Source organism: Scleropages formosus, chromosome 1 (assembly GCF_900964775.1).
Source record: "Scleropages formosus chromosome 1, fSclFor1.1, whole genome shotgun sequence".
NCBI lineage: Eukaryota > Metazoa > Chordata > Actinopteri > Osteoglossiformes > Osteoglossidae > Scleropages > Scleropages formosus.
The window spans coordinates 23,913,191-23,984,503 of NC_041806.1; the positions used below are offsets into that span (position 1 = coordinate 23,913,191).

Here is a 71,313-nt window from a genome sequence, read left to right on the forward strand (position 1 = left end):
CATTTCAAAATGTAGGGCATGCATATTTACTATACATAACAACTTGCATATCTATCAACAGAAATCAATAATGACAATGACAGACACACATTTCCATCCATCCCTTAGACTGGAATTACATTTTTCCAAACAGGGCACTGAAAAAAAAATCTGAAAATTGGAATTATTTGCATTTTAATGTCTTTGGTCTTTAAAAGCCTTTTAAATCACCGGGAAAAGAGGACACAATTTGCAACTTTAAAGGCTCGGAGAGGCAGTAATCCCCTGGTGGTAGAGCTACTACTTGGTGAGGTGTGTTTTTTATCTGCCCGTGCCCCCGAGCTGCATCTGCCTCCCTGCACCCAGCTGGTGTACGGTGTCACTGGAGCTGGCTGCTCATCTGGGGCAGGAATGCTGCTGTACTGCCAGATCCCTCACTTACTCTCCATCAATAATCATTTATGCAGACTCACGGCATTCCGAAGCCTAACCCGGAGGTACAGGGTGCTGGGTTAGACAGAGCACACCCTGGGCAGGATGACAGGCCAATGCTGTGTTGTCAGATCCCTCCATTCTCCAGATATCGCCTATGTAAAGCACTCGGGGATCTCCCTTTTGTCCCTTGCTCTCCTGATTTCGCATTTATCTCTTCGGACTGCAGAGGTTCGTACTCAAAAGTTCCGTTGTGACACGTGTCCTTTCTTTCCATATAAAGAGTACAACACTGAGCAAAAAAACACCACAGAAGTACTTTGGCAGAAGTCATTATATAGTTGTTACATGCAATGCTTTGTTCAGCTCAACCATGACTGTTTCTTCTCTTTGTCCCGCCAAATGGCCCAATGTTTCATGTGACACTGCAAAACAATCGTGCCTTTCAGAGCTCGATCCTCCGGTCGACAGCAAGAGCTCTTGCCAGTTGGTTTCGTCTGCACGGCTCTGACATTTAAAGAGTGTAGCAAGACTCCAGATCCTTTTCGCTCCACTTTCGCTCCTCATTAGCATTAGCTTTAGCATTAGCATGGCATTAACGCTACGCCAGAGCGGGGTACGCGAGATCTGGCTCCACTCTATCTCTCACCACAACATAACACAGAGGGCTCTTCTGTACTGCCTGACACTTCATGTCTTCTCATTTCTTCACCCTCTCTAGAAATATGACATCTGCCAGTATGGTCTGAACTTCTCCTTTGCCTCTCTGCAACTGAAGCCAGGTTGTCATAGTACCGCCCTGTCTAAAAATCTACCTTATTCTGCCACGAAGGATAAGTGGCATATTGGCACACTGTAATACAGGTGCAGGCTGAACAACAGAAGGTTGTTTAAACCAAAGAGGTCTTTTGTTTCAACTTGCTTTGCTTGCCAGCCCACAGAGATCTCGGGATCACTGAGAACTGATCAATGACTAAGGACGCAGAGCAGTTAAGGACAGAAAAATCAAACTATTGATTGGCCTAATGTGAAACGATGGACTGGCAGGATGCTTGAACGTCTGCTGTCTTTGAAAGAACATTTCCTCTGCTAAGTGCTTGTTGGGCGCTGTTAGAGATGGCCTTGCCCGCGTGCGATCGGGAGCGGGGGCATGGACATTTCAGGAGTCCGCAGCAGAAAACAGTCGACGGAAAACTGCATTCCTACCCTGTCGACTTGTACGAACTTGTACGTAAAACTTGCTGTGCGAATAATAATAATGTATTCAAAATAAGGCTCACAATAGTGGGCTGCAGTTTTCCAGCACTGTGTGAACTCCATGTGATCTGAGGTGTGTGCATATAGATAACTTCTCAAAGTACATTTTGGAAGCTGTTATTAACCTCTGGATATCTCTTGCTGGCTGGTGAATGTTTCCCTTTATTTGTATGCCTGGGCAGTGCTGCGGAGGCGCTCCCTTCTCCCTGGGATTCACTCGTGTAATTCCACCCACTCCTCCCGCTGCTAGGGCCGCTTCAGTGACTGCAGTGGCGGAGGGAGCTGCGCATTCAAGGGCGTGTCATGACTTCTCATCCCATTCGGCTGAAAAGCTATTAGATGAATAAATAACTTGCTCTGCTGGCCGAACAAGGCATACGCACATAAACAGATAGACACAAGGATGCTTCATCCAGGATACACCCAAAAATGGTTTATATTATTTGAAAACAATGTTCCGGGAGTGGTAAAGTTATGTTGGGTGGATGGAATTTGAAATTCAGGAAAGCGGTTTCTGAGTGGTTTTGATATTAGCAGGAGGACTCCTGCGTTTGGCCCCTGGCTACTGAGTACTTTAAAGAGGGGTGGCAATTTTCTTCCCAACTTCCGCTTGTGTGGCGTGTGTTACTTATCTTGCTTGGATACAAGCAGTGAAGGTTGGTTGTATTTTATTGGGCCTCGAAACATGTTGGTTTGGTGAGTAAATACCAGAGAATAGCTTGAAACACAACCCGAAGGCTAAATCAGATCTTTTTCAAAATAATTGCACATTAAATACACATTTATTTGGCCGGTTATTACACGATGCACAAAAATTGAGTGCAAACAATAGTAGTGACACAGCACATGCAGTGTGGTGACTGCAGTTTTCCGTCATTGTGTCTGCAAAAATCCAAGGTGACTGAAGTCTCGAGCTGAGGCGCGAACATTTGAAAGCCTGAGCAAAGGTACTGAGAGTGTTCAGTAAACACCTCAGCCAACATAAAGGACACACCTCCAGGAACCGTCCCAGTGCAGAGGCAAATATCAATAAATTTTAACCACCGGTTCCTGCGTTCTCTTATCAGATTCCGAAGGTTTACCCATCCACCTTCTCCAAGCTATGCCGCTCAGACCAGAAGCAAATGTTCTAACAATACTCGATGTACAAATGACTTGAGGTGGTGGAGATCTGCCTGCAATTAGCTTTCACGCCCCTCGGCCCATTACCTGTCACCTGCCGTCACCTTCTTTACTGTGACTTCCTTCCTGCCGTCTGGGTCAGTGTTACGTTTCGGCCAGCGTTCCTCGTTCACACACCCTGCAGGGCTTCCTGCCAGCTCACATGTTGCTATATAGTCCAGACCTCTGTGGGCCAATTACAGCTACTGGAAATCTGCTTGTGGCCTTAACAGACTCCTTCCAGGGTCTATTTTGAGCCCGCAATCAAGCCAATGCTGCCACAGCACTTGAGCTCGCCATGGCGTTTGAAGAGCTTCTTGACTGTCACGCATTTTTGGCTTCTTTTATCAAAAACCAGGAAAATGCTGATAGACATGTGACAGAATGTGCTTTTTAGGTGGCTCCAAGCAATATGGGAAAAATAGCGAGGGACTTTACGTTTAAGCCTACTTACAGCACATTGATGAATGTTTCACCAAGAAAGAGAAGAATATTCAGACGCACACACAGCATAGATGTTCACCGTGCAGGAGGGGGCTTGAGCCTGCCTAAACAGGAGAAACACACTTTCTCCACCTTGCCTGAAAACTTGAGTCTCACTATGGCTCTGCAGCTCTGCGATGGATAATTGATGGGCCTGGGACATGCTGACCTCATTTCGCCATAAAAATCTAATAGGCCGCCATTAAAAACCTAGTGAACCATGGCTGCTAGGCTCGAAGGAAAAAAGTTTCGGTTGAGTTCGCAGCATTAGCTCCGGAGCCCTCCTTTATCTTCCTGTGGAATTATGTAGTCTTGCCATTACTTGGTGGCAAGCTGCACATCCCGTATCTGTAATGAAATCCTCCTTAAGACCTGCCTAGCTGCGAGTCTTCCTGGAAGGCATGCGTATCCTCATGGGGCAAAGGCAGTTCAGCTGTGCCCAAACGATGGCTCTGCTCAAAGGATCAGTCGAACCCGGAATGACTGTGTTACCAGAACAGATTGATGCTACCAGATGGGACCGGGTGCCGCACCAGCGCATACACAGAAACACACGAGGAGGGTCCCGTCATCATGGGGCCCTCATCGTGTTCTTTTTAAGCAAGGGACAGGACCTAAATGATTCAGCAAAATATCATGTTCTATTAGAAATAAAAAAAATGTTTTGTCACTTTGGATCAAGCATCTGCCAAGTAAGTAATACCTTCCCCTTTGGGGAAATCTGAGAAACAACCCACACAAGGCCTTACCTGATCTGATTTAGCATGCTGAACCAACGTGTCTCCAGGGGTTAATAGTGACACATTTAGGCTCCCTGTACACATTAAGGCACACATGTGTATTCCTACACATGTAAATCGTCATAGTTTCGAGTGTCTTGTTGAATGTACCGTTCCCTCAGAATGTGATTAAACAGACCTCTGAAACCTGTGGAACCGAATAGCATCTTCAACAGGCAGCTGGTAGTATAGTGGTTAGAGATGCTGCCTTTGCACCGAAAGGTTGCAGATTTAAATCTGACCTCCAGCTGTGTTTCTCCCAAGCACAGGACTAAATTACACACCATCCGATACAGGGTTGCGGGGAGCCGGAGCCTAACCCGGCAACACAGGGCGTAAGGCTGGAGGGGACAGACCCAGGACGGGACGTCAGTCCATCGCAAGGCACCCCAAGTGGGACTTGAACCCCAGACCCACCGGAAAGCAGGACTCGGACCAACCCGCTCCACCACCATCCCCCCCTAGGTAGTACTAAATTACTCCAGTGAAATTATCCAGCTGTATTAATGGACAAATAATTATAAATCGCTTAACACCGTAAGGTGCTTTGGAGAGAAGTGTTGAGTAAATATGATATAAACCATTATACTTTTTGAATTCTGACAGCACTTATTGCGTCTACAGGCTGCCCTGTGAAATCCAGACACTGTGACAAATCTTTGACGCAGTTTGCTGAGCGTGGACACCGGAATGCTATTGGCGAGGAGTATCTGGCCCGCCTGCATGTTTATTTTGCGCCGAGAGGGCTTCGCCCCTGCAGGGTAATTAACATGGGCTGCGAGGGGTGGACGCTTTGCGCTGCCTCACTGAGCGCTCTGTTTGACTTTGCAGTGAGGACGGCACCGGTGTTCTGCTCTTCCTCTCTCTCTCTCCCTCTCTCTCTCTCTCTCTCACACACACACACACACACTCACACTCACACTCACACGCAAACACACTCTCACACTGGCTGCTGTCTAATTGGCTGGAATTTTGTCCCTTGCAGAGCGAGAAATGCTCTTTAAAGGTTTTTCAGAGCCTTCGCCGCATAAATATTCATGAAGCCCTTCCCTGGGGAGTTATTACATTTGGGTTACAGCATGGAGATTATAGAGCGATACGCAAATGATACATGGCAAAACAAACGGGAAGTAAGTAAATAAAACCAATCCTCTACTGTAGGCATATTATTTAAGCTTAATTTATTTTTCTGTTTCGGTTTAATGGAAGAGGACTGGTTGTGTGACCAAAAGGTCAGAGGATTTAAATGTTTTGAGTGGAACTGCTGATTTTACCCTAGAGCAGAATGAGAAAAGCTAAATATGAATGTGTGAGCTGTGCTAGTAAGTTCAGAGAAAGGATGCTCTTAGGCAGACAAGTGATATACAGCCAATGTGCCACAAGAACAGGAAATGCTGACCTGGTGGATGAACAGGGCTGATGGGAAATCAGTGCTCGGCACATGACAGGAATGGCATGGAATGTATTCGGATATGAGGGTGGGTGGGTGGGGGGGGTGCTAGTTTGGAGGGAGAAGGAAGGGGAGATCCTTCCTGTCACACATCGGAGAGCTGGGTCTTCTGTTTGTCACATCAAACACCTCGAGAGTCTGTGACTGAGCTGCAGAGAAACTGTAAAACACACAGAGGAAAATGTTTCTTGTCTTCATCACCATTCAGCAACTTCTCTCCATTAGCAGCCTCTCCATCAGAGGTGGGTATGGTTTCGGTGTGCTTGGGGGAGGGGGTGCGTGTGTTTGCCGAAGCGGAAGCTGCGAAACACATTTCACTGTATAGAAATCTCTTGAATGCCTCCTTCTGTTACAGTTTCAGAAATGTTCTGCAATATCTGTGATGAATGCACTGATATTGATGGCGTTATTTGGACCCTGGGCTGGTACTGGATGGTGAATTGATGAGAAGGGTGAAGGAAGCCAAAGGAATGTGAGAATACAGTCTGTGTTTAAATGTTCTTCTCTGTGTAATTATAATTGTAATTTATGTAATTAATGGCAATTACAGAATTATTCCAATTACTGCACTGTGTGAAGAAATAGAGTCAATCAACAAATAAATTCTTGTTCCATACAAGGTTCCTCATCCTCCAGCGTGTTTCTGCGCTGCCATCCCCAAATAGTGAGAAGCCATTGGGTGAAGTCTTGTCTGAACACAAAAATTTTGCCACACACTGGAACTGTGCTGCCTGGAGTTCCGCTGTGGTCCTTTGCGGGAGGACCTAACAAAGGGGTTGGTGATGAAGGATACTGAACGTCACAGAGATTACACGTTCTTACGCTCTCCTACCCTACCTCTGTCCCTCCTGATCACTCTCTCCCTTGCTCTCTTGCATGCTCTCTTTCCCCTCCCTAGAACTGAGTTTCTGGGACCCCTTGTCTTACTTTGAGTGGCACAAACAAATTCCTTCCGAAGACTGCCAGATGTGAGTTGGGGCGGGGGTGCCGCTCACTGTGGGGGAGACACTGCGATGGGGCCGATGTGACAGCAACAGGGGAAAAGCCCCCCTCCGCCCACCAATTACACGCCTCTGCAGGGGATGACAGGTCCAGCCTCTCCCTGTTCCGCTTCGTGCCGGAGCTGTCATTGCTGTGGATGATGAAAAGGTTTCTAATTTAGAGGACAGTACAGCACCGGGACAAAAAAAACATTGAGATCATATAAATATCAGAGTCCAAATGGCTGAATGCGATGAGTGTTTGAGGGGTGTGTTTACGCATCACTTGTGACAAAAATCCATTCTTTAGAACCTGTGCAAATTCTCCGTCTTGGATAAACTTCCTACATCTTAGAAATTCCCTGAAATTATAGGCATTTCTTCCTGTTCGGGGTACAATTAGTACATGCATTTGTCAGAAGCAGATGTGGCTATGGTATAATGCCTTGCATTCAGTGCACTCCAGTGCTTTTAATAAAATACAATATTTTTAATAAATACAGTAATTGTTGCAGTATTGCAAGGAATTCAGAATGAGGGGTACAGCAAATATATTTTGGCATATAAGTGGTTTGCTGGGCCTATTATGAAATAGTTTATGACAAGAACGAGAAATTATGACCATACATATGGCTAACTCCGCCATGGACGGTCCCAAGCCCGGCTGAGAAAGGAGGAGGGTTGGGTGTGGGGCTAGCTACCCCACACTATTAAAACCTTGCCAACTACAAAAACACCAACAAGGAGACTTCATGACATCTTAGCTCTTAGAGATGCCTGGAGAACCCTTGTTGGCTGCCTAAGCCCCAGGAGGGGTGGAAGACATAATTAGAAGAAGAAGATATGGCAGGTCTTTTGTTAGCGCACTGGCCCACGGTAAATTTTAGGAGAGATTTCACAAACCCACTGCTTACTGCCCCTATTTTTTTAAAATCAAAACTTATACAGTATACAGTATAGTGCAGGATGTTCTTTTTAATCCCAGGATTTGGGCATTCTTGTAATTTCTACAGCTTCAAATACAGACCCTTGAAACTGTGTGCAAGTCTAATAGATGTTCGAGAATGTTTGAGATGCTCCTTCAGCAAATATGTTTAAATCTAGGTTTAAGGCTAAGTGCTTGTCACGCCACGCCCTCATGAGCAAGCGACTGCACCTGCCGCTGATCAGTGTGACCAGGTATAAAGGAGCATTGTCACCACACTGGATTGTGAAATCTTACAATGCTGACCTGCCTGTCTTGTGATTCAGCGGTCTACTCCCAGTTCTCTATTCACTGTTAGTGTTACTGCTTCTCCTGGCTTCTGACCCCTCCTTGCTCACTGGGTTACTGACATCTGCTTTGCCCTGGATAACGACGTCTGCGTCTCGGAAGACCCACGCCTGTCGTCGACCTCCGTTCTCTGTCTCATCCCATCACTGCACTAGAATAAACGTACCCACACTTGGGTCCAAACCCCTACCTCCTGTCTCCAGTCCCTGTTCGTGACAGTACTTTTCTTTACTGTACTATTATTAAAGCTGTTTGTGCGGCTGTTCGTGCTACACTCTATACTGATCTCAGCTGCTGACCCTCCGAAGATCATCCAATGACTAGACAGCGGGACACCATTCAAGAGAATTCAACAATGGTACTGGATCACAGCAACAAAAGATAGAGAGCAGCATAACAGACAAAAAGAGACAGAAATTTTAAACATTGCGTCTTTCAAAAAAGTGGGATGAACTTGAGATTACATCACGAAAAGGAAAAAAGAAATAGATACAGACAGAGCAGCATCAGAGCACAAGGCCACAACATCCAGCAGAAGTGGTCACATAGCACCATTTAAGGACGACCACATCTTCCAAAATTCATTTGTCTTGGTTCAGATATTAACTTTTCTACAGGAAGTAAAAAACCCAAGTCAACCATATATTAGTAGAGGGAGTCTCTGGTATGGACCACAGAAATAGATTTAATTTCCCTGCCAAATGTGTAAGAATAATGAACGTACATTCAATAGCTGAATCATAAACAAAATATGGGTTGTGGTTTGACAGGAATATAGAGAGGGGGGGTCATATAAAACTTTTTGTTAAAGATCTTTTGAATATTTGAATGAACACGGTTCCAGTAAGCTTTTATCCTATCATATTGCAGGAATAAACGTATCAAAGTGCCACAAGTGACCTCATTTTTAGAACGCGGCTAATGGGCTGCGTAGGGTTTCCTCCAGGTGCTCCGGTTTGCGAAAGGATGACCAACTGTAGGGAGCTGAGTGCAGTGTGTCAGGTATCGTCTGGACAAGGTGGCACAGTGGGTCTGGGGTTCGAATTGAGCTCAGGGTGTATGGAGTTTGCATTCGTCCACCCTTGTTTGCACCCTACAGACACGGACACAGGAAGTACCAACAAACCACTTCTGTTCCTCCTTTGACTTGGAAACCAAGTGAGTGTTTGCAAAGAGTCAGACTTGACCTGATGGCACTTCCATCCATCTAGTACTGGAGTCACCTTAGACAAAGGTGTTGGCTGAATAATGGATAATAATCATTGTATAGTACTTTGGAGGAAAGCATCTGCTAAAGGAATAGATGTGGATAACACTGAAATACGAATATGAACGTACTAGTGTTGGAGTAGATTCTCTAGGAATGACCTAACTGTTTCTGGATACTCACTGAAGTGCTAAATGGGAAGATGTTGGCATATACAGTACAGAAAGCCAACCATCATTACATATGGGAGGTCAACATCACATTTCCATGCGTCCCTCCATGGTTCACAAGAATAAGAACCAATACTTGCCAATCCTGTAAATAACATAGAGATCGTGCCCTGGAACTATCAAGGGAGATAAGTTGTTTTTCCATCCTCTTTATTTATCTCTCTCTGTAACTGTAAGTATTTCTACATTTATTCATTTAGCTGATGTTCTTCTTAAAAGAAACATACAATGTTAAGCTAAATACAATTCCTTAAGCATTTATACAGCTGAGTAATTTTTCCCACAGCATTTAATAGTAAGTACCTTGATCAAGGACCGTACAACAGGAGGTGGGATTCAAACCCAGGTTCTTTGAATCCAAAGGCAGCTCTAACCACTACACCCCCTGCTGCCCCACTACTACCACTATTCTGCTTATTGAAGTATCTACTAGATATACCATTATTATTATTAAATTATTTCTGAGATGGTCAGAGCTCATCACCATTTGATATGTAAATAAGCAAATCCACCAATCATTTTGACATCCATTCCTGGAGCCCGGTGTGTCTAAGTTACAAGCAGAGAGCTGGGTTAGGGGCAGTAGGAGACCATAATGATAGTATGGTTGAAATTCCCAAGTATCCCCTAATGTCTCTCCAAGCAAGAAAATTGTTGAATATATCAAAATACTCCTCGAACCGCCACCTTAATGTGGTGGAGGGGTTTGAGTGCCTGAATGATCTCAGGAGCTATGCTGCCTGGGGCTATATGCCCCTGGTAGGGTCTCCCATGGCAAACAGGTCCTGGGTGACAGATGAGACAAAGCGTGGTTCAAAACCCCCTTATGATGACCATTAAATCAAGGTTCTTGTTTACCCCACCCGGTATGGGGTCACCGGGGGCCCACCCAGGAGCCAGGCCTGGGGGGGAGGCTCGCATGCGAGCGCCTGGTGGCTAGGTCTATGCCCACGGTGCCTGGCCGGGCTCAGCCCGAAGCCAAGACGTGGAGCCGCTTTCGGTGGGCTCACCACCTGCCGGAGAGGCCGTAAGGGGCCAGTGCGTTGTGATTTGGGCGGTGGTTGGGGCCGAGTGCCTGGCCGACCCAAACCTCAGGCGCCCACTTTGGCTTTTGGGACTTGGAATGTCACCTCACTGGCAGGGAAGGAGCCTGAGCTAGTGCAGGAGGTTGAGAGATACCGTCTAGATATAGTCGGGCTCACTTCCATTCACAGCTTGGGTTCTGGAACCACTCTTCTCGACCAAGGGTGGACTCTCCACTATTCTGGCGTTGCCCAGGGTGAGAGACGGCGGGCTGGTGTGGGCTTGTTAATAGCCCCCCAGTTCAGCCGCCATGTGTTGGAGTCTACCCCGGTGAATGAGAGGGTCATCTCCCTGCGCCTTTGGGTCAGGGAACGGTCTCTCACTGTCGTTTGTGCTTATGTGCCTAGCGGCAGTGCAGAGTACCCTGCCTTTTTAGAGTCCCTGGGGGGCGTGCTGGAAAGCGCTCCCACTGGGGACTCTGTCATTCTACTGGGGGACTTTAACGCCCACATGGGCAGCGACAGTGACACCTGAAGGGGCGTGACTGGGAGGAACGGCCTCCCTGATCTGAACCTGAGTGGTGAGTTGTTATTGGATTTCTGTGCTAGTCACGGTTTGTCCATAACAAACACCATGTTCATGCATAAGGGTGTCCATCAGTGCACTTGGCACCAGGACACCCTAGGTCAGAGGTCGATGATCGACTTTGTAGTCATTTCTTCTGATCTTCGGCCATATGTCTTGGACACTCAGGTGAAGAGAGGGGCTGAGCTGTCAACTGATCACCACCTGGTGGTGAGTTGGATTCAATGGCGGGGGAAAAAGCTGGACAGACCTGGCAGGCCCAAACGCATAGTGAGGGTCTGTTGGGAACGTTTGGCGGAGGCCCCTGTCAGAGAGGTCTTCAACTCCCACCTCTGACAGAGCTTCAACCAGGTCCCGAGGGAGACTGGGGACACCGAGTCCGAATGGACTATGTTCCACACCTCCATTGTCGGGGCGGCGGTTCTGAGCTGTGGCCATAAAGTCTTCGGTGCCTGTCGCGGCGGCAATCCTTGAACATCGTGGTGGACACTGGAGGTAAGGGATGCCATCAAGCTGAAGAAAGAGTTCTATCGGGCCTGGCTGGCTCATGGGACTCCTGAAGCAGCTGATGGTACCAGCGGGCCAGACGGAATGTGGCTCTGGCAGTCGTCGCGGCAAAAACTCGGGCCTGGGAGGAGTTCGGTGAGGCCATGGAGGAGGACTTTTGGTCGGCCTCAAAGAGATTCTGGCAAACTGTCCAGCGACTCACAGGGGGGAAGCAGTGTTCCGCCAACACTGTTTACAGTGGAAGTGGTGCACTGCTGACCTCAACTGAGGATGTCCTCGGGCGGTGGAAGGAGTACTTTGAGGATCTCCTCAATCCCTCCGACACGCCTTCCGTAGAGGAAGCTGAGGCTGGGGACTTGGAGGGGGACTCGTCCATTACCCTGGCTGAAGTTGCTGAGATAGTCAAAAAACTCCTCGGTGGCAAGGCTCCGGGTATGGATGAGATCCGCCCCGAGTTTCTCAAGTGTCTGGATGTTGTGGGGCTGTCTTGACTGACACGCCTCTGCAGCATTGCGTGGAGCTCGGGAACGGTGCATCTGGACTGGCAGACCGGGGTGGTGGTCCCTCTTTTTAAGAAGGGGGACCGGAGATTGTGTTCCAACTATAGGGGGAATCACACCCCTTAGCCTCCCTGGGAAAGTCTATGCCGGGGTACTGGAGAGGAGAATCTGACTGATAGTGGAACCTCGGATTCAGGAGGAGCAATGCAGTTTTCACCCTGGCCGTGGAACACTGGACCGGCTCTATACTCTCACTAGGGTGTTGGAGGGTTCATGGGAGTTTGCCCAACTAGTCCATATGTGTTTTGTGGACTTGGAGAAGGCATTCGACCGTGTCTCTTGTGGCATCCTGTGGGAGGTACTTCGGGATTATGGGGTTTGGGGCTCGCTGCTACGGGCTGTTCGTTCCCTGTATGACCGGAGCAGGAGCTTGGTTCGCATTGCTGGCAGTAAGTCAGACCTGTTCCCGGTGTATGTTGGACTCCGCCAGGGCTGCCCTTTGTCACCGATTCTGTTCATTATCTTCATGGACAGAATTTCTAGGCGCAGCCAGGGAACGGAGGGTGTCTGTTTTGGTGGCTGCAGGATCTCATCTCTGCTTTTTGCGGACGATGTGGTCCTGTTGGCTTCATCGAATCAAGACTTACAGCGTGCACTGGAGAGGTTTGCAGCCGAGTGCGAAGCGGCAGGGATGAGAATCAGCACCTCCAAATCCGAGGCCATGGTTCTCAGTCAGAAAAAGGTGTATTGCCCCCTCCGGATTAGAGGGGAGTTGCTCCCTCAAGTGGAGGAGTTTAAGTATCTTGGGGTCTTGTTCACGAGTGAGGGAAAAATGGAGCGGCAGGTTGACAGACAGATCGGTGCGGCGTCCGCAGTAATGCGGTCATTGTACCGATCTGTTGTGGTGAAGAAGGAGCTGAGTCGTAAGGCGAAGCTCTCAATTTACTGGTCGATCTACGTTCCTACCCTCACCTATGGTCATGAACTTTGGATCATGACCGAAAGAATGAGATCACGGATACAAGTGGCAGAAATGAGTTTCCTCTGTGGAGTGGCTGGGCGCACCCTTAGGGATAGTGTGAGGAGCTCAGTCACCCAGGAGGAGCTCGGAGTAGAGCTGCTGCTCCTCCACATCGAGAGGAGCCAGTTGAGGTGCCTCGGGCACCTGTTCCGGATGCCTCCTGGACGCCTTCCTGGTGAGGTGTTCCGGGCATGTTCCACTGGGAGGAGGCCTCGGGGCAGACCCAGGACATGTTGGAGAGACTATGTCTCCCAGCTGGCCTGGGAACGCCTTGGGGTTCCCCCAGAGGAGCTGGAGGAGGTGTGCTGGGAGAGGGAAGTCTGGGGAGCTCTGATTGGACTACTGCCCCCGCGATCCGGTCCCAGATAAGCGGAGGAAGATGGATGGATCAAAATTTTGGGGGGAAGAGTAAATCTTATGAAATTTCTGAATAAACTGTAATAATCTTTCTAGAAACATTGCTTGTTAAACACTAGCATTGTGTAACAATTACACATAACTAACTAGCATGCTCAGGAGGGCTAGTCAGCCAGTTACATCCAGATCCCACGTTTTCTCTCTTTTAACTGCACTAGCTTGGTTTAATCAGTTGATTTCTGGCTTTTCTCCCGTGCTATGTTATAAATTTGCATCTTGACTTTATAACTTAATTGCTGCAGGTCTCTGTGATATTTATTTGTATTTTTTATTCAGTGTTTATGTGCCCTAAGACAATGCATTTGACAGGGAACTATACAAAAATAAAACTGGATTAATGGATTGCTGGATTGCCAAGGCCGAGCGATTAAGTTTGCCCTTCCTGTAATAAAGCACATTTCAGTTTTCCAAAAGAAATGTACTGCATAAACATCATCATCCTCCTCCTCCATCTCATCCTGAAATGACAAGTTGTCACGCCCACGACCTCATCGCAACTCAATGCACATGTGGATGATCAGGGAGACGGTACATAAAAGGACAATGCCAAACTGACCAGATCGCAGAACCTCATTGAGCCATCCGCTCACCCACGCCTGGGACTCCTGCGATCTCTCCTGCATCCTTGTTTTCCTCCTTGTCGTTGTTCCCGTGCCTGTTCCAGTTCCTGTTCCTTCCCTGCCCTGTTCCTGTCTTTCCTGAACCCAGTCCTCCGATCTCTTGGTTCTCTCGGTACTCCGACCGTTGACTTAGTTTCTTGGACTACGATTTCGGATTCTCCTTTGTATTGACGTCTGCTCATCGGTGACCATCGCTACGATGCCTACTATGCATTCTGCCTGTCCCTTTGCTGTTCCTGCAGAGAACTTGGGTCTGTCTCATCCTGGCTGACATGACACAAGTGCACAGCAAATCCAGTTAAATACGTTGCAATGTAAGTGTATATTAAGAGGCCAGTGAGAACACCCCAAACACACATATCTGGGTGACAGATCAAAACATTTCATGGTCACATGGTGTATTTTCCCATATCAGTGCCTAAGCCCAGGGTGTGTTTTCACATGCTAGGACAGCACACAACCTGCTGATGTGGCACAACCAGTTGGAGAGCTCCCATCTAGCCTGTTTGTAGCGGAAGTATAGCTGTGTGAAAGCTCAGCAGGTCCAACAGAGAAATACAAACAGTGCATCGCAATTAAACTTTTGACCAAAGGGCTTCAAGCTCAAAAAATCAGGGCCTTTACCCTTAACCGAACTAACAAAGATCCTATTGTTTAAATTAATCGAGCATGAAGTTTCAAGTCCCCTAAATAAAGACACCTGGTAAGCAAATCTTCAGTGCAGAAACACAAGTTGGCATTTTGTGGATTTTGGGTTAATCTGGCCGTTCATGACTGTGCAATGACAGACCTGCTCAGTTCTGCTCAGCTTTCTGACTAAATACAGCAAGCCTGTCTGCTCCAAAGGCCCTTCCCCTCCCCCTGGGATGAAGGGGGACAGAGGGTGAAAGATTAAGACACCTGGAATGTGACTCATGCCCCCTCTTGGAGCACCGCAGCCTCATGGCAGCCACTTGGAGATGGAGGAGGGAGTTCATTCCCCCGACACCTGGAATGTGACTAACGGCGTCCACGTAGCAGGGCGATCAGCACCCTGTCAGGTGTGTCATCTGCGCTTGGAGATCAGACAGATTTTTGCTCTGCGGGGGCAGAGGTGAGGGAAGGAGGGGTGCTTGCATTCCCCGCCCCTCCGTTTGATCTGCCTTTCATCCGCATGAGGCTCAATCTAATACTGCGAGGCAGCCATGCAATTCAATGAAGCGACATGGGGTGACTGGCAAAGTAAAACAAATATTTGAGAAAGAAAATGTGCAGTGTGCTGCTGAATGTCAAACACTGCAAAGACACCTGCTTCACAACAGGGTGGAGCCTGTGGTGGAAATGTACTGGGGACAGGAAGTGTCTTTCTGCCAGTGCTGGCTGCTCCATGGCATTGGCCTGGTGTGGGCAGAAATCGGCAAATATGTGTATTGTCAGAAATGCCCCGTCTGTTTCTGTTTTCAAATCCCGACTAAAGACTTATATGTTCAGTCAGGCATTCCACCTTCCTTGGTTGTTTTTTACCATCTTTATAAAAATGCATAATAAATTAACTTAAGTAACAAATTACTAACTCTGTTCTTTCTTCTTGTTGAGCACTACCTTGCTACATAAGACCTAAGGAGGCCAGCCAGTGGTGACAGGCAAATCCCATGCTGACTTAGGATGATGCCCATCTGCCATGATGAACAAAATGTTCCACGCTGAGCTGGGGATCCAAGATGCCATTTAGCAACATTATCATTATTACTTGTTACACTGGCTTACAATTGTTACTTTCTAATATGCCCAGGAGGGGTGGGCAACCGCTGGCCCGTGGACCCCCAGAAGTTTTTTTTCTCCCTTAACCTTTAGTTGGGAGTTTTTGTTCCTTTCCCAAGTGGCCAGTAGGAATAGGCATACTTATAGCTCTATAAACGTACTTTATTATGGTAGCCATTAGTCGACTGTCTTTGTTTGTATCTGTTTTTCTTGCCTTATGCCTGTGTTAAAGTGCTCTGTGTCACTGCGTGAGAAGAGCGCTCTATAAAAATAAATTGAATTGAATTGAATTGATAATCATAATAAACACCTATGTTGGCTTATGCATTTACTGTACGGTACTTTTTGTTATTTTAGAGTGTACTCTTTCTACTTATATAAAAAACGATTGCTGTAAAGCAGTACGCTGTGTTACGCTGGCAGCAGCACCATAAATCTCGTGTTTACCGCGTCTCTTGACTGCATCGAGGCTATACCATCTAGGTTTGTATAAGCAGACTCTATGATATTCGCACAACGACGAAATCGCCGAACGACGCATTTCTCAGAACGCATCTCCATCGTTAAGCGACGCACGTCTGTAGTTAGATTCCATAAAAACCACAGAAAAAGTTATAATAAATTAAAAAAACTCCAATCCATCCACCCATCCCTCATCAATCATTCCCCAGAGCTGATGACACCAACCACAAGGCGTAGTTTCTGAGTTCAGCCTACATTTCCCACCATGTGACTCACACCTTTCACTTCTCTAGCTCTCCATGTTTCTGCTGAACGGTAAAGAATCGACTTTTCTGTGGTGTTCTGACCTTACTGTTTATGGAAGCACCCAGGGAGGATGTGAAACATCCTTATCACAGCAGTGAGACAAGTTCAGCTTTCACCTTGAGAGGTGTTTGTAGCATGCTGGGCGCGCACGGTTTTTTGGAAGTGACCCGGCATGTGGTTGTATGGGGAAGGCTTAAACAAACATCGAGAACACGCTCATAATAGAGCCAAAAAAAGAAGATGCGCTTTCATCACCAACAACATTCATGCTCTTCCTGGCAAACTCCTGTACTCCAATAATAAAATACTGTGGCAGAACTTTGCCCTCATTACTTAATCAGGTGTGCTCAATAAACCAGGAAATGTCAAAGGACTAGTCCTGCGACCATGACCTCTGTGAGGTCAAAAGGACAAAAACTGTGCCATTATGGTCCAGGGTGCATTTGGAAAAGAACCCATGAGAAACCTGTCGACTTTAAACACATAGAAGGCGACTCAAACCCACAGTACATATTATGTGGGCAAACATGTAGCCAGTTTCTCAGTTACTCCCCTCCAAGAACCTCAGGAGAGTTTTACGGTGATCTAAGCTGGATATGGAATTTAATAATGCTTTACCACATTACTGTAATTCAATGACACACAAGCACTCAGATACCTCCGAAGCACCTCTTCCTTAGGGAGAAATGACCGCAGGCAAACGGGAAGTGCAGTTACAGCTGTAGATATTGCTATTACTTTACTACGCTATTTAAATGGCACATTTACGACTGTTCAACACAGAAACAGGCAGGAGGACTTTGAAAAATGGCACAGCCCGAGAAGGTCAAAGCTGAGGTCAGACAGACTAATTGAGCAGTAGCGTGATGGAAGCCTCTGCTCAGGGAGCCTGACGGGGCGGTGACCAGGTCGCCAGGGGAGAGATGGCATCCCGAGCCGGCTGGCAGAGTGGTATTTTTAATGTTCTGTGGGCGGCCTCTTGTTCTCCTATTTCACAGGCCTGGGAAGGGAAAGAGGTCCAAAGGGGAGGGCGCACAACCATCCTCCGTCTCAAAGCTCCTCTAATTAGAGCTCAACGCGAACAGACCGGGCACCTCGAACCCTAGCTGCCTAGAAAACCTCTACTCAATTATGCAGAAAGCAAAAGCCCTCCTGTCCAATTAATCAGATAAGGCGGTTCGCCGCCTGCCACGGCCGAGCCGCGTGCCGCGGTGCTGCTCTTCTGCCATTTCCTGCTCTTTTCCATCAGCTTAGGGGTTTAGCAGGAAGGCATTAGCTGTCGCATATCAGCTGAGCGCAGGCAGGAAGCTGTCATCGCTGTTCCAATGCAACAATCTAGTCATTTAATGTCACAATCACACTCCAACGTCAAATCTGGGACCGAGTGGAGTGGAGGAGATAATGAAATTGACACTGTGTTCCACTTAGACAGCAGCGCACACGGGTGACTCACCGCGGTAGGCTGTTTAACCGTAAATACGCTGCTGTGCTCCCGAACACTTAGCATTAGCATTTCCCAAACAAGCAAACACGTTTGCTGGTGTTTAGGGTGTACAACGGTGCAGTGGTGGCATCGCGCTCCAGTCCTCATTAGGGCACCGTGTGCTGTTTTATCTCCAGATCTGTGTTGTGACACAGATTTTACAGCATGCAGAGTCACACCACTGCCCTTTGGCCCTGCTTTACAATGTATCTCAGCTAAAATGAAAAGGAAAGGACTAGAAACAAGTCCAAGCTCAACGGTCCTGGGATTAGTTTCCATCCCAGCTGCTCTTTTATTTGCCGCTTCCATTCTCTCTAACCTGATAATCCCCACCGATAGCAGCGCTTCAGTCATGTGTCTTCTTTTGTCGGTGTGCTTAAGGGCTTACCTAACTTATCAGTCATCTTTTTTCCATTAGCCTCAACTGCCCTAAATAAACACGTTTAATTTTTTGAGAGGGACGAGTCTCAAAGTTTTAAACTGAAAGTTTGGGATATTACAGAAGTGTGTTGCTGGTTCTGTTTCCTGTGCTTTCAGAGTGTGTGAAATCCCCAGAGTACCCAGGTGGTTTACCGTGGGCTTGCTGGTTATACCTGAAGGTGCTTTTAAGGGAACTATTTGTTGTTGGGCCTGATCATATTGAACTGAGTGGCCACGCTGCGCTGACCCCCCCCCCCCCCCCCCACCAGCCCTGTCAAAAATGATCAGATCCAGTAAGAGAAAGTCTGTCAGTGTGAAAACACCAGCCTTCCAGCAACTGTCCCAGCTGCCAGTTAATGAATAAAGTGACGGAGGACATGAGTGGCAGCTGAAACATTGAGTCTTTAATGAATGCTAAATGCCCCTGACTCATCACATGAAAATTACAGAAGCGCAAAATTCCAGACATTATGTGAAGGACTTTATTATCCTCAGAATGGAAAATGTGACCATCGATATTTAAAGGGAAATTCGCTGCTGCAGTACATGGTGTATGTGCAGTGGGTAGCGCTAGTGGGCTGGGCTGCGCAGCTGTACATGGATAAAATCCCTGCTCAGTCTCTGTGGAGTTTGCATGTTCTTTAATAGCTTAATAATTGGGGATGGGAACTTAAGTCTGAATCAAAGCATTTGCAACACAAGCAGTTTACGCAGGGTCAGGAATTTGCATTTTGTTTGAGCCATAAGCCAGATTCAAAACAAGCAAAATTATACTTCATAGGATACCAGTGTAAACTACATTGTTTACAGCAGAAGAAGAAAGGTTCAGTGGAAAGTAAATTTCACACACAATTTCACACTAGCACTCTGCATTGTTTCAACAAGGATTTATGAGTACACAGAACAGCTTGTTGGGAAGGGCAATCCAGGCTGAAGCTCCGGTGCAAACTAGATTTAGTCCGAACTGAACGCCCTTCTCTTCACTTAATTCGATCGCGTTCTTGTGTTAATCACAGACGACTGCACCGTGATTAGTGTCTCTATTAGATATGTGTGGAATATCAGCAGACCAAACGAAGATGTGCTTGTGCAAAAGTGAAAGTAGGCTGGAAGCATGGGCTCTTTGTGTGATGTTGGAAAGCGTCCGATAATCTGATCCTCTCGTTCTGATATGAACCGTAATGGCCCACGCGCAGACGGATAAGTAGCAGCGTGGGCGGACACATCTGTGACATATTACCAAAGCTTGCTTGATTTTTTTTTTTTTAAAAGGCTGCTCTTTTATTTTGATTGACGTGTAAATGATGCTCTAAAACAGGAGCTGTATGCATAAAAATAACCAAAGTTTGCGTGCTGCAGACAGCAGCTGAGAGGCGAGACGCATGAACTGTTCTTGATCCAAAAGTGTGGTGCGGCACCCAGACCGGCTCACGAGGGGTTACTTCTGGTGCAGGGCGAGTTTAGACATGACTTTGCTCCAGAGAGAGCTGCCAGATGCAAGAAGTGGACCTGAAGTATGCCGATGGGAAGATGTGCATCAGAATATCTTCACATCTGGGTCAAACCCTGAGTCAAAACAAAGTTTGGAGAACAAAAGAACAGAAAGGAAAAAAATGTTTATGCAGCTCCAGTGCAGGGAGCGGAGGAGCCGCCTGGAGGCTGTGGGGAAGAAAGAAACACAGGATATGAGCAGAACAGAGCTGAGGGGTACCTCCTGTTGTCCATACCCTCTGAAATACCACTCGGGGCATTGTGGGATGCCTTTAACTCCCAGCGACATGAATGATGAATACACGACACGAACAGGCTCACTGGGGTAGCAAAAAATAACTGGATTTCATACTAAGGGGTATCATTCACAGTGAGAATAGCAGGAAGGTCAAACCTCCCTCTTTAAGAGAATGCCATTTGTACAGAACACACATTATTTACATACAGTATCAGACACATGAAATATACAAAATCTGCCAGACATCCAAATTTTGACTGCACTGACGCAAAGCATACAAATCTTTCGGGGAATAACTTCTCTGTTGATTCGGCATGAAAGGATTCTTAAAACTGAAAAACAGCAGAGACATTGAGGATTCTACACATAGAAGATGAAAGCAGAAAGACAGAGCAATCTGGGCGGTAAATGAACATGTTGCATGCGAAATAGACACGGTGGGGTGGGGAATGGGGCGTGGGGCGGGCACTGCAGCTCGAGTTGCCGTTCACTGCTTGGATCTCCAGCATCAGCTCTGCTCGCAAACATGGGGGCTTCACCACAGCTTCATCCCAAGATGTCACTCTGCACTTTGGCAGTCTGGAGAAACAGCAGAAAAGAAAAGCAGAGGTTCAAATGACTCTGGGGTGTAAAAGTGACTGCAGAACACAGGTCCTGAACGATTAAGAGTTGCCCCCGACAACATACGGTGAAAGTATTTTGTGGTGCGGTGCAAGCCCATAGTAACCTCTCCAATGCTCTCTTTGGCGCTGTAGAATGACAAATCTATGATGTACAGTAAATTTCGAAAAAACACTCGTCACACCTAGGGAGCGACTCAGGCCCTGGTTTCCAAACTTACTTTGAGCAATACAAATATGAACACACATAGAGCTGAACCCCGGATGACTCACCAATGAAAGACGTCAAAGTGGCTGGACTCATGCATCTCAGGGTCAGCAGAGCAGCAGCCAGTGCCTTCCCAATAGACCCCTTTCAAGTGCAGACAGCTCGAGGATCGTCAGGTTTCCCCCGTTCACCTCGTACTCTACTAAGTGTCTGCCACTATGGCGTATCCTCATACACGACAGTGAGGCTAAGGGGAAGGGAGTCCCAAGGGGACATAGGCCTGCAGTTCATCGCCTTCTCTGAAAGTGCTGGAGAGCTGTCAAAGACGCTAATTCACTTCTCCTGTAGTGATCCTCCCCGGCAGATGTCAACCAGCTCCTTAAAAGCCTTCATTTTTCCTGCGCAGGCCGATGGCACTTTGCCGGCAGAGCAAATTGTTTCGAGGATGGAAGTCATTTAAGTCCCTTCCACGAAATTTCTGTAGAACAATTTAACAAAGTCGGGCATTAGTTTCTGGCTTTTTCTGAACACTCGTGTCACTACAAAGACATTCATGTGTTTTTATTGTTAATGTAGACACAAAAGTGACGACCTGATTGCTCTGCAGTCATGTTGCAGGACGGTGTGTGAAGCCAGCAATGTACATTGCGCTTCTGGGGGAACTTCATTCATCATCCCCTTCATACAGTGTTCACAGTTAAGGCATTGCAACCATGAGCAAAGTACAGTACACACACACACACACACACACACACACACACACACACACAGAGTCCGAAACCACTTGTCCCGAGCGGGGTTGCGGCAAGCCGAAGCCTAACCCGGCAACACAGGGTGCAAGGCTGGAGGAGGAGGGGACACCTCAACCCTATACCCACCAGAGAGCAGGACCTGGCCAAGCCCGCTGCGCCATCGTCATCGTACCCCCCTTCCAAAGTAGAGTAAGTGATGAAAAAAAATCATCAACAAGCATGACATTAAGTAACAAACACGTACAATTAGTTTTGTCCTTTATCAGTAATACAGAATTGAACGCATGTAGGTAACGATAGTGTTCTAGTATGTGGAGAGTTTCATGACCAACATGTGACTCAAAGTCACTCTGCAAACTCCTCGCCCTCCCAGATCCCAAAGGTTATAAATAACAGCTTGCTACAGAGCATCTGCAAGGCGACCACTGAGCCGGATTTGAAACGACAGCTCGCATTGTGTGGCTCTCGTCCTGTGCGCCGTCTCTTTGAACCTGCCAGCTCAAGGGGACAGTTGTCATCTCAGAGGCTAAACCTGAATTCCCCCCCACCTCCCCAAACCCAGTCCCTGCCGTTACTCATCCAAGCCATCGTTCAGCTCCCCAGACCCTGTCGCTGTCAACACAATTGGCTGTGGCAGTGGATTTACAGCAACTTCCTTTGGACTTTTTCGCAGAGAACAAGAGAGTCCAAACAGATGCTTTTTTGCAGCTTCTCTGGGTACCCGAGGCCTTTCACATTAATGTTTGCAATGTGGGAAACTCCTCTACTTAACTAGTTAGTCTCAAAATGGAAATGATATGTGAAGAATGAGCAACCAATTCAAATGTGAAGTTAATATAAACAGAATGCAGTTAGAACAGCACTGTATGGTTTCATGGCATCTGCTGAGTTTAATTCCTGACATTATGAGCATTTCTCTGAGGTGTGTGTCCTTCTGAGTTACATAAAGTCAGAAATGAAAGGTTACCTGACATTAAACCTGGATTTCACAGAAAAATAGGTTTTTCCTGTTTTTAAACACACACACACACACACACACACACACACACACACACACACACACGCATTTTCGGAACCGCTTGTCCCATACAGGGTCGCGGGGAACCGAAGCCTACCCGGCAACACAGGGCGTAAGGCCAGAGGGGGAGGGGACACACCCAGGACGGGACGCCAGTCCGTCGCAAGGCACCCCAAGCGGGACTCGAACCCCAGACCCACTGGAGAGCAGGACCCGGTGAAACCCACTGATAAAGTCATTAATCAAATCATTTTTTAAAAATAAGTCTGGATTTAACCTTTGTTAAATATGATATCCACAAACAAAAATAGTCAAATATTAAACCTAATATTACCCCAATGACAAATGAATTGGAACATTATGATAAAACTTTAAAACATAAAGTAAAAGAAATCAAGATTCACTGTTGTTTGATGTTTGAATTATATCATTTGTGTGGAATATGGTTGTAAGGGGAAAAAAAAAGAATGCACTTAGAGCTGTGTGCATGTTTACAATGTTATTACTAATGAAATTGTGTATGCTTGTTTTGATGTTGAAATAAGCCCAAAACAAAGTCAGAATTTTGATCAATGTTAATCAAAAGCTAAATCTTTTTGAACACGGTGCTAAAAGTCTGCACATTTGGATTTTTCACAGGATAAATGCTGTTTTAATGAGCTGGTTTCCATATGGTCAGGATGTCTATGTGAAGCAAGGCTGCGTGCAATAAACTATAGGTCTATACCTGCACATATAATGTATAATAGCTGCATATAAGCATACATATAGGTACATTTAATCATTTATTATACATCATATAAAATGTATAATATATATATATATATACCTCTATATAAACTATATATAATATACTATGATAATTTTTGTGTTTTTAACTACTGGTATTGCACCCTAACATACATACTTACTGTCCACCATCTGTATGTTCTTAATGTATAAGTCTCTTTGGGCAGAAAAGCCATGAATAAATGCAAAATGCAAATATGACTAGTGACTGCTGAACTAGCAGACGTCTTGCAAAGTCAGCATGTGTAGAATGAAAGAAAAGTTTGAAATTAAAGGACAATAAATTAAAGGCACGAAAATGCTAAAAAAAAAAACAAGGCGAGGAGTCAAGCGCTGTCATCTTTCCAGATAAACCTAATTACCATACTGCAAAAGCAACATACTCATTACGATTTTATTTTTAAGGCTATCCCATGCGAGTCTTTTTATGAAATACTGTTGTGCCCCTGTTAGTCGAGGTGCCCGTAGAGGGTGGACGCTGCGAAGAGTTGAAATTTGCATATGCCATGGGTTGCTGGGTAATGTAAACAGGTGTTACACCATGATCGGGATTGTATGTCCAGCGAACTCCCTGTTCTGTGGGTTGGAGGCAGTGGTGATGAGTCTCTTATGAGTATTTCTCGTTATAGTTTGTCTCCTGTTATATTAGAGATTAAACTATAAGAACAGGTCTTAGCCAAAATGCTGAGAAGCGTTATATAAATATGCTATTTCATCTGCGTGCTGTCTTGTGTTCAATGTGTGTATACTCATTTCGGAAACCACCGTGCTTCGTTATTTATAAATTTATTCTTTGTTCTCTTTTCTCTCACAACCTTGTGAAGACCACCCTTACTGCGCAATGTGTCACAGGCCTACAAGAACAGAGCTGCTATGATGCGAAACAAATCTCAGAGAAATCTGACAAGAAAGTTCAGTCGTTTGATATACAGACGCACACCTTCACACACACTTTCTGAACCGCTTGTCCCATGCGGGGTCGCAGGGAACCAGAGCCTAACCTGGCAACTGAGGGCATATGGCCAGAGGGGGAGCAGACACACCCAGGACAAGACGCCAATCTGTCGCAAGGCACCCCAAGTGGGACTCGAACCCCAGACCCACCGGAGAGCAGGACCCGGTCCAACCCACTGCGCCACGGCACCCCCTTCGCACCCATTCATATATGCAAAAATGTCTGTGAGCGATTGCGCCCTATCCTCATTACCCGTGTTTGTGTCGCCCCCTTCAGGCGAACACGGGATCCGCGTATCCGACTGTCGCTAAATAACAACAGCGTGGGAACCGCTAGTAAAAAACTAATAAAAGAATAATCCTGAGTGAACTGAGGTTATTATCCAAGGGAAATTTTCGAAAAAGTGCCCTGTCTTTTTTTGTTCTACTTTCTAAGGTTACTAATTGAGCCAAGGACAACAGAAGTGAAATACGACGATCGTATACTACGTGTAACTGTATTATATATACATATACATACATACACACACACATATATATATATATATATAAAAATACACTGGGGCGCTTGTAAGAATTAACAAGTGCATCTGAAGCAATAACCTGTGTGACAGTTACAAAAATCATGATCCAGACAACAAACAGCAATGCCAGAGGGAATATAACAAAGAGAAGAAAAACGATAAATAAAATAAACAAGTAAATAAATTAAAAAAGAAATATGAAAACATAAAGAGGAAAAAATAAAAACAGAGTCGTGAAGCGCGACGTCAGGTACCATGTAATTAACCTTATTTTCTTATTAGCCAAATATTATATCTAAAATTGTAATTTAGTAATTCGAAGCCTTTATTTCCCCTGTTTATAAAAGAAATTAAGCATTACAAGAACACTTAAAAACCCCAAATCTGTGAGAGCTGTGCTATTGACGTCTTACCATGAGGGGTGTGTCGCACCAGTGACGTCACAACGCGCCGGAAATGTGCTGCAGTTTAGAGGAGTCTCTAAATGATGACGTTGTACAAACTCCTACTGACAGCTGTGCTGCGCCGTACACACAATGGAGGAAACGAGGACTCCTTTTATTTTTGTTTATTAGCTCATTATTTCGTTTTATGACGGAAGCTGTAACATCACTTTTTTTTTTCTCCGTAGAGCCCAAACTCATTTCATTGTTGTTGTCTCCCTGCCTTCACCCCTGTCCGGTCACCGTGACCATGTCATTTGTCGTAGACTCCGTGATTATGTTCACTTCTCAGGTATATCAGACGTTTCGTTTGTCTTTCTTTAACAAATCCCGTGCCCGCGGAGTGTGGCGTCTTCGCGTTAGTTTACTCAGTGTCAGACTCAGAGACATTCGCCATTCGCATTCCTGTGTGTGTTAAAAGTTGATATAATATTCATTGGTGTGGTAAACTGCAGCTCAGTCTGTAACCCTGACTGCTGACCCCTGGCCTGTGCTGTTGTTGTTCTCTGAGGGACTTGTCACTTCTTCATCATCATGTAGCTGTGCTCCTTCACAGGTGTTCTTCTTTGGCTTTGGCTGGCTGTTCTTCATGCGACAGCTCTTTAAAGACTATGAGGTAATGAACACTATGATCATGGCTGTGGATTCCTTAAGATACTTTGGACTGTGTGTTATTAGCTGAGTGGCTTTTGCTTTGGATAAAATGAACAGCTGCAAGTGTTACTTGTTTTACCTGTAGCAGAACAGCAGTCCCTTCCTTCATGCAGTAAACTAAAGATTCTAAGGAGTTAAAAGTGTCTTAGTGATATTTTCACTGAAGTGTTTAGTAAAAAAAAAGGGAATGTACTTCATACACGCAAGGAACAAGTTAGGCACACTGTTGTATGACAGTTACAGTGATCCTTAAATAAATGAGTGTGATTTGCTTTGCTTTGTTTGTATGACTGGATTTGCTGCTTTAGCGTGTTAGAATAATGCATAAATCTGGTTCTGACCGGACTTGTCCTCTTTCCTGGGAAGGTTCGACAGTATGTTGTACAGGTTGTCTTCTCTGTTACCTTTGCGTTCTCCTGCACAATGTTTGAACTCATAATCTTTGAGATTCTTGGAGCACTAAGTAGCAGGTGAGTCTGGCTTCAACATTTCTACATTCAGATTTAATCAGTCTCATTGCTCATCTGATCTTACAGTAGATGTGTGATGCGATTGGTCTTTTTGGATTTTGTTGTGGCAAGCCAAGGGCAACGCGGTTCATTGTGCAGTGCATCATTCACCGTTACCTTTTTTCCCCCCCAGTTCTAGGTATTTTCATTGGAAACTGAACCTTTATGTCATTCTGCTGGTTCTGATCTTTGTGGTTCCTTTCTACATTGGATACTTTGTGGTTAGCAACATACGATTGTGTAAGTGTTTATCTTTTTTTTTTAACCAATACTATGATAAATTTGTTATTGGAAATATTCCTGTATCCATTTTAGAGTATTCAGTATCGAAGGAAGAAATGCTGTTTTATATGGCTTTTTACAAAAACCTTCGAGTCGCTTGTGGTCATGAGTGTGATGTGTGTCTTTAGTGCAGAGACAGAAGCTCCTTTTTGCCTGTGTGGTGTGGTTCACCTTCATGTATTTCTTCTGGAAGCTGGGTGACCCGTTTCCCATTCTCAGCCCTAAACACGGTAAATGCAGAAAGTCGTGTTTTACGCAGCAGTGTGAAAAGCATGCGCAGCTTTCTTTTATGAAATATGGCATAACTTCTTCATTATATGTATTTTAGCATCGTTTTAATATAATAGTTATTTGGCTTATTCTTTGTAAATGTTCTATGCACAGTTGTACACTCCATGTGTTGTGGTGCTCTTGTTATTTATGTGTTATCTGATACAAACTCTGGAAAATGGGGGTTAGACTAAATTGATGGTTGTATAAATTTTAGACTTCCTCAGGTGCCCTCTTTAGTCTGCATGTTTTAAACAAAATTCTTGTGCTTAATTGATAGAGCACTTTTTTGGATAAAAAGCCAGGGACTGAACCAGTCCATTTTTCTTACTGTAATGTGAGTATGGGGCTATAGAGGGCACTCTTTCTGTTTGCTTGTTGGGCACAGTTGAAGCATTTAATTCCGTCCAGCCTTCCAAAGGGTCACGTGTAAGTAAGTATTCACCTCTCCATCTTTCACTGCTAGTTAGAGTGCTGTTCTCCTGCCCTCAGGGATTCTGTCTATTGAGCAGCTGATCAGCCGCGTGGGTGTTATTGGGGTGACACTCATGGCATTACTGTCAGGCTTCGGTGCGGTGAACTGTCCTTACACCTACATGTCCTACTTCCTAAGGTGAGTGTCCTACTTCCGCACACTGTCTCTTCTCATTTCTACATCACCCATCCCCTAGGTCCAGATCAGCTCCAGATCTCACAAGATATTCTCATAATCTATCAACTTCATATTTATTAATGATTGTATGTTGTTATGTATGATCTTAAACATAAATGTATCTGTATAGATGTGAGTACATTTTTACTGAAACATATGTTTTCCACATTTGTACAGCTAATTTTTATTTGTTTTTCCTACCCCCAACAATTCTGAGTACATACATCGGTCAAGATCACTAGTCTTGTCCTTAGATGTGATGAATTTCTTTAAGCACTGCCCCAGCAGATATCCCAGTATTCCAGTACATGGCATACTCTTGTATTTTGCAGGAATGTGACTGACAGTGACATCCTGGCCCTGGAGAGGAGGCTGCTGCAGACCATGGACATGATTGTCAGCAAGAAGAAGAGGTATGAGGAAGAGGCAGTTATAAGACACTTGCTTTACTTGTTTGTTCTTCAGCATCGGTTTAAACCAAGAATGAAAATTTCTTCAGTTTGTTTTTTCTTTGGTTTGGGGCCTTTCCTGAAGAACAGCACACATTTTATTTACATGGTACAGAAGTCACATGGAGTGACAGAAATCGAAAATGGAGCATTGCTGGATTACCCTGGACAAAGAGGAAATTGCAAAGAGCCTGTTTTCAGGAATGCAGTCTTGTACGATACCATCCGCAGAGTTACAGTCATGATGCTTAGTGCTTTGAATAATTTCTCTAGCTAGCAAATATATTATATCTTCTTACATTATTTTTTCTGAGACGTACATCACTTTGGAGAAACGTGTCTGCTGAATGAGTAAATGTAAATGTATTATTTTCATGCTGCTGTCCTCTTTGAACATGACACAGTATCTGTCTGGCAGCCTTACCAAAATAAGCTCTTTTTTGCAAATTATAAGATAGTTGCTGTGGTTTAGCTGTAGCTGTACGGTTTTGTCTATGCAAATATTTAAAGCTATGCTTTAAAATTAAAAAGTGTTATTTCATTCTACCTTGCACATGACCTGAAACCTCCAGGGAATTTTGTAGAAAGTCCTTCATTATGTCTGAGGTTTCCCTGTCAAACAGGCACTTAGTAATTTAATCATGAGTATGTTCTGCTTTCTTTTTTCTATTCACTAAGCCATAGTTGCACAATTGGATTGTTACGTTTACATTTTTTCATTAAGCAGATATTTTTCTCCAAAGCGACTTCCAATGAATACTATATCGTGGTATCAGCCCACACCTTTTCACCCAAAGTGTCATATAATGCTGGACATACTACAGTACGCTACTAACAGTGAGTCACTCATTTATGCACCAGGGAGACATTCTCTCACACACACTTGCTGTGCACAATTTAGACTCACCAATACACTTGGGGCTGGGGGAGGAAACCAGAGCACCTGGAGACAACCCACACAAGACACAGGGGGAACATGCAAACTCCATATGGACTGAGTGGGGATCGAACCCACATCGTCTCACCCCACTCAGGCGCTTTGAGATAACAGTTCTACTCACTGCAGTACCGTACTTAAGTGGATTGATTTAATCATATTGGACTTATTTTTATGTATTGTTATATGTTACCTTGAGTAAACTGCAAACTGCACAAAGTAGTAGTAGTAATAATAATAATAATAATAATAATAATAATAATAATAACAGATTGACACTGTGTTTTGTGCTGTAGAATTGCCATGACTAGGAGGCAGATGTACCAGAGAGGGGAGGACCAGAGCAAACAGACGGGATTCTGGGGAATGATTAAAAGCGTCACCTCCTCACCCCCTGGCAGTGAGAGTATCCTTTAGCCATGTGGTTTAGTAGGTTCCCTGGGTTTGGTCCAAACTTGGGGTTTTTCCAGGATAACCTATTAAACAACCTATAAAGAAACATGTGCAAAAACTGGTGCAGCTACAGTGGTAAACACTGGAGTAAGTGCTCGCTGTTTTGTGCTTCCAAAGTGTTCCAAGTGGAGTCATACAGAAATATAAGCAGTTAGAATGCCACCGGAAATTTTCAAGTATGATGGTGAATTTCACAAACCATTTGTGCCCTGCCCATCTGTGGATTGTCAGATGCTGAAACTGGTCCTTAATGGTTGTTGTCCAGACCTGTCTCTGATCCAGCAAGAAGTGGATGCCCTTGAGGAGCTCAGTCGCCAGCTCTTCCTGGAAACTGTTGACCTCCAGGCCACCAAGGTAGCCACTGGACTAATTTTAAATGGCTTAAATTAATGGTCTATTAATTAAAATGCTAATTAAAACCTGAAGCGTAAAGGAGGAACATCTGGATTAGCACAATGATTGATCCCTGAACTGCCAGTGGGATCTTGTGGTGTAAGACTGCTGACACTTTGGGATTTTACTGTACTTACTCCTCGATAACGTTTACATTTATTCATTTAGCTGACGCTATTCTCCAAAGCTGCTTACCTTCTATCTATAATCATTTACTCATTCATACAGCTGGGTAATTTTTTACTGGAGCTATTTACATTTACGTTTATTCATTTAGCAGACGCTTTTCTCCAAAGCGACGTACATCTCATAGAAAATACAATTTGTGCATTATAATTTAGAGTAAGTACCTTGCTTAAGGATACTACAGCTGGAGGTGGGATTCGAACCTGCGACCTCTGCGTCAAAAGACAGCAGCTCTGACTAATACACTACCAGCAGGCTTTTTGAAGTATGTTTTAAAATATATAGCAAATCTTAATTGCACAATTAAACTATGTTAACTTATTTGAACTTGTACTATTGTGTTTTGAATGTAAAAACTTTTCTCATTATATTTGCATGGCTCTTTTATGTAAAATTAATTTACTTGTTTAGATTTCTATTCCTTCTCCCTAGTTTTCTCACAACAACCCAAATCTAGATCCCTTCCAGACCACTCAGACATTTATATACATTGCAGAGTAACCTCTAAAACTTTTTTCTGGCCTCTGAATAATGTGTTGTCTTTCAAAACCATTCAAATAGATAAATAATCTAACAATAAATAAGCTGTTTTCTACCAAAAATATAATGAGACTATGTAAACAAGACATTTAAAAACTATATTTGAACTTCATTTTTGCATCCTAAATTTTAAAAGAGGCAAACAAAGGTCATTTTGCTGCGCCTGTATCTTTCATTTACTGGACACTGTGCTCGGGTTAAGGATCTTTCACAAAGATCCAAAGGCTGGATGTCATGGGTTTTAAACCTGGAACCCACTTGATCATTTTTAACCATTGTTGTCCCTCAGTAAGACCAGATATTATGTTGATTAAATTCTCTGCCAGGTATTAAGATCTTAAAATTTTTCAGTTGTTAAAAGACCTTTGTAATGCCATAAATAATGTACACTCAGTATTGTTCCTGCAAGGTATGTTTTGACAGGCTCTGTTTTACCGGGTGAGGCAGGGAGCCAGTTGCAAGTAACCCTTTATTCTGAGTGACTCACTATATCGCAGCTTCATTACTTTGTTGCTAAATGGTCCCAGGACTCAGCTGAAAGGGGCCCAATATTACCCAGAAAGTTGAGCTTTTTTCCATTCTACATGTAATAAGGTTGTGGTGAGTTCTACGTTAGAGATGTGCTAAATTCTTAAATGAAAGACTTTCTTGACCTTGAAAGGTTACTGTATAATACGAAATTACAGATGAGTATGTTTTTGAAAAGCTTTCCTGACACACTGCAGGTGCAATTAAAATGTAGTTTTTATTAAGATAATAAACACTAAAGTAATGCTCATTTCTCTCTTTCCCTCTCTGACCTAGGAAAGAATAGAGTATTCAAAAACATTTCAAGGAAAATACTTCAATTTCCTGGGCTACTTCTTCTCCATCTACTGTGTATGGAAAATCTTTATGGTGAGAATCCTTCTGTTTCACACGTTTTAGAGGAAGCCAGCCTTGTGTGCTTTCCACCATATGGTTAATTGAGAGTTTTTTGAAAAGTTCTCCATCTAATGCAGCTTGCTGCTAGGCATTCTGTATTTGACAGCAGGGATGGTGCGAGGGTGGTAAACTAAGCACCTAGTGAAAGCCCATAACAACCAACACTTTTTTCCCCTCTAGGCCACCATCAACATTGTGTTTGATCGTGTGGGAAAGACCGATCCTGTGACACGGGGCATTGAGATTACAGTGAACTACCTGGGCATCCAATTTGATGTAAGCTCTGTGGAACTGAGGGGTAGTGGCTGAAGGACAGAGCCTCAAGGGAAAGAGCTGAGGGGGAGTTAGGTGACCACCTGGAATCCTTTATCACTTCAGGACAAATACTTACCTCTGAAATTAATCTTTTATTGAATGATTGAATGAACCATGGTCCTGTTCTGTGACTTTCAGCAGTGTCTTCTAGGAGAGCAGCACTTCCAAAATTTTGCAGAGCAGTGAGTAGGTGTTCTTCAACATGGTGACCACTCTGTCTACCTGCTCCTCTCTCCAACAGGTTAAATTCTGGTCTCAGCACATCTCCTTCATTCTTGTGGGCATCATCATAGTGACGTCCATCCGGGGCCTGTTGATCACTCTCACCAAGGTGATCAGCAGCACTCTTAAGCACTGATCATTTAGTACATCAAGCATTATAGATTGTCTTGAGCAAAAGTGTTAGCTGAATACTAGTTAATCTTTGTGTAAAAAAAAAAAAAAAAAATTGCTTTGGAGAAAAGTGTCTAGTGTATGAATAATGCAAATTTCACACAACTTCTCAGTTCTCAAGTCCTTTTTGTTTCCTCTGCAGTTTTTCTATGCAATTTCCAGCAGCAAATCCTCCAATGTCATAGTGCTGGTTCTGGCTCAGATTATGGTGAGTTTTTTGTATGCCAGTGCGTGAATACTTAGTAGTACAGAAATCTGTATATCGAGTCTGTCTTGTGATGTTATGTACTGTAATACTAGTGAAACGTTTGAGCCTTCTTACTGGAAACTAGTTTTTCTTGAGGAATTTGTTTGACAAGTCTGATCGACCAAACTAAGAAATAAAATGGAATTAAGTTGTCTTCTCAGCTCTTCTGCAGCAATTTTTAGAGATGTGGGACACTTGTGGGTTGCGTTGCTTTTGTTCTTGTCTCCAGAGCATTGCTTAAGTATTTCCCAGGTGTACTCAAACTTTTGACTGATACTGTATATATCATTTTTGTCTCCAGCCTACTGTCTGTATGTGTGTGTTTTGTCTGTCCATCATCCTTGTTTCTTTATGTGATACTCTGCTCAGCTGTCTGTGCTTTTTTTTCCTCTTTGTCTCAAACCTGGGTAATTGCCTCTGTAACACACTTTCTGTCCCCCCCTCCCAGGGGATGTATTTTGTGTCCTCCGTGTTGCTGATGCGTATGAGCATGCCACTGGAATACCGCACCATAGTCACCCAGGTCCTGGGGGAGCTGCAGTTCAACTTTTACCACCGATGGTTTGACGTCATCTTCCTTGTCAGCGCGCTCTCCAGCATCCTCTTCCTCTACCTGGCGCACAAGCAGGCGCCCGAGAAGCACATGACCATGTGACCTCCAAAGAAGGTCGCATACATGTCTGTCATTTGTTTGTTTGTGATGTCTTGTGCAGGATATGGTTTGAAGAGAAATGCAGTGTGCTCTGATTCTGTTCTTGAAAGAGTTATGTCTGTGTCTCTGTGTGTGTATATGTGTATATGGTGGAGAGGGGGTGTGTTTCATTGCTTTTCCAGTGTAAAGGATGGAGTCTGGATGTATTTTTTTTTTAATAAATGAAAAAAAGATTAAATGAATGAAGTGCACATTGTCAAGACAGCAGCTGCTTTAATGGTACACAGGATGGCTTCATGGGGCAGGACTCTCATAAGCCTTAGGGGCAAACAGCCCAGTGATCCTTGGACGCCCTAGGTAAACACTGTTTTATTAGTGAGTGATTATGATCACGGTCATTTCTGTTTTAATGCATTTTTTTTTTTTTTTTTCCAAGTTAATCTAAGAATGTACCTGTTTTTGTATTGTGTTTTTATGTTGGATCTATTAAGGTTTAGAAAATCTTGTTGTATAAAACAGGCATCAGCTTGAGACCAGTAAGTAGTTTGCTGAAAGTGCTGTATTGCCAGGCATGTACTCGGGCGAAGTCTGCAGTACTGTGACAGATGTCATGGCTCTCTGATGTAGTTGGAATCTTGGCACCACTTTGCACACATTCCTCTCACTGAATATTTGTGAAAGATTGTTGCTTTAGACAGTGGATATAATGATGACCGGAATCGTACAAACACGTTTACATAATCCCTTAAAATGTTGGTACAGGCTGTAGAAACCTTCAAGTCTACTGTGATCTCTGACTCAGTCATATTGTTACTGCAGGGGTTTGATGTTCTGCAGTGTTGGAGATGCTGTGTAAGGCATTGGTAACTTCAGAATGGAGGCCTGGAGTGGAAAATGCCGTGTTTATATTACAACTGTAATGAAAATGTCAAAGTCTAGCATGTATTCCACATGACACATGTTTTTGCTACTTCATGTACCAAACTTATGCACAAATAGATAAAGGTACTGGACACACCTACAATAAATATCTCAAGGACATCATAAAGCACTAAACATAATTACATCTGAGCATGATCTCCCTGTTCCCATAAACATTTTATGTTATCCAAAGTTGATATGCGTAAAGCATGCTTTTTCCAATATTTTAAGAGAGGGAAAAATATTATCGTCCATAGTGTGGGGACAAAAAGTGTTCATTCTTATTTTCATCAATAAACAGAAAACCTGAAATACTCTTTTATTAGATACAGAACTGCAGATTTCATTGGCTATGATGAATGAGCAGCACTGATCGTATTTTTAAAAATCGAACAAAAGCTTGTGGAAAGTGGATCAAGAACTGAAGGTTTTAAGTGACTGTTTAAAATCCTTAAACTACTTTGTATACTGATATATTGCAGGCTTAAAAATTCCTGAAGTTGTGGTCCTGAGCTGACCAGTGCCATGCCAACAACATCAATTGCTGCCACAATTCATCCCAGTCTCTGATAAATCTTCTGTGTTTCCAGGAAAAATCTGGAACCTCACTGGACTGTGTTGACTAAACTGACTTGGGTCAAAGTTAGAGACAAATAGATCTTAAGTTACAGATCTCAGAGTCTTGAATATTTTAAGGGGTCCTAAAATATTAACTGGTTGTGTTCCAGTCAAATCTGAGTCATTTACAATTTTTATGTATAATAAATATGTTTTCCCTCATCTAATTGCCAGAAGACTTCATGAAATCCTCCACAGAAGGCAACATGTTATATTAATGTTCACTAGATTCCCTGAATTTTACACATTTTCTTAATCTTTTGTATATTTCTGGGGTATCCAGTTAAAGTTGGCTGACTATAGGGAATGAATGGGTGAGGCTATAATACAAAGCAAAGAGTGTCAAATACCGAATTCAGGAGTTCATTCATTCACACTAGTGGTGTCATTTCTGTTAAATGAGGTCTACAGACCATAAATTCCCAAATAAGTATAGAACTTGTGATATTGCCAACGAATTTAATTGGGTGAAAGGTGTTACACAGCATTAGGTAATTGCCTATGTTTTATATTTGTTTTATAAACAATTATAATGTGCTGCACAATTTCAGAGTAGCAGCAAAAATAAAGCTGTTTCTAACACAACCCAAGGGTTAAGAACGTATTACTGTTAGTGTTTCTTAGACAAATATAATTCTTTACCAATCATTGTAGTTGGTGAGCAGAGCACTTAAAACGCTGGGAAAAGTAAACGTCAGAAAGGAGTAAGAAATCCTGCTCTTATTAGAGTTTTTCATCTTCTTCTGATGAGGAAGATGAGGTGGAGGATGTCTACGACGGGAAAGAAAGCAAAATAAACTAATATTCATGTCAATGTGCAGTTTCTTAAACATACCCAAGGCAACGACTGCACCCATGTCTTTTACTCTGAGAGGCATGTGGATGCTGTACTGTTAGAAGCAATGTACTGTTAACAGCAAATATTTGATCTGCGCTCCTGCTGTTGTACCCATGATCAAGGTACCTTCCAGTCAATAATAGTACTGAATCTGGTATTTTAGTTGTGTTGGTAGATTTACATCAATCGATGCTTTGGATCAGATGAAACCGTCAGTGTGATAGCAAGTAGAAAGTATTTTGCTCATGTTTCCTTGCACTGAGCATAATTAATTTATTATGTTTTGTTATTTTCAGGCAAAAATGCTGTCTTGCATGAAAAATGGGTATATATTTTCAAAGATGTTGTGGGTTTTTGCTGCGTGGGGTCTTGTTACATGAGGTCTAAGTATATATATATTTCTCTGGTTATTACAAAAAAGTATACCTGGATAAAGATGGTTTAGCTAGTTGTAGGTATGAGGAAAATGCACAGTTTACCCATCTACACCAGAGTCCTTAGCTGTAACCTGACCAGCCTGACCAGAGGAATGAGTTGAGTGCAGTCGGTACTCACCCTGTCTCTAGTGTTTGGTTCACTGGGTGGTGTGGATGGATTGACATCTTCCTCCTCCTCCTCTCTTTCTGTTTCCTTCTGTCTTTCCTCATCCTCTTCTTCTTTCACCTCATGGACCTTTGTGGGTTCAGCAGTTGTGGGTGTTAGCGCAGAGGTGCTGCCCAAAAGCAGTGAGGTGATGGGAATCTTCTCAGCCTTGAAGTAGCTGTAGGCCTGCTTCTCAGCCACGAGGAGGACCAGCTGGTTCCCGCTGCTCTTGATCATGGACACTACTTCATCATGGGTGCTGTTTTCCACATTCACTTCGTTCACCTCCACAACAATGTCATTCTCCTCCAGACCAGCCTGGTCGGCTACACTGCCTTTCACTACCTGGGTACAACAGGAAAACAAGAAGCTCAGCTGAGACCTACAAATAACCTATAAAACTGTTGATGTCGAGTCTGCTCATGTAAATGTCAACAATGGAGTAATTATGGCAAAGCACCTAGAATGAATGTGTTTGTACCAGTAAAATGTGATTTCCTAGTGGTGGATTCTTCTCACCTAGGACTGTCGGCTACCCTCTACCTAGGACCATCAGCTATGCTCTTCCTGGGATTTTGGGCTAAGGTTTCCTTTACCGAGCCCTATTATATTACATTCATTCATTTAGCGGAAGCCCTTCTCATAAGTGATGTACAACTAAGGGTTTTTGGCAATTCTGCATACATTGGGAGAAAAAATAAGATGTTCCCATATTGGAAAGTGAATCTGGGGTACACCATAAGAAAGCCTGGTCACACACCTATATCTTTGGAGCTTGGCTGCTTACCTCTTTGATGTACTGTCCTGGAACACCCTGGATGCTGTAGAGGTGGAATCCATAGCCGCCTGAGGTTTTTTCCAGTTTGCAGAGCTTGGGCTTAAAGTGCTCTTGTGTTGGCTTGGCTGAAGCTGGCAGCACAGTTGGTTGGGGTGTGGGGTCCAGATGTGGGACCTGCTCATCAATAGGGAGAGTCGAAGCTGGCTCACATGATCCCCCCATCTCCTTCCAGTAGAGGAGAGGAGATGCACCTCCCTATGGATGGATTCAGTTTAAGTCCAAGGGTTGAAAGTGTGCCGAACAATACTTAATTCCGTAGAAGGTCCAGCAACCAATACTCACCATCTTGTACATTTTATCTGTTTCCTTGTCCACCACCAGAAGGGAGCACTCATTTCCAGACTGCCGGATTCGCTCCACCACCTGGTCATGGTCCAAGTGATCCACTTCCTCTCCGTTCACTGCCACCAGTCGGTCCATGTTTTTCAAGCCCGCCCTATCAGCAGGGCTCCCGTGCTCAATGTCATTGATGAAGTGGCCTAGAATACAGACACCGTGTGTTTGCCTGACTCTGGAAAGCTGATGGCACAGGTAGGACTGCAAAAGATGCACATCCAAATCCCAGCAACATCCTTACTGGGTTATCCTTGAAAAAGGTATTCAAATAAGAGTTTTTCATATAGCAACTAAGCTTAGTATACTAAATAGTAATAATAATAATAATAATAATAAGAATAAGAATAATACTACTAATAATAATAATGAATTTAAAACTGACTTTATGAAGAGTATACACTGTCTTTTTTTAATAGGTATTCAATTAAACTACGGTCTTTCTACGTTAACTTGAATTACTGTTTCTTCTATTTTTAAGGAAATAATAAAGAATAAAACAAAAATGAACAACTGAACCCTGTTTCACTTAACTTGTTGTCAGAAAGGCTCCTCTTGCTACACATACCTTTCATTTTTGGGTCCTCTCTCAGGTAGTAGCCATAGCCCTCTGGTCCCCTGGTCAGGTTGGCGATGCGTGGCTTGTGTGGCAGGTACTTCATGGTGGCCAGTGCCACCCCTGGATTCTGCTTGCTGTTCCTGTAATATGTGTCTGCTTCCTCATCCACCAGCAGGAACATGACACTGTCGCCTGAAGCTTTGACCTGCCGGAGCCAAGACCGGGTGATTTCTTCTCAAAGGGTCAAACACACTCTCTTCATTTTAGAATATTTCACTTTTAAAAGAAACGCTTATATTATATACCTTCTCTACAAGCTCCTCATGGGAGTTGCTGTCTACATCCTCTCCGTTGACCTCCAGAAGGCGGTCGTTGACCTTGACCCCAGCCTTGTCTGCAACCCCTGAAGGAATTATGTCCGACATGAAGACCCCTTCCACACCTGTGAGAAAGTGGCATACATCACAGCACTGAAAACAAGGGAAGAAACCTTGAATTCCAACTGTCCATTTGCAGCTCTGTTATTCTGACGGTAGCAGCGGTGAGATTGATTTAATGATTCAATACTAATTCTCTTATGTAGTGTTCATATAAAGTAATTAATTGGAATTATCACTGATAGCCGTTTGCTCTGGCTCTAAATCATTAGTGCTAGTATAATATATTAAGTTCAGCCCAAGATGAATTTTAAATTGCATCCATACATGCATGGTTGATGGGCAAGTTTTCAGGGGGAAATATAGTGTGCTGACTCACCCCACAGTCCCTGGCCTCACCTCTTATTGACTTGAGAGAGAAGCCATAGCTCTTGCTCTTGGATTTAACCAGGTAGCAGAGTTTGGGTTTAGGTGTGGATCCAGCCACGCCATTCATGGTGTTCTGGGAACTTGGCTGGGAAATGGGTTGGGGGTTGGCCAGGTCCACACCGTTCTCCTTGGCACTCTTATAGGAGGCCTCATCGAGGACTTGGAAGGTCACAGATGTTCCGCTGCGCTTCACCAGCTCCACCACCTGACACAGCAACAGGGAGGTCAGTTTTACTGCACAAAACTTACTCGCCACTCTTTTCTTGTACTGCGACCTCTACTTGTTGTCATTATCTCATACAACACATACATTTAGGTCCATGAGCTTTTACTACAGTATCTCCTCTCCACGTTCATCTCTTTCTATAGCATCTGGTTGCTGTCATCACCACAGCAGTTATTGCAGCAGGAGGAATATTGTCATCGAGTGACATGGATTCAGTGTTAGTAGTGTACCTCTGAGTGCTTCAGTGTGTCCGCAAAGGTCCCATTCACCCTCAGCACACGATCCCCGTCCTTGAGGCCCGAGAGCTCGGCGGGGCTGCCCGTCTCCAAATTTCGGATTAGGTGGCCTTCCTCGCCCCTTTCCTCTCGCAGGAAGAAGCCAAAACTCTGGCCCTGATGCTTGCTCAGGGTGATCGTCCGCACTCTAAGCGCCGCCATTGCTCTGCATCAACACAGCAGCTACACATGAGGTTACATTGCCAGCTCTTCATGCCCTGTTCCTTCCTGCTTCACACTTCTTGATTGTTATTTTCCTGCTGTTTCTCATTCATATGTATGTTCCTGTTCACCATCTAATCTCTCTGTGACTAACAAATTAAGGACATCTGCAATTCTGCGATTCCGTGCTATATATAATGTGCAAACCGGGTAGCTTCAGGTGCTGTCAAAACCGAGATACCGTAACTGTGTGATCAGTCGGTTGTGTGATCTCCGCGCCACTATTATGACATCATTTGAGGTAACACTGTGGACAGATATCTCTTTTTTCCTCATTATCTATCACTGGAGAGTTATCTTAGTGCACTTGTCTACCACTTAATCGGGATAACACCCAAGTAACCTACATCATGGTATATTTTACAGTATGCAGTTCAAATGTTGCTGAACTTGCATCAGATAAAAACAGTCTGATTGTCTGAAGTACCATTTTCATTAAGCAATCTATTGGTATTTTTATACCTCTACTAATAATTAAGACATCCTGTTCTGGCTGGAGAAATCAGCACAGTATTCTGGATGGTCTGCAATAGGGTAAAAGTCTCAGAGGTTTGATGAAATAAAAGTAATTAAAAATGCTGGTGACCAACACCGTCTATGAGCTCTGCACCCTGTGTAGAAATTTGTTAATTTTTAACCGTACAGTCACAAGGCACAAGTATGCGTGGAGAAGAAGAACACACCCATTTTGAGTGCCCTGGGGACAGGTGATATGTAAGCACATTTCAGCTGCAGAGACCCATCCCAGTGCCTCTGCAGAGGAAAATGCTGGGGCTGGTAGACGTTTGACCGACCATTCATGTCAATGGCAGTCCAAGAGCACTCATAAAAAAGGTGTGAACCGCAGACCCCAGACATCCTGTTTACTTCTTTTTCCTTTTCAATGCAAACTTGCTAAATATTCAACACTTTCAATTGGTTATGTGTGAAATAAAACACATTAACACTGATAATGCTGGGTCCATAGGCTGTGATCTGCATTATAGATTGACATGGTGATTGTGATTATTCTTGAAATAGCGCTATACATTTTCAAAGTCAAGTTTTTCAAGACTGAATTGTCCTCAGATCAGAAGGGAAAAAGACCCCCACCTGCCCATAGATGGCAAGATAGCAAGTGTGACCACAATCGGTGACTTTAAAAAACAAAAAAAAAAAAAAAATCATGCTTGCACTGCTTATTTTCCTAGAACCGAATGCTATAACACATTGTCTTTCTCTGTTATTTTCACTTTAGCATTGACATCTTATTTGAAATTCGGTACCATGAATATTATTTGCATTATGAGCAAGCAGAGGTCAAAGAAACTGACTGGAGAAGCAGTAAATAAACGTAGGATATTTTCTGTCTGAAGCCACAGAGTAAAAGAAATGCTCACCTGCTTCTTTGCTTGCACGGTCCAAAGGAACCCTCCTCCTGCAGCTCTTGAGGTGTTACGCGCTCATCCACGGGACTTTGACTGACCAAAGGTTGACTAAAATGCTTAGTTATTTAACTGTGTCCCGTGGCAGAGCCATCAGAGATCAGTCCACTGAGCACAATCGCCTTCTCTGAACATCGAGGGCAAGTTAATGGGTTAGCTGAGGGTATGAACCCAAACCCAACGACACGGAAAGATGGGACTCTAATATAAATCAAATATCGACAACGCATTGACATGAGGCCTCACTGATATGAGTGAAACGTATGGAAGACCCTGTTTTATTTGAACATCCCGCAAAACAATTACACACAAGGTGAATATTCATTTGTTAAAGATACAAATTTTACATATATCTCAAAATACACATCATGACATCTCCTCACAGTAAGAGAGCACTAGTTTCACAGCATGAACCACGTTTTGAGTTAGTGGAGTGGCTGACTGTGGTCAGAGGTGGTAAAGTAGATTAGACATTACATTAATATCATCATAATGCACTGCGGTCTATTGCAGACTCTAACATTCAAAGACTATAAATTACTTTAAGTGAAGTTATTCTTAAGATTAATTTTTACAGCAGGGGTTCTTTCTGTTACAGTTCAGGTTAAGGTTATGAGAGCAAGAGCTGTTTAGTTTTAAACCATCTTCATCTGATGAATAACACATTTCTGTAAAGTAAGTTCTGTGGAAAATTAGAGGGCAAAAACTTTTCAAGGATACAGTAGTGCATAACTTCTGAAATGTATCCGTTCAGTGATGCAAACTCACAACTAGATTTTCTGTTCACCTTTATGGTTTTGTGCAATATCTCTGCACATTTGTGTTATGGTATAATTTAAAAAATTATAAGCACATCATTTGTAAATGGACAAAAATAATAATTTGATTTTTTTATTATGATTGGTTTTGTCATTATTAAAATTGTGAATGGGTAAAGGAAGCAGGGCTGTGATGTTTATATTAAAAACATTCAGTTGATCATTTTACTTAATATTGAATGAATTAGTGGCAAAATCTCATTTAAATTTGGTGGACTGTCAGTGAGTTCTTTCATTGGTGCTCCTATTATCGAGCTGTGTGTTCTGATTGAGATCAAGACTTACGGTTTATTATAAATTTATACCACTACAAAAACTTTAAGACAAATGTTGAAAAAAGTGACAAGAAATGAGACAAGCAGCAGGGGGATGTGAGAGTGGGACTGTGCTTAATAAAGGTCTTACTGGTTATAATGGCAGTAACACAGAATGTGTGTGTGTGTGTGTGTGAGAGAGTAAATCTGTGTGTGTGTTCTAATGTGACCACCATCACAGTTTCCTGTTGCAGTTCTTGGGTCTTTCAAGCTACCCAGAGACACCGTGCACTAAAATGCAGAAGTTATTTGATTCAAGCTAAATCGGACAAACGAAGGAAACAGCGCAAAGGTTTGTGTGTGAAACTTTATGCTCCCTCTTTAAACATACACTTATTTAAAGTCCAAGTTTTTTAGGTTACAATATGCTACACACCAAAAGTGATCTATATGCTCTATGTCCACCTCAGTCTAAGTATATCGGGTAATAAATGAATTAAAATCTTTTCACTTTATTTCCTATTTCCAATGGTTCTGATCTCATTGTGACTCAGAGCAGCAAGAAAGAGCCACAATCACAAGAGGACCAGACCTTCGCAAGAGGACCAGCACTGGAAGGACCTTCAGTCTGAAAAAGAATATAATTCAACCATGGTCATTATGGGTGGAATCATCGGAGTCTTAATTTTTGTCTTTTCACAACAACTACAAGGTAATTGTTGAAATAATTTTCATGCAGTTCGCCGAACAGCACGATAATGTAAGTTATTATAATGTTAAAACTGGAAATCAGAAATACTTTCGAAAACTGAAATGTTTCTGATAAATTAAATTGCATTATAAACTTGGACAAAACTGCTGAAAAAATGAGATAACACATCATAAACTGAGCTAAATATACAGACTCAAGTTTTTTATTTAAAAAAAAAACTAAGGAACTAGCTTAACGCAAGACTGTATTTAGATAATTCATGTTATTTTCTTGCAGGAAAAGAAGATGACTGTCAGCCGGAGGTTCGAGTTGCACGAAACACTGTAGTGCCCGCTCTGGAAACGAAAACCCTGACAATTTACTGTCCGTTTAAAGACTGTGGGATGGAAGCTAATGTTACTTGGTGTAAAGTTAACCATGCAGCGCTCTGCAAGCCCCTACACCAGTTTCATCACGTCAAACTTGAATTGACGAAGGATGAAAAAGATACTCATACAAACATCTTAGCACTGACCTTTACCAATCTCACCTTGGAGGATAATGGACTGTACAGGTGTCAACTTTCCACTGATGGAAAAACAATGTCCACTGTATCGCATTCCATTAATGTCTCTGTAACGCCTTATGGTAAGTATTTTGTTTTCATTTATCTGTATGAGTGCAGAACAGTAAACTGATGAATTGTATACCAAACAAAAATTGTTTTGATTCAATGTTACAGCACAAAAATTATTTTTCAAGACAATGAAGATTATTTCCAGGGGGTGCGGTGGCACAGTGGCGCAGTGGGTTGGACCGCAGTCCTGCTGTCCAGTGGGTCTGGGGTTCAAGTCCCGCTTGGGGTACCTTGCGACGGACTGGCGTCCCGTCCTGGGTGTGTCCCCTTCCCCCTCCGGCCTTGCGCCCTGTGTTGCCGGGTAGGCTCCGGTTCCCCGTGACCCTGTAAGGGACAAGCGGTTCTGATAATGTGTGTGTGTGTGTGTGAAGATTATTTCCCTCAAATCTTGAAAGAAATCTCAACTCATATTTAATATTGCTGTTGCCTGGGTGTCTCATTTCCTCATACCCCAGACCCATCAGCCAGCTTGTCTTAGTCAAAGTATTTCAGCAACTGCTTTTTACTTGTTTATTTAAATCAGCTGTGCCGTTTCCTAGTCACTATTTGTTGACCTGCAGCTCCCGCACAGACTAATTAGACAAGCTTAAATAAGGTGATTTACAGATTTAGCAGAGTGTAAAATCAGTCTTTTGGATTGTGTCTACCCTTGGGTTAAGGCAGTAGTCTCATTTGTACTTTGTTTTATGATTGTTGTGGCAAAACATTTTTGCTTACAGAGGTAAAATGTAACATCAAGGTGTCTGTCCCTGAGAAGTACATCTGGAGAGCCGCATTGAACGACTTCCTCATCATGACCTGCAAGGTGCACCACGACCAGAAGGTCGCGGTGATGTGGTGCAAACAGCAGGGGTTCGACTGCACCCCGCTGGAGAGCGGAGCAAAGCACAGCATCATGTGGGTCCAGTCTAACCCTGGCTCAGAGGTCTCCTACCTGACCTTCACCAACATCTCAGCGGAGGACACAGGGGTGTACCGGTGCAGGGTCACAGCGGCTGAGTCATGTTCTCCACAGATGGTCCTCAGCCTCCCACTGCAGCTCATCGTATGTGGTGGGTTTACTTTCACTGTACGTGCATTTTGTGACAGACTGCAGCTGAGCAGAGTTCACACCATCAGGAATGACAATTTCGAAAATGATATCATAATTTACATTTGCATTTACATTTATTTAGCAGACGCTTTTCTCCAAAGCGACTTCCAATGAACTCTCTAGCGTTATCAGCCCACTCACCTTATTCACCAAGGAGACTTACACTGCTAGATACACTGCTTAGAATGGGTCACTCATCCATAAATCAGTGGAACACACTCTCTCTGTGTCACACACACACTATAATAGCACAGTATCAACATGACTGTACTTTATTTTCATTCACAGGTAAAGGAGAATCTGTGGTAAAGAACTGCTCATCAAGTGAGAAAAGTCCTTCTGTTAATGGTAAATCACCCACATCAGCTTCCCATTTCATCATCATTCACATGTGGTTCTGTACACAGTTGTTTTACTGCACAGATTTGCAAGCCAAGACCATTCGATGTAAGCAAATAATGTGTCAGTATGTGTTTTAACATTATAGATATGTAACTATATAACAACATTTTCTTTCTCACTTTGCTCAGAATAATTTTGAAAGTTGTATTCAAGGCATTTTTGTACATTTTTCCTAGCAGAGACAGAGACACAACTTTTCCTCACAGCTATGAACATCGTACAGATCACACTCATCACTTCCCTGCTGGGATCTTCTGCTCTGATGGCCATTTGCTGGACTCTGAAGTCCTCAGGTAGAGAAAGGGAAGCACTCACGCAAATATTACAGTAAATGGACAGTAGGAATACACCGGCATTGCTTTATGAATAATTCAAAATTAAGACGTTTATTTTGACATTCAAATATATTGTAAAAGTGGTTCCTGACTTATTCTCGTGTGACCTCGGTGGTTAATGTAGACCCTTGTTCTCCTGCACAGGGAAAAAACAGACCCCTCTCCAGTGCCCCCCAGAGCCGGTGAGTGTGGCGGAGCCCCCCAGGGTGAATCACAGCCAGTCGGAGGGTAAGAGCCAGATGGAGAACAGCCACACGCACAGACTGTCTTCTGATTATGATGACTGTGCGTGACTGTTGTCACTGAGCACCTCCACAGGCAGTGTGCTGCTCCATGATCAGAACATCTCAGTTTATTGACAAACCTTCCTATCTGTATATTGTTTTACTTCATTTTTCTGTTATGATCTTCTCATACTCAACCTACCGAACATGCACTTTATTTAATTCCTGTACATTTTTTTTTTGCAAATTTATGCATAGTCGGCTAAAGGTTTATAAATCCGTGCACCTGAGTGCTGGTGGGACGAAAGTTTTTGGACGTTGAGAGCACGATAGCAGCTCCATGCTTCCGCTACTCAGTTTTTGAGAGAGAGATTCTGTTGTAAATAAGGAAGCAGTGCAATATTTAATTATGATTCAAGCATGAGGAAAATATCTTGCTAGTGTCTGAAAATATTTCACTCTTCTTTTCGACAAACTGTGAGGAAAAAATAAAACATGTGGTGCACCTCTCCGTAAAACTTCCTGTGACCTGCTGTACCCGAAACCATACTGTACATGTACTGCAGCAGCAAAAAGAAGTCACTGCAGACAGAGCAGCTCAGACTGAATATAACAGACCGTCAAACTTTGAAATCAAAGCGTCGCATTCTGTCAAAAGTACAAGAGAAGCACATATCTGATGTTATGCAGTTTATTAAAAAATTAAAAGTCTTATTTGCCACATTTGATTCTGTTATTACTGGGGTTTTTTTTTGTAAAATAATTGCATGAAATATTCATGTTCAAAATGCAAATTACCTTGTTGAAGTTAAGAAAGACAGTTGGTAGTGTAATGATTTCAGCTGCTGCCTTTCGACCCAAAGGTTTCAGGTTCTAATTCCAGCTGCAGTACCCTTGAGCGAGGTACTTACCCTTAATTGCTCCAGTAAAATTACCCAGGTGTATAAATGAGCAAATAATTGTAAGTACCTTAACACTGTAAGTTGCCCTGGAAAAAAATCATCACCTAAATGAATAAAAGGCAAAGAGACCCAACTCCAACGCTGCCAGTATTAGAAAAATAAAAATATAACAAAACAACACAAATGCCACTACCTGTGACTCTTGCAATTCAAACAATCGCCAAACTTTAATCTAAAAGCTTCATGTGAAAAAACATCTCGTGCCGGAACTTGTGTACGAAAAAAGGTGGAATGCATAACTTTTGAAAAGTCCTTCCACTTGTATACTTTTGTCCAGACACAGTCTGCACATTTTTGTTTTAATTACGTATTAATTACAAGATAATTTTAAAAAGAATTAGACAAAGATAAATGTAAGGTCATTCATCCTGTGAACAAATTATGTACCCTGAAGCTGATCTTTGTTTTTGCATATATGTGGTTGTTTCCTATTATGATTATTTGTGTTTTTGTGGTTATTAAAATTATAAATGGTATTTCTATTCATAACATTTTATTGGTGATTTTACTTAAAACTGTCCCAGTTTATTGTAATATCTCTTCTAAAACAGGTTTTCAGTGAGTTCCTCCATCACTATTCTTAGCAGAGAGCTGTCTTCTCTGACCGATGTCTTGAGGAACTGTGTGAAAATAAATGTAAACCACTAAACACAAAAGTGTTTAAGAAAAAATGCTGAAATAAGTGACTATGGCTAAGAGATGAATGGCAGGAAGTGGGACGGAGGATTTTGTTCAATAAAGACCCTATTTGTCATAATGGCAGTATGAGAGAGGATGTGTATAAGAGTGTGTGTTTGTCACCACCACCGTGGTTTCCTGTTGCAGCTCAGGTCTTTCCAGCCGCACAAATGCTAAAGACCCAGTGCATCTGATGTGAAACGCAGGAGTTATTACATTTCTAAGTATATATTTCACCAATTTTTTGCGCTCAGTCGTCACCTTATTCACGATACATTGATGTCATCGTCATTTCCGTCTCTGACGGCTCTTTTCCTTTAAATGTTATGTTGTACTGATCACCTGTGAGTCCTTGTGGACTTATTTTCATTCATGGGTAAAAGAGACTGTGGTAAAGGAGTGCTCAGTGATTGAAGAAAGGCCTTATTATGAATCATTTTTCGTAATTCTTCAAAGACAGTTTACTTTGCTGTGTTTGTATACTAAGCTATAAAAAATTATGTACCAATTTATGCAGCTATGTAATTTTTTCTGCAACAATTCAGGCTGAATACCTTGCCCAAAGGTACTGCAGCAGGATGACAAATTCAAGCCCAGGTCCATTACATTATAGTAATAGAGAATATTATACTACAGCTATCCAGTTTGGGTAAAGAGCTTGTTCCCAGTCTGGTTACAGGTTCAGTTTTGTAACCGTGATGCCACCTGCTGTCCAGGTGAAGGTTCGGCACTGTGATCAACCTGACACAGTGAGTGTGAAGTGGGCCGGAGCCAGAGCCACAGGGGGTCAGATGAAGCCAGCCCCACTCTTACTGTACCTGTAATTGTTATTTCTGCATGCAGGAAGGAGGAGCTGCAACCTGTTGAGAATGTCACCTGTTCACCATCTGGCCTTTGGAGCCCAACTCTTAGCACCAGCCCTCTTCCACACTTTCAACACCCTGCTTTCACATACCACACCCTAAGTGTGTCTTTATGTAAATAATGGCCACTAATGACAGAGATTCGATGACAAAGGCATCCTTCTTCTAGAACCGGTAGGCAATGCTCTGCACATCTTAGTAATCTTTTGTGCCACTGAAGAGTTTGATCAATAGTAGAAAAACCTTTTTTCTGGCAACTTCTGAGATCTTTGTAAATCATTATGCAGCCATTGTCCTAACCTTGTACAAGATAAGAGCATAATGAATTCAAATAACTCCATAGGTCATGCATTTTGCGCTGTTTTATATAATTTGAATAAATACCTATATTACAGTAAAATATTATAATGGACTCCATACACCAAACATCATGGAGATGGTGCGACTCACACACTACCTACACTTTAACATAACGTGCTGCTTGAAAGTATGTGAATCCCTTGTGTCCCTAACTTTTACCCCAGAATTATTATTTACATTTACATTTATTCATTTAGCAGATGCTTTTCTTCAAAGCGACGTACATCTCAGAGAAAATACAATGTGTGCATTACGTTAGGAGAAAGAGAGACATAGTTACAGACGTGTGATTCTTAAGTAAACTTTGTTTCTTTCCACTTTATGCACCGATGTTCATCGCTCAAGTAGGTGCATAAAACTCAGGATAGACACTTCCTGATCACCTTCCTATATTTTTTTTTTTTTTTTTACAAAGGTACACAAACAGAAGGGGGTGCGGTGGCGCAGTGGGTTGTACTGGGTCCTGCTCTCTGGTGGGTCTGGGGTTCGAGTCCCATTTGGGGTGCCTTGTGATGGACTGGTGTCCCGTCCTGGGTGTGTCCCCTCCCTCTCCAGCTTTGTACCCTGTGCTGCCGGATTAGGTTCTGGCTCCCCGTGACCCTGTATGGGACAAGTGGTTTCAGATGATGTGCGTGTGTGTTATACACAAACAGTTACATACAATACAGGAGTAGCAGCTGTGTAAAGGCTTATCTAGGCATGATCATAAAGTTATGGTGTATGAACATTTACACCACACATGAGCTTGAGGGATCATGGGCAAAGTGAGTCTGGAAGAAATGAGTTTTCAGACCCTTCTTGAATGTAGGCAGAGTTTCTGCAGTTCTAAGTGAGAGGGGGAGGCCATTCCACCACAATGGAACCAGAACTTTTTAATAAGGATCAATCTCATGTGACATAATAGGTGTGTAATGATCAATTCCATGTGTTGCTTTGGAGGAAATAATGTGTAGTAGAAACACACAAGTAGTGCAGGTGCAAAAATAAGTGAAGCCCAAGTTGCATTGGTTAAACCAAGTAGGTAAGTACAGTCAGACATGTAAATCACAGTCATTCATTCATTTTATATGTTTATTTTAAGATTGAAAATGTATATTTTATGTTTATTTTAATATTTTATGTAATAATAATGACCATCCCTATAGGGTTCACATACATTGTATGTGGGGGTAGCATAGCCTACCTGTCTCACATTTCCAGGATTTAATATTTAATTTTGAGTACTTTTACATGTCTAGTAATGCTCCAGATTCACAGATACAACTTAAAGGACAGTTATGCATTCAGACTCTTATGATTTATTAGTTGTTTATTCCAGTGAATGCCAACAGCCTGTTGCAGGTAAACTAAAATTGATATATCTGCAGGCTTAAGCTTATTTATCTGGTTTTTGGAATTAGAAGCTAGATGGGGTTGACAAAGGTAGCATCTTCTCCGTTTGATCTCATTTGGAACAATATTGATTGCTTTTTAATTCATTAAAGCATTCCTGATCAGTCCTCTTTTTTTCTCTGGCTGAGCATAGTTGAAGAAAAAGAATTTACGCTGATAACTGTGAGCGTTTAGTGTAGCACCTGAATCGTGGCTCTACGCCCTTCGGTGGCCTTACTGTGGAAACACGCCAGATGAAGAGCTTTCAGCCTCACCGTCTGCACCGTTTTATTCAGCTTCTTGGTTCAGATTCCACTTTTACAAGACACGGACAGAAGGACGAGCAGAGAGGTGGACTGACGGGCAGACGGATGAGACGGACACATACAGAGGACGGACACACAGATGGAGGGACGGCTTCGCTTTCGTGCCACGCTGGCACGCCGGCACGTGTTCTGCGAAATAACTGGATGGATGTGACGCTTCTCATGTCTAACACCTCACCTGTAGCTCCCTCTCCATCCGACAAAAGTCACCTTACAGTTACGAACAGAAACGAGTTACGGCCGCGCTCCTCTCCCGCCTTGTGCGCGTGTTCCCACTCATGGCCGCTAGGGGGCAGTATGTTCCTTTTCACGTGCACTCGCGGCTTTTTGCGTTTCATTCCTGCCTCGGTATTCCTCCACCCACCTCCTGCCCCCCCATTTCCTCGGTAAACCGTGATTTTAACCCCGATGGTGTTTGTGGGCTGTCAGTCGGGCGCAGTGTGTCTATGTGTGTGTGTGTATATATATATATATATATATATATATATGTGTGTGTATTTGAGGGGTTCCGCGGCGGCTGAGGACATGAGAGCGGCTCTCCGCTCGCGCGTGTCCGCACCATGGTGACAAAGTAACTTCGGGCCGCGATCCGCTGCGGTTCGTTCGGCATGGACGTGCCCAAGCTGCTCGAGAGTGTGGCGGCGCAGAGGAACGCGTCCTCGAGCGGGACCCCCAACGGCACCGCCGACCCCACCTCTGGCAACGGCTCCCTGACCCCCCAGCTCCAGCCCCCCCGCTACAAAGGTGAGCCGCGAGCACAGGTGCGGAGCGCGCGCACGGCGCTATTAAGAGAGGCGCTCTTTTTGTGGCAGTTACCGGTGTGTCAGGTGAGCGACTTTACACTGATTTACCCGTGTGTATAGCTGCGTGTTCTGAATGGATCGTTCAGGGAATGTGTCTGGATGTGCAGGGATTCGAACCAGCAACATTCCGACTGTATTATTATTATTTATATATTAAAATTATAATGAATATCAATAATTTTGTATTGTTTTGTAATACTGCATACAATATTAATAATATGTATTGTTCTTATAATTTTTTATTATGACTCAATGATTACTAATAATAATAATATTAATAATAATAATGGAGTCATTCCATTTCAAGAGGACAGAAAGTGTGAAGCATTGAATGTGTGCGATAACGGTCAGTAAGGCCCCCTCCCGGGAGGTTTATTCTTATTTACCACAGTGGTTTGGGGAAAACAAACTGGTATTGCTTTAAGACTTTGTCTTTTCGGAAATACTGAGCAACGTGTGTAAAACATGGTAAATTTGCGCAAGGCTGTAGTAGACATGTCAACAGTGCATGCAGATCAAGACTGAACTACTTCATTTTTAAGAAGGTTGTGGATATTTTCTAAAATTGCCTTCTCTGTCTGCGGAAAAAGAAATTATTAGCAACATGCTTGCAACAAATAAATTGCCAGATGTATTTATAAATGTATAAAATGTTTGTGCGACCAACAAATTTGCCCCCTCTGTCCTCTTAACATTTGGCTCTTTTCAAAGAAACCAAACACACACACACACACAGAGCAGTGTAACAGTGAGAAGTATGGTGAATGCATAGAAGACCTGGTGAGTAAATTCCCCAGTTTTACACAGTACATGTGTACTGCTGTGCTCGGACTACACATGTACAACATACCGCAGAACTGGTCTTTCTTGTAGCGATTGGTTTGATTGTTGTGTCATCGCTGTCTGGCTTTTGCCAGGAGTTTATATTAAATTCCTCTCGGGGCTATAAAGGTGTGTGGCGCTTTAGTAGATCATTTTCTCCAGTGTGTGTGTGATTGTGTGTGTGGCGGAGACACACTCCTGTTGAATGAGAGTCAGTTCACAGCTCACAGTCCTGTACTTTCACTAGAACTGCACCTCCTTCTCTTCCCCTTCTTTTTCCTCCTCGCACTCCCACACACACACACACACACACACACACACACACACACACACACACACACAGACGGACGGACGGACAGACAGAGACACAGAGCCAAAGAATTATTGAGAACGGGCAGCTGAAGGGGGGGAAAAAAATGAGCAAACTTGTTATCTACAAATATTTTCATACAAGCCCCAGCAGAATCTTATTATAATTTAAAGTAATGTAACATAACTAGAAAAAAAAAATCTGCTCAGAAGGATCTTAGACAGATTAAGGCCAGAAAAGTGTCTGAAATATTTTACTTGTTCGGTGTCTGGCAGCCGAGTCTTGAATAAGATGAAGAAACTGTTGATGTAAACTGTCCCTAAAGTTGTTTTTGTCCCTGGACTGGCCTCCCTTTGGTGTGTTTGTGGTATGTGTGGTGTGTGTGTGTGTGTGTGTGTGTGTGTGTGTGTGTGTAAACACACATTGCTGCATCCCTGCCTTTGCATCCCCAGGCCCATGAAGCATGCTAAATATAGTGTGTTGGTACTCTTTGGTGCCCTGATTCAGAGGGGAGACCCCCACCCCTGCAGTCAGCGCGGGCGCTGGAGGAGCTCGTCTCCCAAGCAGCATCTCTTCGACGGCGAGCAGCAAGAGCAGCCGAACGAGCGGAGTGTGACCCTAATTGAAAGCAGATCCGTCTTCATCCACTGTGCTAGGATTGCCACGTTCTGGATCAGCAAGGATATCCTATAAACGGCTAAAGATTTATTTATTTATTTAACCCCGCCGCGTTCTATTTCTGGAGTTTCCGTCCGAACCGAGTGGCCCGTTATGATTATACTTATTCATAAAGCAATTATAAAACATAAATGATCTCTTAAAGTTGTGCTACATTTTAAATTTCGTTCACAGCCATTTTTGGAATTTATGGTCGATAAATCTCTTTTACCTGAAATGGTACCGTGTGTGTGTGTGTGTGAGAGACAAGAAAGTGAATTCTCCATTTGGTTGTCTGTACTCTGTATTATAGTCTCACCCATTAATTTCCTATGGCCAGTTGTGACCGGACACACCACAGATGTAGAAAATGTGAATCAAACATGTAAAACTCGGTGAAAGTGGTGATCATTACAATGACGTGTCCAGATGGCCACCGTGGAGGATGTCTGGAAACCTTCCGGCGATCGCACGAAAGAAAGCGTGTCTATGAGGAACACGACCCAAGGGTTAATCTTGGCAGGAATAATGAGTCATAACATGCTGCAAAGTTAAATGGATGTAAACATGTTTTTAAGCTCTGCGGTTTCTCGTTGAGGGTTCACTTATTGCCGTTTTGGGGCTTTCGCACAATCCTGCGGCCCAGGGCAGAAGATCGCCTTGAGCGGCTTTGCGCGGTACAGAGATCAATGATCGGTTACCGGCTGTGGTACCCTGCATGAATTCTAATGTAATTTTCGGTTTCAGATGGTGGTGTTTACAATTTATTTGAGCAGCATTTCCATTTTCCCTTGTAAAAAATGCACTTTTAATTACAGTGTTATTCTGCGCAGGGGACAGAGGCAATCTGTTTCTGTGCGGACCTTCTCTAGCCCTCTAAACAGACTTCTGTAGAGAAATAAAGGCCCATTGGAGGTCTTTGTATAAAAACATTTTTTAACGATATGACGCTTGAATTTGTGACTATACATACAGAATTTGATGCTTGTATTGTAAGCAACTTATAATTTTGGCTACTTACAATATTTTACCCAGCTGGGTAATTTTACTGGAGCAATTTAAGGTAAGTACTTTGCTCAAGGGTACTACACCTGGAGGTGGGATTCAAACCTGCAACCCCTGCCTCCCAAGACAGCAACTACTACACTACCAGCAGCCTCTTTGAAATGTCTTTTAAAATATACAGCAAATCCTAATTGGAAAATTAAACTACGTTAATTTATTTGAACTTGTACTATTGTGTTTTGAACGTAAGAACCGTTCTTATTATATTTACGTGGCCCTTTTATGTAAAATTAATTTACTTGTTTAGATTTCTATTCCTTCTCCCTAGTTTTCTCACAACAACCCAAATCTAGATCCCTTCCAGACCACTCTGACATTTATATACATTGCAGAGTAACCTCTAAAACTTTTTTCTGGCCTCTGAATAATGTGTCTTTCAAAAACCATTCAAATAGATAAATAATCTAACAATAAATAAGCTGTTTTCTACCAAAAATATAATGAGACTATGTAAACAAGACATTTAAAAACTATATTTGAACTTCATTTTTGCATCCTAAATTTTAAAAGAGGCAAACAAAGGTCGTTTTGCTGCGCCTGTATCTTTCATTTACTGGACACTGTGCTCGGGTTAAGGATCTTTCGCAAAAATCCAAAGGCTGGATGTCATGGGTTTTAAACCTGGAACCCACTTGATCATTTTTAACCATTGTTGTCCCGCAGTAAGACCAGATATTATGTTGATTAAATTCTCTGCCAGGTATTAAGATCTTAAAATTCTTCAGTTGTTAACAGACCTGTGTAACCTTCTTTGGGACCAAATGCAACAGTTGTAACCACTACACTACCAGCTCTCCTGTTCACATATTCAGCAGTAATGTGAATAATAATTTAAATGAAGTGATAAGAAGGTACTGGTCCACACTGACATTTTACTCCCTTATATTGTTTTCCACAGGTTTAGCAGTTCGAACAATGTGAGTTCCGTTATGTTCGAATAACTAAACCGGTTTCGTCTCAAAGCCCAGGTGTCCGAGGGAATGGTCTCGATGCCGGTGACTGCTGGGATTTTTTGCATTCTGCAGCAATCGCCGCACCTGTTGATGCAATGAAGGCAGCGTCAGGTATCTTGAGGTGAATCTGTGATTAATAACCTGAAATGGGAAAGAGACTCGGTCTGGAAGACGATGAAGAGCAAAACAATCTCGCTGTGGGGGGAAAAAAAAATAGCATTATTATTTGGACAGGAACACTCGTCTCTTGCGTCTGACTTGGACCGCTTACGGTTTATATACTACCTGCTTCATGTGACTAGGCATTACAATGAAGGGCCTTTTACGAGGTCAAGGGAGGGGTGTGTAGGAATTACATTCTTTATTCTTAAGTCAAAGGTTAAGGGATCATAAACGCTGCTCCACTGAAACACAAACAAACCGTGTCTCAAATGCAGCGGGTTGGATAATGAACAGAATTGGCGCCGTAAACACGTAATGCACAGATTGTATTTTCGCTGAGATGGACGTTGCTTTGGAGAAAAGCGACTGCTAAATGAATAAATGTAAACGTAAACAGGAAAAATTTTTACGATGCGCCGAAAATGCTCTTTCCGTCATTAGGAGGAACCATTGCCTCGAACTCACGAGGTGTGTGTAACTGCCGCTATTTTGTAGTTCTTTGTCCTCCGGTGTTTAATGCCTTAGTCACGTTTTTTTCTTCTATTTGAGAGCTTACAGACAATACGTATGTATGGGCTTTTATTTATTTATGTGGTGAGTAATAATATTGAGGTCACCGGGGTCCTCCAGGTGTCTGAGGCTCCGCTGCAGTAGAGTTTGAAAAATCTCTAATGACACCGGAGCTGTAGCTACTGTGCCGAAGTTTTGTTCTCGTCTCAGTGGCCCTGCTTTTCATGATGAACCCCCCCCCCCCCCCCCCCCCCCATAATACTGGGTTAAATTGCCCTGTCAACTTCCCATGGTGTCAAATTCACGGGGATTCACCCAAACTGGCTGTTGTGCGGCTGTCGAACTATTCTAGCGGCGGAGATCGATACCTGGAATCTGGTCTCGTAGGAAAAAAAGCACAGGGACCAGTCCCTTCGAAAGTGTTCTCGACGTCCGTGTCCAGTTTGCTCCGGGGTTCTTGTTCTAGCGTGAGGTCCGCGTTTCTGTCCGCTGGTCGAGCTGCTGTTCTGCTTGCTCAGAGAGGCGCTTCGGCTGCTTCATTTACCGCCATGTGCGAATAGCCGCGCCACTGGACCGGCGATTCTCACAGCGGTAATAATAGGTACACACTCTCCTGTACCACAGTGCAAAGAGGCAGACCTGCATGCTGATGTAGTGGCCTTCACAGTGATTTTTTTTTTTTCTTTTTCAGTGAATTTCGTGAATGGGACGTGCCTAAACATCTGTGGCCCTACAGTATTTTTATTTACTGCATTTTATATTGTAGGTCTAATGGGTCTGTGGGATTGTATGGTATTTGTTTGCGTCCTCACAGCAACATAAAGAAAAAGATGATGTAAACGGTATGGTAAATACAAACTCTAAAGCTTCACGCACTCACTCTTTTATCGTATTTCATGCAAAGACGTTTCCCTTGCTTAAATATTGTCTGGTACTCTGTACAGTGGGCGCCAAAAGTGTTTGTTCTCTAATCGAGTCTTCTTAAAAGTAATGATTTTTTCAGGAAACGAGGAGATAGCAATACAATTATTCACACTTTTCCCTTCCATGGATTTGTAATAATCGTTCTGTACAGCGCAGGTGACTGGCCTGAACAGTCCGGGGACTCTTTCATGCAGACCTGGTCTTCAACGTGACACCTCCAGTCCACTGATTATTTATGAAATTACTGTTGTGTTGTCAAGCATGATGAAAGTAAATAGACAAATAAATTAAAAAAGATAATTAGTTTGCAGGACATGGCTTTGTCTTGTAGTCTTTAATCTTGTTTATCGCAGCCTGGACTAATTGCTCGAAGGCTCTATGGGTTATATTAGATGACATTTAGACGACATGACTTAGTTCTCTAAATGGCATTTTGCACCTGAATGCTAATTATTGAGAGGATGAACCCCCCCTCCCCCTCCCCCTCCCTCTCCCCCCAGCTTGTCTTTGCCTTACGGACGCTACGCTTGACTGGGAGAGACCGGCTGTTGGGCAGTAGTGAGATCAGTAGCAGTGGATCTCCATCAAGCATCTTTGGGCGAGGAAATAATTGGAGTAAATGGGAGTAGTGCCCCTTCATGGTGTGTGCAGTGGGTAAACTGTGGCAGGCTGCCTACCAGTTACCCTCTTTTACCTACCCTGTAGGTTTTCTGTGCTGAGGGGCTCTGGGTGGAATCATCCCTATCGCTTCTTGTTGCTGCACGACCTTCCTTGGACAGTGTGCACTCGGGTTCCATACAGGAGATGCCATACACTGAAGAGGGCACCGCAGCCTCACTAGGCTTTTTGAATGGACTGAGATTTCCTAATTATACCAGCAGTGGGATTTAGGTCCCTTTATACCCTTTGAGGGGGCAGCAGGTGGCGTAGTGGTTAGAGGTACCACCCCTGGACCCAGAGGACCCAGGTTCAGATCATACCTCCTACTGTAGTACCTTTGAGCAAGGTACTAACCTTGAATCACTCTAGTAAAAATTACCCCGCTGTATAAATTGTATGGTAATCGTAAGTATCGTAACACTGTAAGTGACTTTGGAGAAAAGTGTCAAATAAATGAGTACTAAATTATTGAATTCATCTAAAACTGCAAGTAGGAAAACACGTGGGCAAAGGCATGACTGAAGGCAGCACTTTTGTGTTGAGTCTAAGTGCAGAGTCTGAGGACATAATGCTCAACAACACGTTTGCATTTACTTAACTCTCATTTCGCAGGCTCTTTTCTTTTCTCCAAAGCAACGAGCAGTTTAAACGCATTCGAAGGTGCATTCGGTAACATGAAGCTCTGTGGATACAGATGCGTTATTATTAGAGAACGGCTTGCTTGCTGTTTTGCCGGAGCACATTATTCAAGTAGCTGCCTATAGAAGTGACATTCAGCGCTAATTGGCTTGTCTGAAGCGGAGCTGTACATCGATCCTCGGCCTGATAGAAACAGCGATGGAGACATTTCCCTGCCTCTCTGCTGTCTGTGCTGCCTGGCTGGTTTCACCGCTTTAAAGAATCTCTTTAATGAGGCTGCATTAATCCACTTAACAACAAATTAATAATAATAACACAAAAAAACATTGTTATGAGTTTGCAGCGCAGGGAGGCGTGGTGGTGCAACGGGCTTGGCCGAGCGCCGGTCTCTGGCGGGGCTGGGGTTCGAGTCCTGCTTGGGGTGCCTTGTGGCGGACTGGCCTCCTTTCCGGGGTGTGTCCTTGCGCCCTGTGTTGCTGGGTTAGACTCCGATTCACCGCAACCCTGCTTGGGACGAGTGGTTTCAGACAGTGTGCGTGAGTTTGCAGTGCAAAGTGGTGTCTCGCGTCAGTATATTTTGTCTCACTGTTTGACCACTTCCTGTGGATATAATGGCTCTTTCTGCTATTCTCCGTCTCAACACCAGACACTTTAATCAGGACTCAAGGCCAGTTCTGGACCTTTACCGATGGCATTGTGATCAATCACTCTTAAGGTCTCACATCAGTCGAGTGGCAGTGTAACCGAGTATGCTGATGGCCTTTGCTGCTTTTCCAGACTTTGTTTCATTCTTCAGAAGGCAGAAGGTATTGACAAAACTGATGAAAGCCAGGACAAAGCATGTTGATGTGTTGTATAGCGTTTAGGTTCATAGATGGTACCAGCTTTGCAGACTCCTTGCGCTCTCATACCTGTTCTATCCTGGCTTAGATGCTGTGGCCCTACAGCCAAATAAGGGGCCCTGTTTCTCCAGGATCTGAAGCCTATACGTGTTTTCTTCCATTTGGTCATCTATAGCCATTATTACACATCACTGTGACACCATTCCCTTGACACTGTTTGCATTTTCAATCAACAAGTTCCCATACTGGGTGTCAGGTTCTCCAGCAGTTGATAAACACTTATTAGTAAGTTTGCACCTTAGTCAGGTGCCTCACTTAACAGGAATGCCACCTCTAACCCCTTACCCCCCTCATGTGTGTCTATCTCACAGAGAGCTGTAATAGTGCTACATTGCTTTTGACTCCTGGAAGCACTTGCATAACTATAATCCTTGATCCCAATTTCTGCTGGCAACAGACCTTAATGTGCATCCTCTGGATGACTGTAGATCTGCTAGAGGTCGGTGATGGAGGATGGTGCGTGATGGAGCCAAGCTGAAGCATGGTTAACTTGCATATGCCACATCTTTTGGTCGCCACTCTGGCTTGCCCTTCGGAGCTAGTCCCACTGCTCCAGGGGAAAAGCAGTTAGTGAAACACAGAGAAAAGTGTTTGATCTTGCAGTTTTCATGAAGTAGTACAGTATGATGCAAACCACAAAAAAGAGTAAAAGTAAAAACTTGGATTCTCCAATAATTTAAAAATACCTACATTTCTATTGTTGCTTTTTGAAGGTTACAGGAGCTTACTTTTTACAGTATATAACAGAGGAACTTATATATACAGGGAGGACACAATAACAGAAACACTACATGGAAAAATGGTTTAACATTGACTTAATTGTGATTTAGTATCACAATTATAAACACAACTGCAAAGGTGAGTCATTTCCAGTCAAGTTTCAGAGTTCCAAAGAGGCCAGACAGTTGGTGTCCAAACTGCAAGTGACCAGAATTGCAAAATTTTTGAATGTCTAATTGGAACAGTCTCAAAAATAACGGCAACATATGTCAAACACAGATGAATTGCATCTGCAAAGATGAACAGTGGTCACAAGCTGACCACGGACAGGGATAGACACACACTTCACATGATGGTTGTTAAATGCCCCAAAAGCATAGCCTCAAAAATGACAGCAGAAGTGAATGAATGCCTGTAATGGTATGGGTATTCATTTTGTGGGAGGAGTCATTAGGTCTGATGATTGATCTGCATGATTGCATAATGGGCGAGGAATATGAGGTCATTTTACTAAATTAGGTGCACCCTGTAGTACAAACACCATTCCCTCATGATGTTGCCATATTCCAGGAATTATTCCATAGTCACCAATCCTCAGATCAAAGTCAATGGAGCTTCATGGGAAGTTCTGGAGAATGCAAAATAGATTACCACCTCTGCCATCCCTCAAAAAAATTTAGGTTTTTGGTCTTGAAATATGGTGCTGTATCTCACAACACACAGTTCAGGACTTGTATGATAGCATTCCATCAAGGACTGAAGCTGTTCTGAAGACACAGACTGGCCCTACTTGTTATTAGGTCTTTGATATTAATATATTGTTATGTACTTCCATTATTTTTTTTCCACCCCTGTATGAGGGCATTCTAAAACGTAGGTAAATTTTAAGTCTGTTGTACAATATTCCTAATTCATCACCGTCAAAGAAGTCATGCACACACCTAAAACGACAAATGAGGTTCTATCTTTTTGAGTTAAGAATATATACTCGTTCTAATTTGGTTCATCTCCAGGGGTTCATACAGAGATTGTTACAGAGATGATTTATTACTCAAGGAATAAATGAACTGTAATGAACTGGAATTTGATCACACTGTCAGCTGGGACTAAAAAAAAATCCTATTTCCATTTCTTTGTTATGCAGTTCAGGTAATTAGCCTTTGATAAATGCTACACTCCTTGGTGAAATTCTCGAAAGAGGACCAACGCATTCGTAGGCAAGCAATCAGCGCACTGTTCAGGCTAATTAAATACAAAGAACAGTTTTGAGCATACGTTTATTCACATTTTCTTTTATTACCATCAATACGCCGTTCATTAGCAGTTTAGGCAGCAGCGCTATATCCTTATAACCCCTCTATCATAAGGTAAGGGCTTTGCCAGTTATTAGTGCAGTCCTGGGTGGCTGCCCTTCGATAATCAGAGTTCTCTGCAGCTCCACGAATTTCAGAGGAAACTGTGATATCTGTCAGTGAGAAACTTTTCCATTAATGGCCAGGAATGGCCTGGTAGCTTACTGGATGTAGCCCAGATCAATACTGGGAACCCCTTGTCAGCAGGAACTACTCAATATGCTGTGCTGTTGAACAATGTGCAAAGGTATGTCGATTAAATTGAGCTTTTAGTTCATCAGAAGTTAGCGGCATATCGAGTAGGATGTATCAAACTGATATGAATCCTACAGACCTAGCTTTGGTAAAACGGATGTCATCGTTTTGTGGAGTGGTCAACGTGGGCTACATTTGTGATAAACACCACAGAGAAATACAGTTTTTACAGTGGATGTAGGTAGACATCTCTATCAAGAGGGAGTTGATGCAAGTCAAACCATTGAACCAGTGGTCCAGTTTACTTGAATGCACTTCATTTTGCACGATGGAGTCTTTGCTACAGAAACCTGTCTGAGTGTAGGGCCAGGTTTCTGACCTTTAGTTTGATGGGTGCCAAAAAGGCAGGTTTGTGTTCTTAGGTGATATGAGAACTTGGCTACCTGGCTGCAAGACCTTAAATATAATTCTCAGATTTAGGAAATGTGTATTTTTAATTGTCTATGTTGACGTGTTTGTATTGACACTTTATGTATAGGGAAGAAAGGCAGTGACAAAAAGGAATTGTTCCCTTCTTGGGGAATAATTTGCAGGTTGCTTTAGCTTCAGACGTTGACTCCTTGAAAACAAAAGATGGTACATCTACAGAATGGTCCTCAGTGGTATTATTTCTCTGGTAAAGGGTGTGGCCTCCGTTTGAAGTCCTGTGATGGATGGTAGCTTTATCAGCTCCATGCTGTTACATTTAAAACAGTGATAGTCACCATTATTTAAAATGAACAGTTAAATTTAAACCCTGATGATGTTCATTTTTGCAGACAAAAAAAATAATAATCTGTTTTCTCATTGTAATATCAAATTACAAATGTGAGGAAATTACTGAGCAACCTAGGTATTGATTTTCTGTTAGTCATGCCGGGAGGTGAGCACGGATGTGATAATCATTTAATAAACCATAACAAAAGTAAACAACCAGAGCATTAATAAACATGGTGTAATCTATTTCAGTATCTCCTTTTCTTTCTTGGTTGCAAAACATTGAGAGTAGAGGGTTTATGTATCTAACTACAGTATGGGTTATGGAAATCAGCTTTCAGTGGCACTAATAGGAACTAAGATTGATTTCTTTTGTCCCTTTTTCAGAGATGGATTCGATACGGATCCTACTGTACTTGCTCATCTTCCTTCTGGGTGTGTTTGGCAACCTCCTCATCATCATGGTTCTGATAGTGAACAAGCATATGCGCACAGTGACCAACTCCTTCCTGCTGTCACTGGCCGTGAGCGACTTGATGATGGCTGTCTTCTGTATGCCCTTCACCCTCATCCCCAACCTACTGGAGGACTTCATCTTCGGAGCTGCCATGTGCAAGATTGTTGCTTACCTCATGGGTAAGGTCATGTCACCTTTGCTGAAAATGTCAGGAGTAACTCTGAAATGACAGCTACAGTGAGCAAATGTGTCATTTTCGGTTAGGTTTCCTTCCGCTTGTCCCGGCGACAGTCGTGGTGGTAGCAGGCTGAGCAAGCCTTCCCGAACCTTCTTTTCTCCAGCCACAGTCTCCAGCTGCTGTTGGAGGATCCATAGGTGTTACCAGTCCAGCTGTGAGATATACCCTCTCCAGCATGTCCTTTGTCTACCCCGGGGTCTCCTCCCAGTACGATGTGCCTGGGATAACTTCAATGGAGGCCGACCAGAAGGCATTTTTATGATATGCTTGAACCACCGTAGCTGTCTTCTCAATCTGGAGGAGAAGTGACTCCATGCCGAGACTCTCCCAGAACTATAACTAGAACTACGACTCCATCCCTTCACTTTACAGGTGGTGAGCCCACAAGATGGCTCCGCATCTACATTTTGGGCTGAGCTGGACTAGGTTGTGTGGGTCACCTTGCCACCAGGTATTTGCCAGCCTAGTTCCAGGGGTGGGTTCTGGTAACTCTAGATCGGACAAGGCACGCTCAGTTTTCAAATGTGTACTCATAGGGATCTTAGCGGACCATTCTTCTTCTAAACCTACCCCTCAGAGCTCTTCACCAAGGGAAGGCCTACCAGGAGCACCTGGCTTCGGACGATGGCACTGAACCCCATCACCACACCAGTGATGGTCCATCGGTGGTGATCTGTCCTTATCACCTGAGGAGAAACATCTAATGTGACCTCATGTGCTTTAAATACATACTCTGGGTACCATCTTTAGTGCACATATAGATTCCAGACTCAAAGGTTGCTGGTTCATGTCTGAAAAGGAACTCTGGTATAGATAAAGGCTTCTACATAGCTTTGAAAAGTGTTTAATTTTGAACCTACAACTGTAATTTTAATGAGAAAGGCAGATTCTTTACATGATTCCATGTCAGTCAGAGCAATTAGTACCAATTTAACATTTTTATGAGGTGATCCTGGAACAACTCACTCCCTAATAGTGTTTGTGTTGGTTCTAAAGCCTAAGAACACCTAGTGTAACATACTTTAACTACTTTTCATCCGTTATCCTGGAATGATATTCAAAATGCTTTAAAGATAGATTGTCTCAAATGATCTAGAGAATGATACAAATAGGATAAAGGATTATTTTGTTACTGACTGCTCCTGTTTTGCTATTTGAGACATTAATCATGAATTGCACAGAATCATATTTTTTTTAGTGTAAATATGTATTTTGCTCTTTGCGACCCCGTCCTGGGTGTGTCCCCTCCCCCTCCGGCCTTACGCCCTGTGTTGCCGGGTAGGCTCCGGTTCCCCGCGACCCCGTATGGGACAAGCGGTTCTGAAAATGTGTGTGTGTGTGCTCTTTGCGACCAAAACAACATTTTAAAAGAGGATTTACTATACTTCAGGTTTTTTTTCTTCTGAAGGGTGAATAAATTCATATTTCAGAACACAGTGCACCTCTATAGGTACATAACTGTGTTGATTTATCGGCGCCAGAAAAAATGTATTTCCTTAATAGTCAGTGTTCCTAATTTACATATTAATTTGTACCATCTTTTACTTTACACTGATAACCCACTGATCAAAAGTTGGATAGGGTATCTTGAAGTACTGCGGAGAAGAACTGAAAGAACTGAAAGAGTAGGTATTAAAGGACAGTCAGGGAAGAACAGAAATATTGGGAGAAAATAAAGAACTCTTTCTTTTTCGTTCTCAGAGTCTGAGTTCTTTGCTCTTCCAAAGCCTATCAGTCCCTTATATTGATTCTTCAGGCTTCCATGCATTTAAAAATTAAAGCCCATCTACCAGAAGACTGGATGAAGGTCACAGCAAAAGGGTGAAGGAGAACAAGAAAAATAAATGAATTTTGGAGTAGGTCCTTAGCGCTCATTTGTGGGGTGCAACCCCGAGAGGCTGGTCACTGAACAAGTTCAGCCAGAACATTGTGATCGCTGACCACCGTTTACTTTCTGGAGTTGCCCCTCTTCGCCCATGTGCTGCTAGGAGATTTCACTTCAATGCTAGACTTGACTGAAAATGTTTATTTAACTGGGAGAGAAGCGGATTTGTAAAGTAAAGATTAATTCCTCTGCCTTCAGCTTAGGCTGGAAGGAATCGGATCAAGGGCCCCCGGTCAACATGAAAGGCAGACAGCCATCTTTCCCATAAACAAATGCTCCGGGTGTGTCAAATTAATATTAAACACCCGTTCCGCATTACCCTGCTTGAAGAAATTTGTTGTGTTTTCAATGTCAAATGAATTAACTCATTAACTGCTTCATGAATATGAAAACTTTTTATGACTTTTTTTGTTATGTTCAAATTTATGAGTTCCCAGGTCTGGAATATATGCGTAGCCTTGGCTTCTAGCAAGGGTGAGAATAATCATAGAAGTGTTCAATTTTGACAGCCGTAATGACTCAATCAGTTGTGACTAAGAACGTAATTAGCCGAGCAACAATGGTTAGACAAAAGACAGCTGTCTTTCGCATCGCTCTGCACCCTCTTCATATCTCAGGCATTGTTCTGTAGAAACGGAGGGCTTGCTGTAATTACAGGGAACCTGCTCGGCTGACTCCCGCTCATGGCTGCATCTGAGAACATGTATGCAATGTCACGGTGCCTCAATTTGCAAAAGTTAGAGGAAGTTCCCCGGTAAGTGGATGTTTAAGAGCCCACGATGTTCAACGGGTACAGCGACGTTCGGCGGCTTTAAAACGTTCATTTTTATTTGTGTACTTGGCAAAATACTGGATTGCACCAACGAGATTGCAGAGTGACGTAGCCTCAAAACACGTCAACATGTGTGCACCAACTGTGGATAATTAAAGTGTTTTCTACTATCTCACTGTGTAAAATTATGTATTTTTTTTCTTTATCAGTGAATAGAAGCATTCAGCGTCTCCATTGCATTCTGTCCTGAAGGCCAGAGATTCATGGTTCTCACTGATAAAGGCAGTGAGAAGAGGATTTAAGTGGCACAAATGTATCCTAGCAGCAGAAGTTAGATGTTTTAAACCTTTCATTCTGTTTTACAGCAGTTGGATTTCGTTTTTGGTTCCTGTTGCTGCTTGGTGTGATTCATTGCCTTTCGAAACCTCTCACTGTCATCTACCTCTCAGGCTTTGGTTCCTTATTTGTTATTTTTGCTGTTTAGTGTTTACTGTGTCTTCATTCCAATGGAACAAGTGAACCCTGATTTTCTAAATGGTTTCCCAGTACCCCCAAACATGGTATTACGGCACTTTTCGGTGATATTTTACATATTAAAACCTTTATCCATTGAGTATTTGTGGTCCAATTTTTATATCAAAGCAACTGGGGTCTCTGCCATATTCTTCCATTGCAGGAATATCTGTGAGCATCTCCACATTCAGCCTTGTTGCCATAGCGATCGAGAGGTACAGTGCCATCTGCAACCCACTCAAGTCACGGGCGTGGCAGACCAGGTCCCACGCCTACCGGGTCATTGCAGCTACTTGGGTCCTGTCCCTCATCATCATGGCACCGTACCCCATCTTCAGCCGCCTGGTGACCTTCACCAAATCCAACTCTACAGCCCAAGCCCATATGTGCCGCATCAGCTGGCCCAGAAGTCAGGTGGAGCAGTCCTGGTGAGATCCACAAGCTTTGACTCTGATATCTACATTACATTTATTTATTTAGCAGACACTTTTCTCCGAAGTGACTTCCAATGAACTCTATGTAGTGCTATCAGCCCACACACCTTATTCACCAAGGTCACTTACACTGCTAGATACACTACTTACACTCTCTCTGTCACTGACACATAATGGGTGAATCTGAACAGCATGTTTTTGAACTGTGGGAGGAAACCAGAGCACCCACAGGAAATCCACACAGACACAGGGAGGACATGCACACTCCACACAGACTGAGCAGGGATTGAACCCATGTTCTCTCACGAAACTCAGGCGCTGTGAGACAGCAGTGCTACTTGCTGTGCCACCATGATGTTTTACTAATGTTTCCACAGCTCTATTGTGCTCTATGGCAGTATCTCCATGTTGGTTGGAGGGGAGAACTTCAGTCAGGTTATGGCCTTGAACACCCATCCAGGGAGTTTGGTCTTGGACATTAAAATTGTCAGAGATTGGCTGAGATTCATATTTCTTTCAGGACTGGTAGCTAATGGAGCATTTGTGATGAGCTCTTGTACCTGTACTTGTTCACTGTCTTTGTCTTAGATGTTCTACTGAACTTACTGAAGTTTAGGGACATAGAGTGAGGAAAATGCCAAAAAACTGTAAAAAGCCCATTTTTTCTTGGGTTTACCTGCATTAAAAAATCATTTTACAGGAAAAAAAAAACGTCTGTTACTCCAACAAATCTTTAACTGTCCTTTGTTCCTTGAACAAGTACATGGGCCGTTTTGAGCCTTGTTAGACAATGGGATGTTTTGCATGACCAGACCTGATCATTACTGTAGGAAAACAAGTCTGCACGCTCAACACTGAATAAAACAACAGGCAGACAAGCGTGCTCACTTTATTAGTCACCTCACCACCAGGGATAGCGAGCGAAGGGGAGATGCTGCCCACAGCGTCTCGGTAATTAGTAGGTGTGTTGAGATGCATGTCTTTGCATTTATTCTAGCCTTAATTGCTCCGCCCAGTGAGCTGTTGCGAATTGGAGGCTGGCATCACCAAATTAACTGCCTTCCTTAACAGGGAGTATTTTTTCCTACCAAAAGCCAGACCGTGAGCTGCAAGTGACAAATCCTTGCTGAGAACCATCAATTTATATTTTAAACAACCGCTAACTGACAAACAGCACAGAACCTAAAAAAACAAAAAACAAAAGTGGAACTAACCAAATAAAAAATATACTTAAAAACAACTTTGAACATTTGCATAAATAAATATACATTCTTAGTCTGTGGAGTTTTCTGGTTTAATTCTCAGTACTTGATTTTTTTGTTTGCACAAGTCTTAGGATAAAAGTCAAGCAATGTACATTGAATATTTTAGTAGCGGTCTCTGTAATTACTTGCCATTGCAGTAGTTGTATGAGGGATTCTTTAATTTCTACTTTTAAAAGGCAGCTTTTAAGCTGTAATGTAATTAAATGCATCAAACAAATGGGTGATGAATAACCCTTACTGCAAATATCTTGCTTTTAAACATAAAAGTCACATCCAGATGAACATGAACAGTGTTATGTAAGGACAATGGGAAATAAAATACTTCACCCACCATTAAAACGGAATAAAATAAAATGGCTTTTTCTTATTTTAGGGAAAGGATTGTTTTAAAAGCTCTATTAGCTTTTAAAGGAAGGCCTTTACTTCCCTTAAATGTGGGTATGTACTGTACAATGGCAAGTCTGTTATATTTGTCCGGTAAAACGCCCAGAGCCTCAGTTATGTTACATGTGTAAAAGCAGGACTGTGAATGACGCCAAAAGGATCAAACAACTACTTTAAAGGTCCATACAACGTTTTTGCATGTTTAGATGACACTTTTCTCCAAAGTGATTTATGATGTTAAGTTACCTACAATTACTTACACAGCTAGATTATGTTACTATAGCAATTTAAGGGAAGTACCTTGCTGAAGGGTACTATAGGTGGAGGTGGGAGTTGAACCTGCAACCTTTGGGGTAAAAGGTAGCAGCGCTAACCCCTACATTACCATCTTGCCTTGTAGCAAGCTTCTAAAAAACCTGGATTGACAATGCCCATCCCAACAACCTTATTTTACTATTACAGAATCCTGATGTTTGCTTGTAATGTTCAAGGGCTTCATCAGCTGTATGATAACGTCAACTGGCCGCACGTCTCACATAAGGCACGCATACTGTATCTCCTATTGACTCAGTCAATGTGTCTGCCGAAGGTTGTTTTTATTTACAAAACTTTTACTTTTTATTTAAAATGGCCAGCAAGTGAGAAACAGAATTCTGGTGATGCAGAAAAGAAAAAAACAAAGGAAAACAGATTTAAAAATTAAACTGAAGACAGCACTGCAGTTTATAAAGATATTTGATAGTGTACGCTATTAATGTCATTCTTATCCTTTATTAGACTTACTTTAACATGAATGGTGTGTGAAATTCGTGGAAAAACATGGCAAAGTGCTATTTTGCAGCGTAGCATTCATGCATATGAATTGTTGATATGCCCTGGTTTATATAAGACGATATAAGGAGATCTTCAATTTCTGACAAAGTTGACTTACAATGAAATTGTTGGAACAGATCCCGTCATAAGTTGAGGAGGACCTGAAGATTCCTGTATCAGATATGAGCTCATTTTTACTTTAATGTATCTTTATTTCAGGTACATCCTTCTGCTCTTTGTGCTGTTCTTCATCCCTGGCGTAGTGATGATCATTGCCTATGGACTTATCTCCAGAGAGCTCTACCGAGGAATACAGTTTGAGTTGGAACAGAAAAAAGAATCCAATGGTAATGGACTATTTATTTTATTCCTAGCCAGCAGTGGTTTGGTGAACAAAATAATTTTGTAGTCTCTTTGGGAATTGTCTTGTACAGTAATTGGTATAGTTATTACTGTAAAGTATGATTCTACTAATGTGCTATACTGATGCTGTTGAAAAAGTGTTTTGTTGAGTTCTCTGGGTGTCGTCACTTGTTGGACATATTGAATATGGTTTTGAAAATGGAGCCACACCTCTGTAGAAAACTGCAATAATTGGCAATTAAATTCCAAATGACTTGGTGAGCAGAGGTGTAGATTTCTGCCTTCCTCGCTTGATGCGATTAAGGGGTGTTTGTATGTAGACAACGCAGTAGAGGAGAACAGGTGGGGGATTCCACCAAGCAGTACTCTCCAGTCTCCAGTCTCGTTCTCCCCAAATCCACAGTCACTCTGCAATAACCGTGATTAAATGCCCGCTGAATTAGTGTAAATGGCCCTTGAGATGAATTACTGTCTTTCAGACGTTGCTGTCTTTCTATCTTTGCACTCTTTGAAGAGCACTGTGCAGTATACTCCCATTTCCTCTAAGATATTGAGTTTGCAAATATCTATCATTCTCTGAGTCACTGCTTCATTTCAGGGGTTTATTTTGAGGTTCTTGTTTAGGTCATTTCCTTTTGGAGATGTTGAGCTGCCTTGCTTTGCTTAAACCTTACGTCACTAAGGAGATAAGGGCTGCTCTCATTACTTTATAATATGAGAATGTAGCTGAGAGGTAATACTTCGATGGTCGGTAGATCTGGGTATCATGATTGCTGAAGGGCCTTTCAGTTGGCCGTTTGGATGTTGCGGTGGATGAATTTTGTCTAAGTGGGTTCCCGCTGTGTTCTCAACACTGCAGGCCAGAAGAACGGTCTAAATGGCATGGTGTCGTCCGGTAGTGACGAGGGCGATGGTTGCTACATGCAGGTGGCAAAGCGGTCTGCTGCCATGGAGATGTCAGCGCTGGCGCCTGCAGGTGGTGCCAAGGTGGACCGGCCTCGAAGCAACACGTCAGAGGCGCGGCTAATGGCCAAGCGGCGGGTGATCCGCATGTTGATTGTCATCGTGGCCTTGTTTTTCATCTGCTGGATGCCCATCTACTCAGCGAACACGTGGAAAGCCTTTGACCTGCAGTCGGCTCAGCGTGCCCTATCAGGGGCACCCATCTCATTCATCCACCTGCTGTCCTACACCTCGTCCTGCGTCAACCCCATCATCTACTGCTTCATGAACAAACGCTTCCGCAAGGCTTTGTTGGCCACCTTCGCCTGCTGCTGCAGGCCGTGCCGCCGCCGCCGCCCCCGACACCCGGCCGAGGACGACATCACCGCTACCGGTGCCTCGCTCTCCAAGTTCAGTTACACAACTGTCAGCACCGTGGGGCCGCCCTGATCAACACCTGCCACAGGGAATGCGGGGCAGCGCAGGGTGCAGTGAAACGAATCGTAGCGCTTTTATTTATTTATTTATTTATTTGCGTTCATCGCCGCATTTGAGTTCTGTACCACTATCGTTGACCGGCCGAGCACTGTGTTCGTGTGTATGCTGTAGAGTACCAGCCACTGGCCTCAACCCGTATATGACAGTACATGTGAATGTGTGGATGACTGCGGAGGATTTCCGTGAAAATCGTGCACTGATGGGCATCTGTGTTTTGAGAAAACAGTTGGATAGTTGTGTCGAGAGTGCGGTTCACTGAAAAGACTCCTACTGGGGGGCTTGGGTAGGGATCCAGGTAACATGCAACTGGCGCTGATGGGAAAATTCTCCTGCAAAGAGTCGGGCGCGACCGATATTAAGTGTAAAATGCCCCCAGTCCAAACCTTTAACTACACTGTCAGTTTTATTTATTTATTTTATGTGCTTCATCAGGGGGCGCGGTGGCGCAGTGGGTTGGACCACAGTCCTGCTCTCTGGTGGGTCTGGGGTTCGAGTCCCGCTTGGGGTGCCTTGCGATGGACTGGCGTCCTGTCCTGGGTGTGTCCCCTCCCTCTCCAGCCTTACGCCCTGTGTTACCGGGTAGGCTCCGGTTCCCCCGTGACCCCGTATGGGACAAGCGGTTCTGAAAATGTGTGTGTGTGTGTGCTTCATCAGATTGGACAGAACATTGTAATTCAGTGATTGTCATTTAGTTCTTCATTCTCATCGGTACATGTACGGTTGCCATGGTGTCATGTTGACCTTAACTACGCTTTGTGTGCAGGTGAGCATGGAGTTTGCAGTAAGAAAGAAGGAATAATTGTTCTTCATCTATGAAACTCTTAAATGGATTAGTCACTGATTGACTCAGTCTAATTGCTTAATGCAGTAATGGATGGCAGCGAACGCTACATCTGCATTTAATCCATTGTGATGTACTGCATCTATCCATCTTCTGTTTTGTACCAGTGGAAGGAAACAGAATTAATTTCTACATTTTTAGTGCTATTTTAGGGAGCCTGAAACCACAACGTTGGGTTTGAGGGTGTTTTAGGTTCTCCTGCCTGTGGAGAAGGCAGCTGTAAATGATTGCCGCAGTTAAGCACTTTCTATTCTTTAAAGAGCTATATCAGAGACCTTAAAAAAGTTCAAATTATATAAACCTTGATATAACGTCGGATCTAGGCCATCTTGGCAAACTGGAAGAAAGCACTCGGTTCCTTATCTTTTACATGTGGAGGATGTGCATGTGTTCATGGAAGCAGAACAACGGGATCCAATTCGGCGATTTGTGTTTAGTTTGTCTGTTGAAGCATCTTCTGGAGTCTGTTCGTATGGAAATGATGTTTGCTCTTCCATTGTTTCCTTCAGACTGCTACGTGTGTGTGCGTGTGTTTACCATTACATTACTGCATTTATTGCAAAACAACACCAAGTCATAGCAAAACCTGATTTAAGCTCACATAGATGTTGTCA

The 71,313-nt window shown here is 43.3% G+C and overlaps 3 protein-coding genes and 1 long non-coding RNA gene across 7 annotated transcripts; 2 read left to right on the forward strand and 2 right to left on the reverse strand.

Annotated features, from left to right (window-relative positions):
• Positions 1–18,704: 18,704 nt before the first annotated feature.
• Positions 18,705–25,357, reverse strand: LOC108933226 (uncharacterized). Its single transcript, XR_001966048.2, has 3 exons — positions 25,323–25,357; positions 20,938–21,350; positions 18,705–20,623 (listed from the first exon to the last, which is right to left on the reverse strand). It is a non-coding gene; the product is annotated as an uncharacterized LOC108933226 (long non-coding RNA).
• On the forward strand, positions 25,354–37,350 carry si:ch73-390b10.2 (Golgi pH regulator). Of its 3 annotated transcripts, XM_018750142.2 has the most exons (15): positions 25,354–25,644; positions 25,909–25,968; positions 26,373–26,476; positions 26,649–26,755; positions 26,926–27,027; positions 27,560–27,680; positions 28,052–28,132; positions 29,402–29,511; positions 29,824–29,912; positions 31,482–31,574; positions 31,782–31,877; positions 32,158–32,247; positions 32,452–32,517; positions 33,005–33,223; positions 37,327–37,350. In XM_018750142.2, exons 1-14 carry the CDS (start codon positions 25,366–25,368, stop codon positions 33,209–33,211), a joined length of 1,605 nt encoding a protein of 534 aa, XP_018605658.2. In that variant the 5' UTR covers positions 25,354–25,365; the 3' UTR covers positions 33,212–33,223; positions 37,327–37,350. The 3 variants fall into 3 exon arrangements, with proteins under 3 accessions (XP_018605658.2, XP_018605657.2, XP_029110287.1); XM_018750141.2 differs by lacking the exon at positions 37,327–37,350 and having other exon boundaries at positions 33,005–33,389; XM_029254454.1 differs by lacking the exon at positions 37,327–37,350 and having other exon boundaries at positions 25,358–25,644; positions 25,909–26,476; positions 33,005–33,389.
• Positions 35,327–39,384, reverse strand: pdzk1 (PDZ domain containing 1). 2 transcript variants are annotated; one of them, XM_029254448.1, is made up of 8 exons: positions 39,160–39,384; positions 38,674–38,908; positions 38,203–38,339; positions 37,907–38,102; positions 37,288–37,484; positions 36,955–37,200; positions 36,141–36,512; positions 35,327–35,518 (listed from the first exon to the last, which is right to left on the reverse strand). In XM_029254448.1, the coding sequence occupies exons 1-8, from the start codon at positions 39,364–39,366 to the stop codon at positions 35,471–35,473; spliced, it is 1,638 nt and encodes a 545-aa protein (XP_029110281.1). In that variant the 5' UTR covers positions 39,367–39,384; the 3' UTR covers positions 35,327–35,470. The 2 variants fall into 2 exon arrangements, with proteins under 2 accessions (XP_029110281.1, XP_018605656.2); XM_018750140.2 differs by lacking the exon at positions 35,327–35,518 and having other exon boundaries at positions 36,022–36,512.
• Positions 39,385–50,472: 11,088 nt separating this feature from the next.
• Positions 50,473–70,182, forward strand: cckbrb (cholecystokinin B receptor b). The gene is made up of 5 exons (XM_029251813.1): positions 50,473–50,608; positions 61,682–61,930; positions 65,323–65,587; positions 68,275–68,402; positions 69,278–70,182. Exons 1-5 carry the CDS (start codon positions 50,473–50,475, stop codon positions 69,808–69,810), a joined length of 1,311 nt encoding a protein of 436 aa, XP_029107646.1. The 3' UTR covers positions 69,811–70,182.
• Positions 70,183–71,313: the final 1,131 nt, after the last annotated feature.

Coding starts and splice junctions, on each gene's coding strand:
- si:ch73-390b10.2 (XM_018750142.2), top strand. CDS start 25,366: ATGTGCTGCAGTTTAGAGGAGTCTCTAAATGATGACGTTGTACAAACT. Junction 27,028..27,559: donor CATTCTCAGCCCTAAACACG/GTAAATGCAGAA, acceptor TCCTGCCCTCAG/GGATTCTGTCTATTGAGCAG. Junction 29,512..29,823: donor CTCACCCCCTGGCAGTGAGA/GTATCCTTTAGC, acceptor GTTGTTGTCCAG/ACCTGTCTCTGATCCAGCAA.
- pdzk1 (XM_018750140.2), bottom strand. CDS start 39,366: ATGGCGGCGCTTAGAGTGCGGACGATCACCCTGAGCAAGCATCAGGGC. Junction 38,340..38,673: donor CTCTCTCAAGTCAATAAGAG/GTGAGGCCAGGG, acceptor ACTTTCTCACAG/GTGTGGAAGGGGTCTTCATG. Junction 37,485..37,906: donor AGAGGACCCAAAAATGAAAG/GTATGTGTAGCA, acceptor TCTGTATTCTAG/GCCACTTCATCAATGACATT.
- cckbrb (XM_029251813.1), top strand. CDS start 50,473: ATGGACGTGCCCAAGCTGCTCGAGAGTGTGGCGGCGCAGAGGAACGCG. Junction 61,931..65,322: donor GATTGTTGCTTACCTCATGG/GTAAGGTCATGT, acceptor CTTCCATTGCAG/GAATATCTGTGAGCATCTCC. Junction 65,588..68,274: donor AGTCAGGTGGAGCAGTCCTG/GTGAGATCCACA, acceptor TCTTTATTTCAG/GTACATCCTTCTGCTCTTTG.